The 72089-nt window shown below is 38.1% G+C and overlaps 1 pseudogene; it reads right to left on the minus strand.

Annotated features, from left to right (window-relative positions):
• Nucleotides 1-38553: 38553 nt before the first annotated feature.
• LOC118625028 lies at nt 38554-46028 on the minus strand (annotated as a pseudogene).
• Nucleotides 46029-72089: the final 26061 nt, after the last annotated feature.

Raw genomic sequence — 72089 nt, forward strand, 5'->3', positions numbered from 1 at the left:
ACTGGATCTGCTTGGCTGAGCTCCAAGACTGAATTCCCTGGTTACATGCTAATTCTAGGGTTTTGATTGTGTTTAGCAGTTTTCTTTAATGTACACACGGGGCATTATTCACATAAAGCAGATTTCTTGGGAAATCCGGAGGATGCTTCATCCTACGTGAGAAATTGTTGCACCCGTATGAAAATGGACCAAGAAAAAAGGAAGGAAAGATGAGTTTACCCAGCCTCAGCTGCAATGTCTACAGCACTCTGATTTTGTTTTAAAGAAACCTCCTTGGAAGTTGGTCAGTTCACAAATATATATTGAGTTTGTTTTCTCTGTCCACATCCGCCCTAGTGCAAGGCCACACTGACAGCAAGAAAGATGCCAAGAGCAAAAAAGGTCCAGGCAGAAAACACAAGAATTCATCTGTGAAGGAGCAGCCCCCCAGAGCTGGGGACATAGTGGGAGACTCCCAGTGGAGGACACACGCTTCAGAGCCCCATAGAATTCAGAGATACCACCCTACTGGGGACAGGAGCTTGTCAGATCTTTAGAAATGCTCATTTTTGTTATTCTCAACTTTTAATATAAACTCTCTGTCTCAGGACTGCTCCAGAGAGGCTGGCTCTATGCCTGCTTGCTTACCAGGTCAAATAACCAACACCAAACCCTCCTCCAAATTCCTAAGCACTTACTGTGAAACTCGTGGAATCAAACGTCCCAGGCATGTCCGCTCTGAGGATAGATTTCCACGCCTGCCAAGAACTCTTCCTGTAGCTAGCATCTGGCATAGCAGTGAATAAAAGACAGTTTAGTGATTAGAAAGACATTAAACACCATATTACAAAGAATTGTTAAAGATTTCAAATTCACAGAGGTTTGCAAAAGAGAAAGGGGGTCCTTAGTCATGTAAACAGTCCTTAGATCTATCTGTCTACCCATCTGTCTGTTCTCTAACAAACACACACACATATACATTTTACTACAAATATCCTGAGAACCTTACTATCAGCTATAACTTCTTTGGTTGCAAAGAACAGCTCTCTAGATGTTAGGATAGGAAAGACAAGCATCTCAGACAACCAGCCAGGTCTCAGGGGAACCCAGGAGTCTCAGAAGCTGAGCCTAGAGAGTCCCTAAAAACTATGGGGACAAGAAGTACCTCAGCTTTCCAGGGTGGCTCTTTCTATTCTGTTAAATCTTTGCACCGCAGCAAAAGGGCTGCATCAATATCAAGAATAATACTGAACATGTGCTATGTATTAGTCATTGTTATAAATGCTTTACATTTATTTGTACATAAGAGGAAGATACTAAAGCACAGAAATTGTGAGTGACTTCCCGAGTTCACAGAGCCAAGATTTGAACATGGAGTCCCACTCCAGGACCCTCACTTCCAGCTATTTACTTTTCTTATTATAATTACCTTTTCTCTGTCTTTTGTCCCTGCCACCCAAACACCTCATCCTCCGCTCTGCGCACTGCACGCACGCTTGCTTGTTAGGGGTTATGCCTCACAGCCGTGCCTCTGACTCTGCTCCGTGTCTTGTTGCTCCTGTTCCACTAACAACTCACTTTCAATCTCTGCATCTCAAGTGAAAATTTCAGAAAGAACATCTAAGTGTCTCCATCAAACAGTTCTTACGGTAAATCACCTCCTCTTTCTATAATCTGGCTGCCACAGGTCAGATGCCTGTATTAGTTCCATTGCTGTTTAACAAGTTACACAAAGTTGGAGTGACATAAAATAGCCATTATATGCTTATGGAGTTTGTGGGTCAGGGATTAGAACCAGGCAGACTAGGGACCACTTGCCTCTGCCACACTATGTCTGGGCCTCTTTTGACTGAAGTCTGAAGGTGTAACATTTGAAGGCTCATTTACTGACATATCTGGATTGATGCTGCAAGGACTCAAACAGTTGGGGACAGGAACAACTGGGTTTCCTTGAGCATCTCGATGTCTATGTATCTCCCAAATGATCTCTCCAGGACGGTGGTCTCAGATTTCTTATAATCTCAGAGCTCCTAAAGTACTTATTCCAAGAGAAAGAGCCAGGGGAAACTGTATTGGTTTCTTACGACCAAGCCTCAAAAGTCAGGAGTCACCTCTCTTTTAGTCTCAGGTTCACCCGGACTTGGGAAAGCACCCTAGACCAAAAATAGGAAAGGGACAGCAACACTGATAGAATGAGATAGGAAGCTGCTCATGGGAACATACATTTATTTGACACTTTCTTCTATGGGTCTCCCTGGCCTCAAAGTTACAATCTGTATCCCCTTTGGAAACAGTGCCATGGTCAACTTGTCAACTTGCCCAAATGCTAGGACTATGATTATCCCACTAGATCTTTTTTTTTTGGTATGTGCTCCTAGTGGGAACCGAACCTGGGACTCTCTGGTCCACAGGCCAATGCTCCAACCGCTGAGCCAAACTGGCCAAGGCAGGTTATCCCACTGGATCTTAAATTGTTCACTCTGGCAACTATATTACTGTCCAAACTTAGCTTGCAGTCCTCTTCCAGCATGGAGCCTTCAGACCAGGAAGCAAAGAGGTTATTTATTTTCAAATGGGTTTATTTGAGGGAGAAATTACTATGATTGCACATGGAGAGTATAGGTCACTCTGGGTGCTACTCTCCACCCTGACCCCTGGACTGTTTGGTGTCTTTCCCAGCCTTCTGAACAAGAGTCAGAGAAGATATCTCCTTCAGTACTAAGCAAAGATGACGCTGCAGGCCCATACTATCCTGAGAGGAAAGGGACTCTGTTCATCCCCCTTTTAAAATAATTAACTTGCATGTATTTGACAAATATGATTGCAATATTTCTTCTATTGTTATAGTTCAATTATAAATCTCCTATAATAAATTATGGTTATGTCCCCTAATCTACAGTGTGGCAAGTACTTTACATAAGACTTTAAGAGAATAAACAGTTATCAGGAGAGTACAGTTCCCTGAACATTAGGAACACATTTGATTTTGAGGAGTTATAAAATAACAATAACCTTTTCCCTCTTGGAGCTATTATTTGCAGTTAGATTTACAGAAGGCCTTAGGTGATTTGCTTCATTGTTTGTTTTCAGCAAATCATCTTCTCAAAGAGATCATATGATGATGTTGTGTTTGTTTTAAGAAGATAGAACTCTCTTTGCCTTTGGATTATAAGGTGATGATATACTTTTCCTCCATATTAAATTTGAAAGTTAAAACCATTGACTCCAGCGAGATAAAATGTGAACAGAAGCCTCTCTTTGGGGCATCCCTCCCACAATGTCATTAGTACCCTACACATGGAATTATGCAACTTTGCAGCAAGGCCATTCTATTCTCTCTCCAACACCTCAAGATGCTCTTCGGTGAGCCCAAAAGATATTTTTTATAAGATCTATCAAATTAATACACCTCTAGCCAGACTGTCAGGGAAAAACTACAGAAGAAACAAATTACCAATACCAGAAATGAGAGAGGGAGCACCTCTATAGATTCCAGACTGTTAACGGGATTATCTGATAATTAAAATTTTATTCCAATAAATTTGCGTATTTAAATGAAATGAATAAATCCCTTTGATGATACAATTTTATTTTTTATTTTTTTAACTAGCGTAAATGTTTTATTTTATAATATTGTAATTGAAAAAGAATTTGTGACAATATTTCTTTTTCCTTTCAGTGCTAAAGTACATGATAGAGAAAAAATCCTGCTCTCCAGCTTTCTCTAGATAATTTAATACATTTGTCATTTCTTTTTTTTTTATCAGAAGTGTGAGTTTATTAATTAATTTTTGTTACAGATGTTTCTCCTTTTTCCCCCACTGATTCCCCCCTCCCCCTCCCTCCCCGCCCTGTCCCCAGTTTGTTGTCCATGTCCATTGTTCACGCACACATGCATATAAGTTCTGTGGTTTATCTCTCCCCCACCATCCCCTCTTCTGGGGATTGTCAGTCTGTACCCCACTTCCACGTCTCTGGGACTACCCCATTCCTCAGACTGTTATGTTCATTATATTCCACAAATAAGTGAGATCACTGAAAAAATAAATACTAACATGAACAACCCTATATAAATGAAAGAAATTGAACTTGTAATTTAAAAAATCTGCACATTGTGCCATGTGGGCACTTAAATATTGGAGGCAACACTTTGCAAAGTATATGATTATCTCACTGCTGTGTTGTACACCTGCAAAAATCTCCCTACAAAGAAAACTGCAGGCTTAGATGGCTTCGCTGATGAATTCTACCAAACATTTAAAAGAGATTATACCAACTCTGTTATACAAATTCTTTCAGAAAATTAAAAGTAATTCTATGACGTTAATAGTACTCTGACACCAAAATTGGAAAAGACATTACTAGAAAACTACAGATCAACATCTTTCATAAATGTAGACACATTCATTAATCTGTAACAATAATAGAAAATTTAATAAAATGATATATAAAGGGGATAATACATATCATGACCAAGTGAAACATTATATCGCAAAAATGCAAGATTAGTTCAAACCAAAAATAAATCAGTGAAATTCACTATATCTATAGACTAAAGAGGAAGTAGATGCAGAAAAAAATATTTGACAGAATTTATCATCTGTTCATGATAAAAAAAAACTTTCTGTAAATTAATATAGAAAGAAACTTTATCAATCTGATAAAGAATATCTAGAAAAAAATGGTATAACCAACATTATACTTAACAGAGAGGGACTAAATATTTCCCCAATAAGATACAAGGCAAAGATATACTCTTTCACAACTTCCATTCAAAATTATACTGGAGGTTTTAGCCAGTGCAACATGGAAAGAAAAGTAAGAAAGGGCACCAGAATTGAAAGAAAAAATAAAACTATCTCTTTTTAGATACAACATGATTGTTACACAGAAAATCCCAAAGAAACTATGACAAAACTACTAAAATGATTAAGTAGGTTAAGCTAAGTTGCAGGATACAGGCTAAATATTCCAAAATAATGATAACTTTATATATGAACAATTAAAAATTAAAATAAAATATAATTTACCATAGCTCCAAAAATATAAAATACTTTAATAAAAATCTTGCAAAATATGTGCAAGATCTATCCATTGAAAACTATAAAACACTAAAGAAAAAAGCAAAGGAGACAAAAATAAATGGACAAATGTGCCATCTTAATGAACTGAAAAGCTCGATATTGTTAAGATGTCAATTCTCTCAAAATTCATCTACAAATATTCACAAACATATGCAAAACAGACAGCATAGTACTAAATAACCAATGGGTTGAAGAATAAGTCACAAAGATCATTAGAAAATACCTTGAGAGCCCTGGCCGGTTTGGCTCAGCGGTTGGAGCATCCGCCTGCAGTCCGGAGAGACCCGGGTTCGGTTCCCGCTAGGGGCATGTATCTCGGTTGCAGTTTGTCCCCGGCCCTGGTTGGTCGTGTGGGTGGCAGCCACTCGATGTGTCCCTTTCACATCGATGTTTCCCTCTCTCTCTCTTCCTCTCTCTCCCTCCCACTCTATCTGTACAAAAAAAAAAAAAGAAAATACCTTGAGATGAATATAAATGAAGACATAATATACAAAAACTTATGGTATGAAACTAAAGTGCTTAGAGGGAAATTCATAGTACAAACACCTACATCAAAAAAGAAAAAGATCTGAAATCAACAATGTAATCTTCCATGTTAAGGCATGGGAAAAAAGAACTTTAATCCCAGAGAAGCAGAAGAAAGGAAATTATATGGATTATAGTGGTAATTAATAAAATAGAGAATATAAATACAATAGAGAAAGCTAAATGGAACCCAAGTTTGTTTTATTGAAAAGATCAATAGAATTGAGAACAGTTTAGCTAAACTGATCAGGAAAAAAAAGAGATAAGATTTAAATTGCTAAAATCAAGAATAAAAAAAGGGATCTGGCCAGGGTGGCTCAGTTGGTTGGACTGTCCTCCTGTGTACCAGAAGGTTGCAAGGTCAAGGTGCCTTTTGGAGGTGGCCAATCAATGTTTCTCTCTGACATCAATGTTTCTGTCTCCCCCCCCCCTCCCGCCCCGTTAATGAGCATGTTCTTGGGAGAGGATTAAAAAATAAAATAAAAGAAGGGATTGCTACTGATCAAGACCAAAAGTATGTCTGACTTCATATTTTTATTCTACACTGTATCTAAAGTTTTATCTGGGATAACTAAAGAAGAGGAATAAATAAATTCATTCAAATTGGAAAGAAATAAGTAAAATAAGTTATAAATAATGCTGCTATAAACATCATATACAAAATTCTCATAGAGAATCCTAAGGAGTAAATACGTACACACACACAGACACACACACACACACACACACAGAGAGAGAGAGAGAGAGAGAGAGAGAGAGGCAGAGACAGAGTCAGAGAGAGAGAGAACCCATTAGAGCTAATAAACAAGTTCAACAAAGTTATAGGATATAGACCTATTTATAAAAATCAATTGTGCCTGGCTGGTGTGGCTCAGTTGGTTGGGTGTCATCCCATGCACCAAGAGGTTGCAGGTTTGATTTCCTGTCAGGGCACATGCCTGGGTTGCAGGCTCGATTCCTGGTGGGGGGCGTGTAGGAGGCAGCCAATTGATATTCTGCTCTCACATTGATATTTCTCCCTCTCCTTTCCTCTATCTCTAAAAATTAATAAAAAATATTTTCAAAAAATCATTTTCATTTCTCTACAGTCAATGAACATTCTTAAAATTAAGTTAAAAACGCCTCTATTTAAAAATAACAAAATATTTTTAAGTTTAACAAAACAAGTGAAAATTATACTCTGAGAACTACAAAACATTGTTGAAAAATTAAAGAAGATGTAAATAAAAGGAATGATATTCCACATTCATGAAGCAGGAGACAGTATTCTTAAGATGTCGATAGTTTTCTAAATAGTCCACAGTTTCAATGTAATCCTTATAAAAATTCTAGCCAATTTCTTTTAAAAACTTGACAGGCTAATTCTAAAATCCATGATACTTCAAAGAGATCCAGAATAACCAAAACAATTTTGAAAAAGATCAAAGTTGGAGGACACATTCTTCCTAATTTCAAAACTTACTGTAAAACTAATCAAGACTATGTGGTACTAGCATAAGGATAGACTGATGGATAAAAGGAATAAAACTAGAGTCTAGACATGAACCCTTATGTTTATGATCAAATAATTTTTGATAAGAATGCCAAAACAATTTTATGGTACAAAATAGTTTTTCAACAAATGTTGCTGGAACAACTGGATATCCCTTCAAAAATGGATATCCTTCATCTCACATTATATACAAATATTTACTCAAAATGTATCAAAGATCTAAATTTAAGAACTAAAATCATGAAACTCGTATAATATAACATAGATGTGTATGTTTGTGACCTTGGATTATGCAATGATTTCTTAGATATGACACTAAAAGCCAAGTCAAAAAGAAAATAACAAACAAAACAAAAACAGATAAATTGTACATGATCAAAATAAAAATCTTTTGTATTCAAAATATACCATAATGAAAAGATAACTCAAAGATTAACCAAAAAATGTTTACAAATCATGTATCTGAAATATATAAAAAATTACTAGAATTCAACAGTAAAGAGAAAAATAAAACAAAAACTGGGCACAGAATCTGAATAGACACTTCTCCAAAGAAATATACAAGTGGTCAATAAGCACATGAAAAAAATGTTCAACATCATTAGTCATCAAGAAAATGCAAACCAAAACCACAATGAGATACTGCTTCATAACCACTAGGGCAGCTATAATCAAAGAGTGGAAAATAACATGTGTTGGTGAGGATGCAGAGAAATTGGAATTTTCACACATTGATTGGATTATATGATAAGGCAGCTGCATTGAAAAATAATCTGGTGGTTCCTCAAAAGGTTAAACGTAGAGTTATCAAACAATCCAGCATTTCAACTCCTAGGTATATACCCAAAAGAAATAAAAATATACATCTACACAAATTTTGTATATGATGTTCATTGCAGCATTATTTATAACAACTGAAAAGTGGAAACAACCAAAAGGCTAATCAACTGATAAATGAATAAATAAAATGTATATCCTTAAAGTCAGATATTTTGGCAATAAAACATCAAGTATTGATACATTCTATAACTTGAATGAACCCTGAAACCATATCAAGTGAAAGAAACCAAACCAAAAAAAGGACCGCATATTGTATAATTCCATTTATATGGCATATCTAGAATAGGCAAATCTATAGAAGTAGTGGTTGCCTATAGTTAGGGAATGGGAGGTTGGGGGTGTTGACTAAAAGGTGCTAAGTTTTTTTATGGGATATTAAAAAGTTCTAAAATTTACTATGGTGATTGCTGTCTAATTCTGAATATATTGAATTGTATACTTCAATGGGCAAATGGTATGGCATGTGCAATATATCTCAATACAGCTATTTTTAAATTGATCTGTGGATCTAAACAATTCCAATCAACATCCCAGCAAATAATTTTTTAAGAAATCAACAAGCTAATTCTAAAGTTTATATAGAAAGTCAAAAGAATTAGATAGCCAAACTATTTTGAAGAAGAACAGGGTAATGTACTCACACTACCTGATTTTCAGACCTACTACACAGTGTAGTATCATGAAATAGTGTAGTATCATGAAAAGGACAGACATGTAAATCCATAGAACTGAATAAAGTAACCAGAAATAAACTCTCACATGGTCAATTGATTTTGACAAAGGTGTAAAACCACTGTTGGAGAAAAGATAGTCTTTTTAGCAAATAGTGTTAAAAAATAATTGAATATTCCACCCTGGCCGATTTGGCTCAGTGGTTAGAGCGACGGCCTGTGGTCCAGGGAGACCCGGGTTTGGTTCTCACTAAGGGCACGTACCTCGGTTGCAGTTTGTCCACGGCCCTGGATGGGTTGTGTGGGAGGCAACCACTCGATGTGTCCCTTTCACATCGATGTTTCTCTCTCTCTCTCTCTCTCTCTCTCTCGTATTTAACAATTAAAATGAAAACCTATGATCACACAAACACATAGATGCCAATATTTACATTGGTTTTATTGGTAATCACCCAAACTAGAAACAATTCAAAATGCCTTTCAATTAAGAAATGGGTAGACAAAGTAGATTACATCCACATGATGGAATGTTACTCAATAGTAAAAATAGTTACTCAGTGTACCACAGATACATGCACCAGCATGGGATGCTAAGTGCACTATATTAGGTGATAGAATCTAGACACAAAAGCCACATACTGTATGATTCCACTTATATGATGAGTCTTGCAAAGGCAAAATGATAGGAAGAGAAAACACATCAGTGGCGGTCAAGGACTGAGGAAGGTGGCCAGATTAACTACTAAGGAGAATGGGAAACTGGGTAGCTGGATGATGAAACTATTCTATATCTTGATTTTTGTGGTCATTATAAAACTATATAAGTTTGTCAAAACTCACAGAATGTTACACTAAATATTGTGACCTTGAATACATGTAAATTATACCTTAAAATGGAAAAAAGAAAATCAATCAATTAGACATTTATGAGCTATAACTTGTTTTTCAAAAACATTTTATTTTCAATGTTTTAAAAATTCAATGACCTCTGATTTTATCAAATAAAAGCATTCATGGTATAACTCAGACTTTGGTTCTAAGTTTTGACTCTAAATATTTTATTAAGTCACCATGATCCAAAACCAATGGATATGAGCTGGTGACTTTTTCGGATGTCAGACCACAAAGATAGACTCAGTGGCAGAGGGGCCTAAGGAGAATGGAGCAAAGGGTGACCTTTTCCGACACGGTGGAATGGAAGTGTACTGCTGACCAAGCAGCTCCCTTCCAGCTAACTTCCGTTGGTGTCGAAGGGGTTAAAGAGCTACTGCTTTGTTCCTCTTCATTCCTTAATATTTTAAACATATTTATGAAGGTTAAATCAACAAACAAAGAATAACTGAACAAACACACATAATGCATATGTGTTTTCTTCAACATAATTCTAGCTCAACCTGTGAAGCTGGTATTTTCAGAGGATACAATCCCTGTGCATAGAAATGCCCAGGAGTAGAAATATAAAATATAGAAAGATGTGTTCCCAGGTCTAATGTTTTCAAAATGAAGATATTGTCATCTCTAATATTTCAGGTCTTGTACTTTATTTTTTAGATCAAATGATAATATAATTTTAATGAGGAAAAACAAACTTGTATTCTCAATAAACTTTATTTTACATTTATATGATTATCTACTTACTATTTTCATCTGAGCAAATCATTCAATAATAGAATTTCAAAAATGAAAGAGAGCTTCCTTAAGTAACTTTTGCCTTTTATATATGAGGAATCTTGAGATTCAGAGAAAATAATATAGTTGGCAAAGACTGCAAATTGTTAATAATGGAATTGGGGCTAAAATTCAGGTCACCAGATTCTCGTTAGAGTTTAAAATTATAGTTTAAAAACCCATACTAGCTATCCTTAGAGAAGAAATGGACAGGGTGGAAAATGTTTAAAATGTTTTTATTATCAACTGTCAGTAATGGTATCAACAACAATAAAATGAAAGTTATTTAAGCAAATAATTTAAGGCCATGTTTATAGAACCAATATGATAAATTCAGTGTAGTAATATATAAATAAGGGTTAAAAAAGTGATTATGGAAACACAAGATACAGTTTATATTATCCAAATTAATGGCCATTTTCCTAAACAACCTTTCACTTTGCCATTTTCAAATGTACTACAGTGGTTTAAAATGCATAGAATTCATAATAGAAGACTCTATTTTGAATTTTGCATAATCATTAGTATAGACAACTTTAAGTCCAGCACACAAATGTCTTTTTAGAAAGGTCCTTGGGAAATTAGTAAGAAAACATGGTAACTGAGTTTATTTTTAAATGATTCATGTAATTAAAGTTTTACATAGTTGAACATGAATTGTTACTGGAATCTCATTTCTGTATTCTGGAGTACACATGGGAGGAAACTTTTAGTCATAAAGCGTCTCTGCCTCAAGGATGTAAATGCCTTTGACATTGCTGGATGGTTCTGTCACTGAGGGAATGGGCACCATCTGTCCCTGCTTAGTTGTGTTGAGAATGCTGACCTGACAGCACACGGCGAAACTGGAGAAGCCTGAAGTATCTCCATTCCTTTTGAACCTAGTAATATGTTATCTGAAGTGTTGCAAAGCCATTTGAGTTTAAGTCCATGAAATGAAGACAGTAGAATTATTGTCAGTCTGCAAAGATTAATTATGGGAGTTTAGAAAGAGAAAGACTTACAGAGAAGCTATCTGGGTTCAGAACCAATAACCTTTTCCAGCTGTCGTACAGGAGTAAAGGGAGGAAACAGGTCATTTGCTGAGGATCTAATAAGACCGCTGAGTTAGACACCTGAGTTAGGGGACACAGATGAGGGTAAGAAGAAACTACATTGATGAAAGTGTTATATAATTAGATTAGAACAATATTCTACTTAATGCCCAATAAACGTGGGAGGATAACTTTGTGGTCATAATTCACCTTTCTTTTTTTTAAATGAATTTATTAGAATGACATTTGTTAATAGGATTACACAAGTTTTAAGTACACATTTCTATGATACACAAGATATTGTGGGCCCACTACCCAAAGTCAAATCATCTTCCTTTCATTTTAATCTATTATAGTAAAAAAGAAGCAGACACAAATGTCAGACAATTGCAAGGGTTTTATTTCCTTTGACCTATATGTCTAATTTTATAAGTAGTCTATTATCTCCACTTATACTACATACATGTAGCTAATTACCTCAGCATATTACTCATCCTGAAACATTCTCCTCCTCTCTCCTGTGCTCTCATTGTCTATTAATGGAACTAGCATTACCTCAGTTCCAAAGCTTGGAATCATTTTAGCCCTCCCACCCATCAGTTGCTTGCTAATTGAATCTACTTTTAGAATATATTTCTAACTTGTTCTCTTTGTTTTCAGTATGGCAATCACAATTCAAACCTTCCTTTCTTGCAATGTGTTTTTTCTAAATAGTCAAGCAGGAGTCCCTTTTCTCAATCTTCCCTCTACAGTCTGATTTATTATCCATTTTCCTAGAGAAAAGCTCTAGTCATATTTCTATGATGTAAATTTTTGGTTACCCGAGATGATCTATTGAATAAAGCCCAAATGCAAGTAGGCAATCGTGACTTCTCATTCCATGCCTCTATGTTTACTTTTTCCTCTTTCATGTTCCCTGCTCTGAGTTTCTTTGCCTCTGTAACTTATTGATGAGGCTTCCTCTGCCTGGAATGCTGTTCACTTTTTATTTCTCCTTTCAGACCTTGCTAAAATTAAACATCCTACACAGAATTTTCTTGGGTCACACAAATATGAACAATTTTTGCCACCTGAATGTTCACAGAATGGGGTGGAAAGATATCCACCTAAGAATATTGAGGACTAGATACTGAAATCATAGCATTGTTGGCCAACATAGGTATCTTTGCAGTGCAGACCACCATGTTAAAAAGGATGATAGGTGGCGAGTGCAAATCCCTACCCTAAGATAATTTCCAAGGAAGACTCTGGAAAATAAAGATTGGTCAGCCTTCTCCCCATATTTGGAAGTTTGATTGAATCCGTAAGAAGACACAGCACTATTGAACATTTAAATTTAAGCATCAAAAAAATATGAAAAAAAGAAACATGTTTTTAAAGGGGAAAAAAAAAATGCTTGACTAATCCACTGGATTTCTTTAAAGGGATAGATAATCATTGAAGTGACGTAGGACCTTGTGGTGTGGTCATTAGACTTTGGTGGCAAAGGAATGTCTGTTTCCTTTCACTCTGTCTCTCATATTCTGTAACAATTACACAGTGCCTTTCACAATTCTCTAAATAATCCATGCCCTTTCATATCTCCATGCCTGTTCACCCTTTCTTGGTTCTTTAAGATATATTAAATATATATATGTTAAATATATATCTTCTTTTTTAAAACCTTCCTCCAAAGCAAAGAAGTAATTTTACATTCTTCTTCAATATCCTGTCATTTTGGCCCTATCTCAATTATGATAGCACTCACAATGGTGCCGTACTTACTTTTTTACACATAATCCTGCTTATGGTTAAATCCTGGGACTGTAGGGACTTCTTATTCACTCTTCATATTACAGTATCTAGTAAAGTATCCAACACATAGTAGGTGGTCAATAATATTGACTAAATGAAAGAATAAATGAATGAACATATGATGGGGACTACTAACCCAAGTTGCAAAAGAAAATGAGATTCAGAAAGTATGGAAAGGCAACCCACTTTATGGGAGAGCATAATAGCCAATGATATATCAGATGAGGGGTTAATTTCCAATATATATAGAGTGCTCATACAGCTCAACAAAAGGAAGACAAAGAACCCAATTAAAAAATGGGCAGAGGAACTAAGTAGACACTTCTCCAAAGAGGACATACAAATGGCTAAAAGACATATGAAGAAATGCTCAACATCACTAATCATCAGAGAGATGCAAATTGAAATAACAATGAGGTATCACCTCACACCTGTCAGAATGGCTGCCATCAACAAATCATCAAACAACAAGTGTTGGCAAGGGTGTGGAAAAAAGGGGACTCGAGTACACTGCTGTTGGGAATGCAGACTGGTACAGCCACTATGGAAAACAATATGATGTTACCTCAAAAAATTAAAAATTTAATTTCCATTTGACCCAGTGATCCCACTTCTAGGAATACACCTTAAGAAGCCTTAAACACCAATCAGAAAGAATATATGTACCCCCATGTTCATAGCAGCACTATTTACAATAGCTAAGATCTGGAAACAGCCCAAATGTCCATCAGTAGACGAATAGATTAAAAAAAAAAAAAGCTGTGGTACATATACGCAATGGAGTACTATGCAGCTGTAAGAAAGAAAGATCTCTTATCAAAGGTGAGATGACATGGAGGGACCTGGAAAGTATTATCCTAAGCGAAACAAGCCAAGCAGAGAAAGATAAGTATCATATGATCTCACTTATTTGTGGAATATAATGAACATAACAGTGTGAAGAACAGGTTAGTCCCAGAGATGTGGTAGTAGGGTACAGACTGACAATCTCCAGAAGAGCGGGTGGGGAGGGGGAGAGATAAACCACAGAACTTTTATGCATGTATGCATAACCAATGGACATGGACAACAAAGCTGGGGACAGGATGGGGAGGGAGGGGGAGGAGGGTGTCAATGGGGGGAAAAGGAGAAACATCTGTAACATTAATTAATTAATTAATTTTAAAAAAGTGAATTACTTGCTCCTATTCAGCTAACCAATCAGCAAGAAAGCAAATATTCAAACAGCTTTTCTTACTCCAAAGATATGCTCATTTCCCAAACTGAGTCACTTGAAGTTCTTTGCCAAATCCTTGAATACTCAAACTAGGTAACATTCTTGGAGCTTTAAGTAGATTTTTAAAAAGGAAGAGGCATAATTGTTTACACAGAAGCAGAACTGTAATGAGCCTTAAATACAAATAACTACATAAATCAATTATATTTATGTGCATGGCACATTCACAAAAGATTAAAGTAAAACAAAAGTATTAAGACAAATCTCAACTTTGAGAAAGCCATGCTCTTCTTTACAAAGCTACCCTTCGTGTGACTATCAAAGTTAGCTAGTTGGGCTCCATGAATCTAGGTCTGAAACAGTGCATGATTCAAACAGATTTTGGCCTGGTAAAAGAATGTGACATGCCCCTCAGTGTTTGTGGTACTAAGAGGATAAGCATTGATTAATGTAGCCTCCTAACTATACCAATATATTATTTTAGTCATGCAAAATAACTATGTGACTAGTAAACAAATAAATTATTTCGGGTTACTTGAGATTGCTTTAAATGCCTTTAAACAGGGAAATAGCAGTCAAAATCTCATCCATGTTGTAAACTGATTAGCCATGTATCCCATTTCATGATTGGCTCCAGCTGTCGGCTGACCTGACTGTTGAGCAATTCTAAGAAATATTTCCACCTATCAACACCATCCTTCTCAATGGCAGGACTATTGGCAGAGATAAAAAACAACAACTGGTTATTCTACTTATACAAGCATTGAGGTAAAACATTCTAAGTTTGACAAAGACAGAAGAAGATAATATTTCTAAAGGAAACATTCTGCCCCATTTGTAAAGACATGATTTCCTCTGTCATTGGATTTTTTTTTCTACCGAAACATTTGACACTGGCTACTTTGGGAATGTGAGTTCAGACTGTGGATCATTGGTCTGAAGCATGGTAGCCACACGTGCATTGTTGCCTTATGCTCTCCGTAAGCATTCCTTTTCTGTACAATTTTAAAAAAAGAAAAAAAATCCTTATGCAATTTGCTGTCAATGTATGCAGAACTGTTGAAGTGTGATGTCATTTTGGTCAAAATTAGATTGCATAAATTAAAAAACCCTAACTTGAGATCACTCCATTTCCCAAATTATTAGATTTACATATTAATAGCTCTTAGGACATTTTTCTTTTCACCAGCTCTAATTGTAGCCAGAATTTATGGCTTGGACTCCGTTAAGATCCAAATGCAGTGGCCAAGTAGTTAGAGCCTAGAGCCTTTCCACACTGTCACAAAGACCCTCAGTGTGCACACATCTAAGAGGTGGGGGCTTTGCATTTCATTCTGTTTTCCTCCATGAGAGGTTCTTAACACACTGTTTAACATTACACACTTACATACTCTCTGCAAGCCCTACTGGTAAATATCAGCCCATTGATTCAAAATGTGTTTACTTTTCTATTACATTAATCTTTATTACGATATACACATAAAATTCAAAAAACACAGAAGTCTTCACCTTAGATTCATCTTGCCAATTTTCATTATATCTATGCATTATAGAAAGAAAAAAAGTGAAATCTGCTTTGTGTATGTATGTTCTGAGCTACGTATTTTGGGTGTCCTACCTCCTCTGAAGTAACAGGATCTCCTGCAGAGGGAAGGAGTTAGTACAGGTATTGATTCAGTCAAAACATGCTTATCCCCTTGACAGTTGGAAAAAATAAGTTCAGTGGCATGTTTCTCAACTCCCTGAAGAGAGTTATATTTGCATACACATGCTTAACGGTCCATGAAAGAGCCATTCCATGGGCTGTAGTAGGTTGGGTTGAAATTCAAAACTCTCTTGGCCCTGTTTAACAGCCAAACGAATGGCACATTGTTCCTCATTGAAGATCACTTTTCAGTGAAGGCATCTGCAATGCATAGTAGCATGGGCAATGGTTAAACTGAAACACCAGAAGAGAGTCTCCAACCACAGTACAGTTGAGCAGAGAAGCAGAGCCAAGACTGAGGGGACTAAAGTGGAAATTGTATTCCTCAAAAATTTCCCCATATTCAATTTAATTCTAGAAATACTTCCGAATGCCTTGCTTCGGGGAATGCTTGGTTGTAAAATTAGTTCCTGTGCCCTTATCTTAACAAGGAAGGCTAAGACAAGTTCACAAAATACAAAGTGGTAAGTGATACCTGCCTAGGGGAGTTCACGGATCAAAGGGAGATCACATTTATCTGAAAAGATCAGAAAAGGCTTTCTGGAATACATTCATGGAAGATGGACTGAAGAAGGAAGAAGATTTGGGTGGGTTGAGCGAGGGGGTGGTTTTCTAGGTAGAGGGAAAACAAGAACAATCCATGACCAGGAGGACAGAAGCCGGAGAGAAGTCTGGGCAGCATCACATTGTTTGAATTCTTTGAGAACTTCACATACTCTTTGGAGTTACTATTAGAACAGATTTTGGGCGTCATGTTGAAGACAGCCTTGAAAGCTGTAAAGGAATTTTTACTGTTTCTGAAGTCCTCTAAGAGGTCTTCAGTGGAGAGTTGATTCTTAAATATTTTCCTATTAAATAAGGGCAGAGAACTTAGAATTATCCCATAGTTTTAAGGTATAGCCTTTGGAAGGGCTCATTAATATGAGACACCTATTTTGTAAAATAGATTTGGAGGGTGAATCAGCAGCTGATTAGGACTTACATGGTAATATAGGCAGGGGGTAACCTGGGTTCCAAATTGATTCCTCCTCCATCAGACAATAAAAGTAATAAATATAACAATTATGCACTGAGTACAGTACTTACTGTATGACAAGTGCTTATATCATCTCAATTAATTCTAACAACGGCCCTATTATTTTATAGATGAAGCAATACCCCAAATCTATGTAAAATACCTAAGAAGCCGGGTTAAAGCGACTCCATGTATTTGACTACTACTCTCTCCTGACTCCCATCTGGACACCAGACAACTCTTCTTCCCTCACTGTTGTCAAAGGGAGCCGTACAGGGGCCTCGCTCACCACCTCCTCCTGACACCGGCACCTGCTAGGGGTGGAGTCCGTGCTGTGTGGCCAGTTCTGCAGGTCTCCGTGTCTGAGACTGCCTGAGACAGGACTGCACACTGACAGGCTGCAGCATGGGCTCTGGGACAAGCTGCAAGCTTCTAATACTGTCCCACCACGTGCCCGGTGCGGGACGGCTGGGAAATCCCCTCGCTTCTTGGTTCATCTATGAAACAGTTTATATGAGTTTGTTTTGAGGATAAAATGAGGCAAAATGTGTAAAGCACTTAAAATTTTATCTGGGAAATAGCGAGTACTCAATAAATTTTTTTTTCCCCCCAAACAAACACAAGTCTCGGTCTTAATGTGCTAACAAAAGGAGAACTGGAGCAAATACCGCAGGGAATATTGATTCTTTTCAGGGGAGGGCACCATGATTCTATTATTTGTCTCTCTTTTTCTGTATTTCTACTCTGTTATATCTAAGTAAGCACAATCCCTGATAGTACACATGACCTTCCAAAAAAACCCGTAGAAACTCAAAGGCAAAGCATCTAAAAATATAACTCTTTTTTTTCCTAGCAAGGATATTATAAATCATTTTCAGAATAAAAAATAAAGTTTATTTGTAATTACAAAAAGTGGAGAAACACAATTATCTTTTAAAACCCATTTTTGCTTCACATAAAACTTTCATCTGGTCGTTTTAAAATGGCAGAAATGTCCCCTTTTTTTTCTTTTTTTTCTTTTTTTGCATATGCTCAGCTTTGGGCTAACTAGATAAGAAGCACACACACGGTGATGTCAACAAGGTAAATGAATGGAGAAGGAGGGATGGACAGAGGGCTAGTCTGGCAGCTGGGTTCTCACATATCTTACTTTAGATGATCACTAAATTCTCCTCTTTCAATAGCATTTGCATTTTTTTTGCACTGTTTACAGAGGAGAAAGAAATACAACACATTTGTCTATATTTATGTTCCAAAAGCCTCTTGGGAGGGAGCCCTCAGAACTTTAAAATACTCTCTACTACGTAAGATACGCTGGCTACTTGTGCCTCTTTTTGCCCAGATCTGCTCCGCTGCGCCCCCCCGCCCCCCTGCTCTGTGCTGTGGGGGACCATGTTTCCTCGGCCCTTTGCCCTCTGGCATGTAGGTCGGCTGGGCCAATGGGTGGCAATGATGGCAGACCGGAGGGCAGGCTAAGGAGCAGGGTCAGGGTATTTCTCCCCTTCTCTCTGCCTCCAGGGACAGTGCTGTCATCAACTGTCTCCTCCCTGATCCCAGCTCCCAGAAGACAGCCCCTCACGCTGTGGTTCCAGTTTCCACTGCACAGTCCCCGCTCCTGGGCTCTGGCAACATCACCTCCTCTGTGTCCCTCTGGCCTCTGGGGTCTGGTAGTTTCTTGCTGTGGTCAGTCTCTGGGTTTGCTCACTATCTCCTATTGGGCCCTTTGACCCTTATTTCACCTGTGTACACTGTGTCTAGTATGAAATTCCCTCTGCTTGAAATATTCACATTGGCTTCCGTGTTCCCTGACTCTGATAACACCGTGTCACCCGTTAATGCAAATGTTGGCCAGGGATTCCCCGCCCCGAGTGAAGCAGGCACTCGGCGTTCCAGTGCTGCCCCCTCTGCCTCTGCGTCCACATCCTAACCTGGTGCCTGCACTCGGAGCCCCGGCTTCAGAGCGCATCGCATACTGACACCCCTGCCCTTCCTCTCCTGCCTGTGCTTCTCTGGGAGCACCTTGGCGAGTCACCAGAAGGTTAACTTACTGTCTTCGATTCTGACACCTTTATATGGAACCCTTCCCAGGGGTATGTACTTAAAATCACCATTTCCCTGCCGCCCAAGCGAGAACTCTCCAGCATAGCCTATATTTTTCAGTAGCGTTTTTGCTATTTTAGTTTCCCTTGTTCAAAACGTCCACGGTAGAATTTAAATCCACCCTCATTGTTGTTCTTATAAACAATGAGTTGCCCTTAATAGTTCATCTTCATAATGGTTTCTGCACTTCTTCTTTTTTTTTTTTTTTATCACTGCCACCCTGAGGCCCACATCACCTTCACCTGGATGATTTTGTGAGGCTCACCTGGGCTTGTTTATCTGCCTCTGAGTTTGGCCAGCTCTCATCGATGCTACGTCAAGTTTAATCAGCGTTAACACCATTTTCATAGTTCGGTCTTGATCATCTGCTTCCGTTGTTCTCCTGATGCTGCTTAGAGAACAGTCCGTATTTAGCTTGACATTCAAGACCCCCAAGGTCAGTCAAAATATACATTCTCAACAGTAGTTCTTTCCCTTACCTCTTCTCTGGTCATTCTGAATCTTTCAAGTTAGACTGCTTATGATTTGCTTTTCTGGACTATGATCCCCAAGGCAGACACAATAGTCAGTGAGAAACATAGTAGATTTTTAAAATTCTTGTCATCCCCTCCCTTCCCTGAGTATTTACAAATTCTAGAGGTTGTCACAGTGTTCTGTGGCTCTCTGCGGATTTGGAATCTAGTCGTGGCCTGTCCTGGATCGTTTGGGTTCCTGAGAGAATGAATCCAGTCGAATGAAGAGGAGGCAAGCAGGCAGGAGCTGGATTACAGCAGGAGCTAGAAGTCCGTGAAAAATCAGATCCCTTGGGGAAAACCACTCTGGTCTAGTCAGATGCCATGAGCTACTTCAGAAACAAGAGGGCCTTGGAGCTGGAATGAGGCTTGGTTGGAACTTTGGTTGTGTTTACTCAGACTGCCTTATAATCAGGCAACAGCTCTGACATTTAGAACCATGAAAATATTGGGCTTTGGTGCTACTGAAATGTATAAGAACTTCCCAAAGGACAAGCGAGCCAGCTGTTGATATTTATGAGACCACTATAAAGTGATCAAAAAAGAAAATATGCGTTTGAACAGTTTAATATTATCCATAAACACTCTACTAATTCATCACTGCTAATGAGAGCGCCAAACAGTTCCTAAATCTTTTGCTGAACATCTGTTCTAAATGTGGGTGGTTATGTTAGTACCAAAAAAAATCAGTTTTTGCTAATTTACTGCCATGAGTTAAAATGTATAACATAATTCTTTTATCAAATATAACTTAAGGTGCTTGAAGCATAGAACATAACTTTATCTGAGGAAATCCTATTTTTTATAAGAGTCTTTTTTATATAGTGCAATAGTCTAAGAATTAGTGTAAAATATTTTAGATGAAAAAAATCATCGGAATCCTTGTAGATGACTGAAAACCTGTAATCATTTGCCTCTAAACGATGGCACCTAAGGATGACGCAGTTAATTTTGGCTTTCTTCGGGTAAAGTCACTCCCTGGGATTCATCATTATTTCAGCTCAAGCTGCCTGCTCCTTTATTTTCCAGTACTAAGCCAGGAGAAACATCTAGAGCACTGAAGGGAATAAGAATAAAGCAGTTGGATCTTTTACTTTGCTTATGAACTCAAATCTGAATGATTATACATGTCTATGGTTCTTACAGATGACTTCGAAACACAACCCCCAAATCACTGGCTTCTCCATTGTCTCTGTGAATTCATTAAACCCTATTGGAGGGCACAAAGGATGAGAGTAGCCGAGTAGCCAATGTGATGACCTTGACATGTCATGGTGCTGAAGGTCAGAAGAGGAGACTGAAACATTTAAGATCCCAAAGTCCCTTCGATAACCACAATATTCAACCTCTATATTGTATTTGTTCAGTCACTGAAATGACTAGAAATGTTGGATTAAAGTCTTGGTACATGGTAATTATATAACAGAAAGTCACTAACTCTCTGAAATCAGAAGAAAGGGAATCCACCGAACCAGTATTACACAAAATGTTAACCCCTGATTTGTCACGGCCCTGAAGTGCCCATTCTCATCGCAAAGACTACTGGATTCAGCTCAAAGGGTTTCTTCTATGCGTGAAACTTCGTGTCCCCAGGAACGGAACATGACTCAAAGGGAGTTCTAGCTGGACAGGACGAGAAAGAAGAAGACACCAATTCTACCACATTAGTGTGGAAAAGAGAAGAGTGTGGGAAGAATCAAATCAAAGTATCCAGCTCTCCCCGCCTGAACCGAAGCTGTGATAGGAGTGGGATTTGACAAAGAGGGAGAGAAAAGCCCTAAGCAGGAGAGGCCTGTGCCCCCACCCCAATTTGAAACTATGAAAAATAAACTGAAAATGGCCACCTGGACTGGTTAGGAAAAGAAAGGGCCCAAGTTAATATGACTAGGCTTCCCTTGGCTCCTTCTGAATGTGAAATGTTTCTTAGGCTGAAGAAAGGAGAAACCAAGTCAGAGCTAGAAGGAGGGAGACAAGGCTCTCGCTGAGGCAGCCAGGGGGTCACAGGCCTGACCAAACCGAGAGACCACCTTCAGCTCCAGTAGAAGATTTCACCAGGAAGTCAAATACCCAGAGAGACAATAATCTTCCAATCACTCAAGCATCATTGCACCTTTCATGAATTACCCCCACACTACATGGGATCACATGAATACCCTCCCCACCAACACACAAACATAATTAGATATCACCATAGTGAAGGAGCATGGAGAAGGATAGTATATCTTATTTATTTATTTATTTATTCATTCATTTATTTATTTATGTACAGTATCTATTCATTTTTTTATCCTCACCCTAGGATATATTTTTATTGATTTTAGAGAGTGGAAGAAAGACAGAGAGAGAGAGAGAGAGAGAGAGAGAGAAACATCTATGTGAGAGAGACACATCGAGCAGTTGCCTTTTGTATGTGCTCCGACCAGGGATCAAATCTACAACCTAAGTATATGCTCTGACCAGGAATCGAACCCACAGCCTTTTGGTGCACGGGATGATGCTCCATCTAACTGAGCCACCAGGCCAGGGCAAGATAGTATATCTTAAAATCTGAGCACTTACTTGATACTGAGTTATCTAAGGAATAAGCCTGTCTAAACTTGAACTGTCTGAGATACAATCATTGACAAGTTTAAGTTCTTTCTCTCCACAACTTCCACCAAGCCCGTCCCCCCCAGGAAATGCAGCAGAATCATGAGAAACATTGAACTAGTTGTAGAAAATTAATAAGCTAAATTTCCTTTCCTTCTGGAGAGCCCTAAGGAAATGTATGTTCCTCCTGCATATACATAAATCTCTTTTTAAGCAATAAAAAGAAAAATGGGCTAAGAACATAACTCATTAACAAAAGAAGAAATTCAAAGCCTACTGTGACATCAAAAGTGAAATCGAATGTAAACTATGGATTCTGGGTGATGATACTACATCAGTATAGGTTCATCAATCTTAATGAAAGTACCACTCTAGTGAGGAATAGGGACAGTGCCTGTGTGGAGCAGGGGTATGTGGGCAATCTCTTCCTCTCAATTTTTTCTGTGAACCTAAATATGCTAAAAAAATAAAGTCTATTAAAAAAGTTTACCATAAATAAACATTCAACCTCACTAATTATTAATAAAGAAATATACCTTAAAGCAACATGTTTTTTTAATCCACCAACTATTAAACATTTAGCTTCTTAAATGTTCTCTGTTGGTGAAGGTGTAGTCACTGGCTCTAGTATAAACTGTTTAGTGTTTCTGGAGGCAACTTAGCAGTATATTTTAAAAGCTTTCCTTTTCTGGTATTTGTCCCAAGAAAATAATTAAGGAGCCATGTGATCACCAACCCTTAAGATCTTTTTTCATGATCATTTATAATATTGAAAACATGGAAACAAGAGATATCTTTATGCTACAAATGTTCCAGTACTTAGTCAATGTGCAGAGGAATGAGTGATAAATAGCTGTATTTGCATGGTAAGGCCTGTCTCTTATGTGCTTTTGATGGGGGAAGCCAGGTAGAGACTAGTGTAAAGCTAATGCCTGATCCAGTCACCTGAAGGTACCTGAGAGTGTACCTTGAGAAAAAAAAGAATAATAACCACAGGTGAGCCAAAAACTGAGTACTGAGAGCTCTAACTCTGGGCTTACCAGTTTGTGAGAGCTATGTCCATAACTGAACTTAACACCTAGGAAAGGCACCTCCTCTTCTATACACCAAGAAATGGCTAGGGGGAGTGGAAACAATGAGGCAGAGGAGGCAAGCTGAAGATTGTCCAGGCCGTGCATCAAGGTGAGGTCTGCCAGGGGAGTCCTCTGGCTTAAGTCAGAAGGCTTGGAATTCTTGGCCACATCATATGAAACACTTAGGGGCAAGAAAAGTCCAGGGTTCTTTCCTTGAGCACATGGCAGATTGGAAACGTCATAATTTTAATATTGGCCTCACTTTGGTATCACAGACTAGTCAGATTTGAAGACAAGAGTTTATGTGTATATTTGTGTTTGTTATTTGAGTGGGGTGGAGGGACCGGAGGGGAGGTTGAAAATGTGTGTATATAAAAACACATATAAAAGAATAAGTACCAATATCCTAAGCCTAGTTGTTGTTGTTGGGTGAATAGAATTCTTATTATTTTAAATGTTTTACTTTTGTCTATATTTTCTGATATCAGGTATTGAATTTTTATCAACAAATAGCAACTTTATTTTAGAAAAAATAAACAACTGAAAATCCACTTAATGTTGATCTTGCTGGCATTTAACTTTTCCCCATGATATTTAATATAGGCAGGCACTTTGTAACTCATGCATTATCCAAAATGAATATGTGTATATATGTCCTTTGACAAGATTCACAACTGAAATAATCTTCTATCCTTCAGCTCAGATGAATATCTCCATTCCATGAATATGGCAGAGAAAATTCACAGAATTTTCTATAAAACAAATAGGCTTAGAGATACAACATAAAATATTGTTTAGGTCATTAATGTTTTTATTTAGGGCTTGTGTTGTACTGGCAAGCTGGTGACAAAATACAAAGATGAAATCAGATTCGTGACACAGTACTTTCAAATGCTGGGCTGCAAATGACCTATCGCTTTCTCAGGACATTAGGTTGTTGGCAAACAACCAAGTTCCGATTTAAGCAAAGCAATGAATGTAAATGAGAGAACTTCTATTCATGATTCAATTTAGTTATGAGTCTTTCTTTTCTGTATTCTCAAAGAAAAACGTAAAGGGGAGCTTAACATTCATTTGTCAACTATAAATACAGTGAACTGTTGTCTCCAGGTTTTCTCTGCAGGCCTACGGGAAAGGAAACACACGCACACAATGGCTGCATTCTTTTTCCCCATTCCCTTATAACTATCAGGATTGGATGTATCCTGTGATTTCACTGCATTGGGAGCTGAATAGTGGGTTCCCTAGAGATTAGCGATCCTTTCAAAATAGCTATAGTGAAATAATCCTCAGATGGAATTACACAATTAAGACATTTTACAACCAAAGAGACTTGAAAGATCACTAACCCACATCTGTCATTTTACAGTAGTAGAAACAATTAGAAACTTAGCCAAATCGAGGGTCAGAAAGCTAATGGTAAGCAACGCCAAGACCAAAATGCAGACCTTTTGCTTCCTGAACTAGTACATCATTTTTAAAGCTTCAAGTTTAAAAAGGTGCAAGGAAAACTGCACCTTAACCTAGTTTCAATTTATTTTGAATTCAAAGGTATTAGGAAATATTCTACATCCCCTCATGATTTCACTATGAAACTATTTTTCAAATAAAATTCCTAGTATATATTTTTATTATGATTCATCCAATAATTTGGGTTCTCTTATGTGCCAGGCATTATTTTGATTATATATTTAAGCAACGGGTCAGGGTTCTCCAGAGAAACAGAACCGACAGGATACGTACACATACAGAGAGAACTAAGGAATTGGTTTACATGATTGTGGAGGCTTGCAAGTCCCAAACGTGATGGAGTAGGCCAGCAGCTGCAGACTCAGGGATAAGTGGCAATTCAAGTCCACAGACAGTTGTCTGGCAGAATTCTTTCTAGCTTGGGGAGGTCAATCTTTGTTCTATTAATGCCTTCAACTGATTAGATGAGACCCCTCAATTAGGGCTTTACTCGCCCACAGATTTAAATGTTAATCTTATCTAGAAAATACCTTCACAGAAACACTCAGAATGTTTGACCAAATATTTGGATACCATGATGCAGTCAAGCTGACAGATAAAATTAAGCATTAGCCCTGGCCGGTTTGGCTCAGCGGTTAGAGCGTCGGCCTGCGGTCCAGAGAGACCTGGGTTCAGTTCCCGCTAAGGGCACGTACTTCGGTTGCAGATTGTCCCCGGCCCTGGTTGGTTGTGCGGGTGCCAGCCACTCGATGTGTCCCTTCACGTCGATGTTTCTCTCTCTCCCTTCCTCTCTCTCCCTCCCACTCTATCTGTACAAAAAAAAACAAAAAATGGAAAAGAAATGTCCTCGGGTGAGGATAAAAAAAAAAAAAAAATTAAGCATTACAAGCAAGGTCATCAATTAGGTCAGTAGCGGTGTTTAAACTAAAGTCAGGTAAACCACAAGAACAAGTGTCTGATTCCTTTATCAATGATGATGCCTGCCTGGATAACTAGCTGGTAGGCTCATTCTCTCTTGAACCCACCAACACCTAAAAGGATTATTTAGTTACTGTCATGTACATAGGAGCATCCTAAAGAACTGTACATTTTCTTTAATATGTCTTGCAACAAACTCCAGGAGAATCCAGACACCCATGGGAATTGACATGTCAAGTGGCAATACTCAGGTACCCCATCCTCAGCAACAAGAGAGAATTATAATCCAGCAGACTGTATGAAACACCTTCCCAGTGCAGGCAAAGTGACATAGGGATTCTTTACTCGCAAAACTGGAGGTAATCTTTGTATGGAAACTAGTCACCCACAACGTCTGAGAGCCCCGCAAAAGGCTTGTAAATTTGCGGCAAAGTACCCGGCAGCATTCAAGAACTTGGTAAGAAAGTAGGGGGAGGAAGGGAAGGCCAGGGATGAAGCTCTCCTGAGAGTAACCTTGGTTTTTTTTCACTTACAGGGAGGCAGGGATGTTCCAGGCCACCTGAGGAGAGAACACAGCCACAGTTCAGATGATGGACAACTACTGGGGGAAAAGATGAAAAATAGTTATGTTTCTCTTCTGTCTCCATCCACATAAAGAAAGAACTAGGATTCTAACCTGAAATCCAAAGACTACATTACACCAGTTCCCTTTTATAAGTTTCTTTTGAAGGGGTATCAGTATGCACAATATGAATTGCTCATCTCGGTAAACTACTTTTAGCCTATTGAAATGAAAAGTTTACTTTAATTCCCAAGTAATAAATCATATTCATCTTTAGAATATGACTTTACTAAATATAAATCACATTCCAAATTATTTATATCAAGATGTTTCTAGACTCTCTTAAAAATGCTAATTAAACACAGATAAGTGTCTGGTTTCCTACCCTGTTAAGAATAATCTTTTCCATTGGGTTTGAAGAGCACAGCAGGTCATCCTATTCAATATACTCCCTCCAGCAACATAAAAGAGTATCGTCATTTCCACTAACTTCTAAAGTTTATCAGAACCAAGATAGCTTAAGTGTCATATGATCACTTTAAGCATTAGCAATAAAATAAAACAATAATTAATCCTTCAAAATGACTTGTTGAAATAGCTTTTTTAAAATGATCTCCATTCATGAATAAAGACACACTTTAGGTTAACCAGATGCTTTTAATGCAAAAGATGTCAAGATGAACAATAACCTGAGTCTGCAGAAAGCATTAAAACTTAAGAAAAATTCCCAAATTTGTATGAACATTTGAATTCTTTTTTTTTCTTTATTGATTTTAGAGAGAGAGAGAGGAAAGGAGAGGGAGAGAGAAATAGAAACATTGATGAGAGAGAACGTCAACTGGCCACCTCTTGCATACCCCTCACTGGGGATTGGGCCCATGACCTGGGCATGTGCCCTGACTGGGAAATGAACTGGCAACCTCTGGATGCCTGGGTCAACGTTCAACCACTGAGCCACACCAGCCAGGCTAAACATTTGAATTCTTAAATATCAGTTGGTGATTCTGAAAAAAAAAAATGCATATTTCTAGTAGATAAATCTTATTTTACAAGCAAAAAATAGTCGATAAAATATTTTGGTGTTGAAATCTTTTGATCTTGTTGGAAGCAAGCTCATAGATTAGTTGTAATACTAATGGGCATAATGATTTTGTCACAATTCATTTTCATTGGCATAAATATACACTTCAAACTTTCCTTCTATTTTTCTTGGAATATTATGGCACAAGTTCTCAGAAATATTCTAATTTTTTATCACTTTATGTTGAAAATTTAATCAGAATCATCTTAAATTAATATTTCTTATTTTAAATTTGAATGAAGAAAATAATAGAATGCTAAGAGGATGTATGCTTTGTTCATATACATTCATTAACAGAAGAAGGCCTGTTTGCATGAGAAGTCCATCTTTAAAAGCTTTGGAAGTGTTCAATGACTGACCAAAATATCAACTATTACAATTCGGTCTCAGAGGTTAAACTAGAATGTGTTAAATACTGTAAAGGACTCTTCTTGTTTAAAGAATAATATAATGATTTACGGTTCTATTTCTTTAAAAAATGACACTAGCATTTTAATGGGGATTGCATTAAATCTGTATATTGCTTTGGGTAATATGGCCATTTTAACTATCATGAGTCTTCCAATCCATGAACAAAGAATATTTTTCCATTTTGTTGTGCCTTTTTCAATTTCTTTTAATAATGCTTTGTTGTTTTCAGTATATAGGTCTTTCACATCCTCTATTGAGTTTATTCCTAGATATTTTATTCTTTTGGTTGCAATTAAAAAATAATTTTTTTAAATTTCTTTTTCTGAAGTTTTGTTGTTAGTATACAGGAAAGCAGTGAATTTTTATACATTAATTTTGTATCCTGCAACTTTACTGTATTTGTTGATTATTTCTATTAGTTTTTTGGTGGAGTCTTTAGTTTTCTATGTACAGAATCATGTCATCTGCAAAAAGTGACACTCTTACTTCCTGATTTGAATGCTTTTTATTTCTTTCTCTTGCCTGACTGTCTTGGTGGTTTTCAGAGGGAAGGAGGAAGCGGCCTAATATATGGTGACAGAAGATATTTGACTTTGAGTGGTGGGCACACAAAGCAGTAGACAGATCTTGTATCATAGAAATGTACATTGGAAACCTATATGATCCTATTAAACAACGTCACCCTAATAACTTTAATTTAAAAAATAATGTGTGTAAACAAAAAGGAAAGTCTGAACATACATGTATCCATTTAAAACCAATTTTTTGATTCTTATCTCAGAAATAATGACTGAGGTAATTTTTTAAATTTCTTTTAATTTGAGATATCTATAAATTGAGCCAGACTGAAACTTAACTTGAACCAATGTTAAATAAATTAAGAAAAATTGCCCTAAAGTTTTTTATTTTTATTTTTAATATGTTGGATTTCAAAAAATATTATAGCAAGTTAAATGAGGCAGAATCTGAGATAAAGTTCGAAGTTCTGATGTGTAAGTTTTGGCATTAATATCACCTAAGTAGCTATGTAACAAGAGTTAAAAGTTACCTCTGTATCTGAAAAGTGGCACTGAAGAATCATCCTAGAAATTAAAATACCATATGCCTAATCTAGACATTATCATGCTCTCTTCTCTTTCCAATCTAGATTGCATAATTAATTAGTCCTTTTGAAAAATATTTTAAGTGCACTTGAATATGCTGAAGTCTTTCATTCTTAAAACACACACACACACACACACACACACGTCTCTCACAGTTACAATCCTCTTCAATCACTGACCATTATAGACAAATTCTTTGTTTCTAAATCCAAGAAGACATTTTAGTACTTATTTAATTTGATTTCTCATCACTTCTGACCACTTCATTCTGCTAAAACACTTCACTTCCAAGACCACACATTCAAATTGCATTATCCCAACAATTCAGTTATTTATGAGCCTCATTGATATACTTCTGTCTCATGTCTGCATTGGAAATCCTGAAGTGCTCCATTATTTTCCCTTTTCTTTTTTCACTCTTAGCCATTTTTATTCTGATCACTTCCAAATCAACACCTCTAGAATACATATCTTCTGGTATCCAAATTCATGTGTCCAATTGCCTACTATCAAATTCCAATAAAGTCTCATAGGCATCTCAAGCTAAACGTTCTCAAAATATCATCTCTCTGCTAGTAAGTAGGCTTTTCTTTCCCCCTGTTGCCTCGGCTTTACTTTAGGCCCCCATCACCTCCAGCCTAGCTCATCGGTACAGTGCTCTGACTGATCTCCTCGTCTCCAGTTCTGCCTCCAAAGCTCTGCCACACTTGAGTATTTGTGTGTTTTTAATGTTAATATTATATGTTAGTCCTCTATGAAAAACCCTCCACTGGTTCTTTACTGACCTCAGGATCAAATCCAAACTTCTAATATTCCTCTTTAACGTCACCTCTCCCTGTTGCCTTCCTTCTCCCCCCGCCCCTCGCCCAAAACATATATTGTAAGTTACCTTCAGTTCCTAGACATTCACTGTTCTCTCTCGCCTCCCGACTCTTGCACATGCTGCTTTCCTGTACCTGAAACAACCATATTCCAACTGCAGCCATCCGCCCCCACGCCATGTTCTCTGGGACATCGCAATGATCTCCCAGTTGGATCAGGTGGTCCACGTGCTTGTTCGCACTCTGCACTTTCCACGATCGAGTCCGTACTGCACAGTTTTATAATTACCTATTTATGCTTCTGTGCTCCCTCCAGAACACAAGTTTCTTGAGGCAAACCCCATGTGTTATTCATTGTTTTATTCCTCTTTACCAGATTACTGAATAAATACTTTTTCCATTAATGCATACTAATTTTTAGCAACTTGCCTGACAAAAATATATTTCTTCTTAATGAATGATATATCCCCATTTTGTGCAATAAACAAATAAATACATAAATAAACCTTTAAAGAGTAAATAAAATAGTAGATGTCAAGGGATACATAACGAGAGTAGTACACTGAACTTCTACAAAACAGGGGGTGGGGGGGGGCTTGGTTAGATCTGTGCCAGGAATCTGGATTTATTAAAACCTCCATATTTTGTGATATATGGACAAAGTAATCACAACTTTAAGGAATTATTCATTAAAACTAACGTTACTATATTATAGCCTCTATAACTATGCTGACTCCTAGCAGTGTAAGATCACTGCATGTTAGTTAGAAAAGAGTTTGGAACTAGCTCATCCTCTGCATTTTATAAATGAAGAGCTAGTTTGAAGGAGATGAAATGACTCTCCTTTATTCCCACAGTTAGTTGAATAGTAGTACTATAGCCCTACTTTTCTGTTCTCCTGCAATTGTCTTCAAATGTATTGTGTGCTGTATAAAACAGACATTGACCATCATCAACTTTTACTAATGTCCTATTACATATCAGTGGGAACAAGTCACTTAGCACCTCACATTCATCTGTTACCTTCTGACCCAGTCAGATAACTATGAAAAAAATAACCACAAACATGTGTAGAGGAATTGAAGACTGGGTGGGTCAGAAAGAAGAGTCTGCCCTGAGGTGTCAAGGACTGTGACAGCATGAAAACATGACCACCGCTGTCAGTTTGTACTTAGTTCATAATCTAATAGTAAATAACATGGAAATTAAATTCTGAACTTTCTACCAAGTGGCTTTTCCTTAAGAGAGAGTTGCTTCCTTGGTTGCTATTGGATTTTAATAAATAGCACATATAGGAGTCAAAGACACATGTTCAAATGAAACTGGGACAAAAAACTACTTCTTTCCATCAAGTAGTAATACTGAAAGCCACGAGATGTTAAAGTAACTTACTGAACACATTCAACAAGTGCTTTTCCGTGTTCTTAAATCCTTTTTGGAACTAGGTGGGGTTAGTGAGAAATAAAACAGTACAGAGCTTTTGTTTTGTTTTAATAAATGACCAAAAATAAACGTTTGTACAATCTGGGAATCAGCTATATTTCAGTAACATTTCCTCTTATTGAGATTCAAAGACCTAGTCTCTAAAAACTGTCTATTAGAAAATGTCTCATATCATGACATTAATATTATTTTTTGAAAAAGTTATTATACATATTATTTTCTGGTCCTGCTGTACAATCTTCCAGTAGAGCTGAAAGTATTTTTAGGAATGCTCATATTTTTTCTCCTAATATACCTATGAATAGCATTAAATAAATCTACACTTTATAGACAAGAACAGTTAAGTATTTGTGGTTCACACTCCCTATTCAGTGTCATAAAGCACTTGGCACTAGCCTGAGGAACAGAAGGAGCACCTTAAATTAGGCTCGTAGAATCAACCCAGTTCTGAAGACAGCTCTTCTCTTGAAATAACCACCATGAGGCTCTACTCAGAGGACAGGAGCATTTATTGAATTTATTGAGTGCTTTTGATGTGCAGAAACTTTGCTAATCCCATTACAAGTATTAACACATTCGAACTATCATCCCCATTTTATACTTGAGGCACACATGAGTTTAGTCGCTTGCCTGAGATTTACGGAAAGCAAGTAGGAGAGCCGGGTCTCGAAGCCAGGAAGTCTGGCTCCAGAATCCTCCCCCTTAATCACTACCCTGGTCTACTTGTCCAGATACCCCACCTTCCTATGTCACCCCACAAATGTTGCCTTAATGAGAAAACAAGTCTTTCCTCAACTTCCATTTGATCTTTACCTTCTTCACCAAGAACCAATAAAACAGCTGAAAATTTTTACTTTTATTAAAATGAGTTCAGTTGGAGTAACAAGAAATCTAAAACTCAAGGCTAGCAATTAAACAAGTGGAGACCTCACAGGAAATGTTTATTTGTCCCAAGAGATTCATTACAACCCTCTTTGCTGACGAACGCGATATAATATATGCATCTGTGGGTTCACCACAACACACAAGTCAGCTGCCCCCATCCCCGGCCAGTATTCACCAGAGAATTTCATGTACTAAGGCCCCATGCTCATGTTTTAGAATGTACTGATGGATATTAACATTATGATTAAAAAAAAAAAAAAGCCAAAAATCAAGTTCCAAATACTTGGCCCAGACACATGGCTTTCATCAACTCCACAAAGCTCAGGAGATACTTTATCAGCCACCTGATCAAAGGAAGCAGCAGGAGCAGATACAAACACAAGACAGGACACGTGCAGTGACCTCCACTCGAGCACACCCCAGGGCAGAGCATCCCCGGGAAGGAGACGGCACGTCAGCATTCAGTGTAGCAGACCAATGAATGGAGACCTCTTGAAAGGCAAGGCCCTGAATGCACCAAGCTGAAAATTAGATCCTGATTTAGCGTGACTCGTGTGTACATTGCTGTAAGAGATATCTTACTCATGTGAAGGTCCTGTCAACTTCCTTTCAAACATGAGCGGAATGAAGCACAAATACCACGTGACTACTCAAGTGTGCTTACTTCTGCACAGATAAAACGGCTTTATTTGGAAACATGGCAAAGGAAGAGGGAAAGGCATCTGCAAACCATGAAGCTTATTAAACAAATTTGTGTCCCAAGTACTTGAGGTACTCTCAGTCCTAATTAATGTCTCTTGCAAATGCACCCTCATAGCTAACATTCCCTTTCCTGATCTGAGCCATATGCTCCTTCTTTCCTCTTAATGATATAAATGGAAATCGTTGGTGTTTTTGTTTTGTTTTTTACTATTTCTATTACAAAACGTTCTTTCCAGGCTGATACTCTGTGATGAGATCAATGAGTGAGAAAATCCCTTTGCGGAAAGTTGCCCACTCTGTCCCTCTCCTGATAGCCTGTGTGCAGAGGTGAGGACTTAGGTGTGATTTTTAAATGTGGCATTAAGTATTTTGCCTGCATTAGAAGCAAGCTACTACAGAGTAGACATAAAGAACAGGTAAATTGAAAAGGTGCTTAGTTCAATGTATAGCCTGTACAGTTGAAGCATAACCATCACATCTCTCCTAAGGAGGTTTATGGAATACAGTGACATTCAGAAACTAACCTGCTTTCTTTCAGAAGCTAATAGAGTAAATCAAATTACTTAACCCCCTCTAGCTACTGCTCTATATCTGTTTTCATTTTACGAAGCACTCCTGACCTACGTGACTACAGTAAAGAGAGATGTACGGATGTTCGAGATTTCAGAGTTGGAAGAGACCCCAGCGATCACCCAGTTGGGTGGTTGGTGAGCCTCATGGTGTATCCCAAACTCATGGTGAGCTTGGAGCCTGGTTGTTCCCTGAGAGCTTACAATACAGTTGACTCAAGGTGGACCTGATAGAGCCAGACATACCATTTTTCTAAAGCATTCCAGTGATTCCTCTGCATGCCCAGCTTGATCTTGTCCACCCAGCTCTTTTGGGGCAAATGATATTAAATTTGTGTTCAATGTCCACAGCCAGTTGTTCGTGGCGGGGGTTGGGGAGCAAAACCTCAGGCTTTAACCTCCACACCTGTGCATTTTCCTCTACATTATATACTGCTTATAATCCTTCTTTTTGAAAAATAAAATCAGTTTGATGACAGAAACATCTTTAAAAACAAAACAAAATCCGCACCTATTCTCCCACTCTCCCTTTTGCAAGGGCCTCTTCCCTATCTCTCATTTTTCGCTCCAGAATGGCAGCTATCATTTAGTTGTCACTATATAACTGCAAAATTAAAATTAAAATCTTAGTAAACTTTTCCAGAATTGCCCCCAAAAGTACCACTTTCAATGGTGCAAAGAAATGACTTTTGTTTGTTCTCATATTAAAATCGTAATAATAGCAGCCATATAAGCACACTAACTCTGCAAGTTGGACCTGGATCATCTTACTGCATCTTTACAACTGTATAAGGTTAGTATATTATTCACATCTCACAGATAAGAATACTGAACCACCAAAATTCAAGTCAAGTGCACTAATTTACATTATTTTGCATGGCTAAGAACTTGTAATCAGGCAGTTTAGTCTCAGAAATTACAAAGTAAAACTGTTCTTTAAAGGTAACTATTTTTAATCATAATAAACTAATATTTACAAAGCATTTTTTAAAGAACATTTTACTCGCCCTGGCCAGTTTGGCTCAGGGGCAGAGCGTCAGCCTGTGGACCAATGAGTCGTGGGTCTGATTCTAGTCAAGGGCACATACCTCCATTGCGGTTCATCCCCAGCTTAGTTGGGGTCGTGTGAGAGGCAACCAGTGGATATGTCCCTCTCATAACGCTGTTTCTCTCTCTCCCTCTCACTCTATCCAAAGATAAATTTTAAAAATCCTCAGGTGAGGATTCAAACAAAATTTTACCCATTTTTCATATTATCTCATTTAAACATTACAACAGTGATGAACATCACCATCTGGTTGCACAGAAACCAAGGCTGGGGGAACACCCAATGTTCTCACAGGTAGTAGGTGACCAAACCCAAATCTCAGCCTTTGTGACATGTGCAGGGTGCACTCTATCCACCACAATGCTTTACCTCTGAGCACTGTGTCATGGCCCTGATGAGCACTTCTTATGAACAGACCTGCTAGGAAAACAGTATGAAACTGCCTATGAACAGCCAAAAAACAAATGCTGTACCGTTCAGATTGAACTGTTGATTGTACTGAAATTCATGGGTACACTAGGAAACAAAATAAATTGTGGCAAATCTCTCCAAAGAGCTGGTTGTGCATCCTTCTATTTTTATTCACATAATCTGTGTTTACTGAGCTGCGGTCAAGGATGCATGAGCTATTTTTGTTCCGAAAAAGGTGATAACACCAGCCAAGCAGAAGCATCCCTCCATGACCAGAATGCAATGGCCTTCATTATCTTCCAGCTCCGTCCTAAATGCCTCATGGAGAGCTGGCAGATGGTGTTTTCTCTTGCCCCTTGCCTTGCACTTATTTAATTATTTTAACTTCGTTTTTGTTCTGCTACCACAATGCCTAATAGGCAGATATATTTGGCAGTAGATTTCTTTTAATACTGACTAGCGCATTTGGAAAATTTGTCAGGCCCTAAATTCTGAATCAAGTGAGGGTAAAGAATAATGATGACAAAAACATACTATGAATAATAACTAACATTTACTAGGTACACACAATATACAAGATTCTGAGCTGAAGAATTTGCATGCATACCTTATTAAGCACCCAGTGACTCACAAATGGACAGGCTTACGTGTAGAGAGGTGAAGAAACCTATTCTGGGTTGAACAGCTAGTACATGGTGGAGGCAGAAAATCTGAACCAAGTCCCTGTGAGGTGGGCTGAGCCTCTGAAATGGATGGCAATGCGGTTGAATTACTGTTCATTTTCGTTTTTGAGCCTCTCCTAGATAAGTTTAAAGTTTTTCTTTAGGCACCCCAGAAAGTTCCACTCTGCACATGTGCTGGTGGACAGCAGCCTCCGAAAGCAAAGGCGGGAACTGGTCTTGATACCAGCCCATGGCAGGAACCTGGAAAGTAAAATCTACTCTGTATGTGCATGAAGACCCAAGCTCCATCTAAGCCAGACCGTGGCAGCAGCTCGGAAGCGTGTTCTTCATTAGTGATGCACCAAGCTCCCTCCCTAGCCCCTTTCCCTCCAGCCTGTTTTCAGTAAACCTGTTTTGCATGTTTCTCCTCCTCCCTTGAATTCTATTTTGAGTTAGGGGTGCGAGAACACTTCTCTGGTTAATACCTACCCTTAATATCTTATGCAAAACTTATGTGGTAGCAGTTATAAACTCTCACAGATGACATGATTCTATATATAAATAACCCTAAAGACTCCACTAAAAGATTATTAGAAACAGTAAATAAATATAGTAAAGTTGCAGCGTACAAAATCAACATATAAAAATCCATGTGTCCCTATCTGCTAACAATGAAATATCAGAAAAAGAAATACAGAAAATCCCATTTACAATTGTAGCAAAAAAGATAAATGTTTAGGTATAACTGATACTAGAAAAGATGATAAAGAATTAGAAAAAGGGAGAAGATAATAAAATATTTGGCTATAATCTTAAAACAAAATTGTTCACTTTTTAAATTGTACATATTAAAAACAAAAACAAAAATCTAGTCACAGCTCAGCTGGTGTGGCTCAGTGGATTGAGTGTCCTCCCATGAACTGACAGGTTCTCATTCAATTTCCAGTTCAATTCTGGGTCAGGGGACATGCTTGGGTTACAGGCTCATCCCCAGTAGGGGGCGTGCAGGAGGCAGCTGATTGAAGTTTCTCTCTTCACATTGATGTTTCTCTCTCTCTAAATAAATAAATAAATAAATAAAAACATATTAAGCCCGGCCAGTGTGGCTCAGTGGCTGAGCATCAACCCATGCACCAAGAGGTTGCCCGTTTGATTCCCGGTCAGGGCACATGCCCAGGTGGTGGGACAAATCCCCAAGAGGGGGCCATGAAGGAGGTGGCCAATCGATGTTCTCTCTCACTGATGTTTCTCTCTCTCTCTCTCCCTTCCTCTCTCTCTAAAATCAATAAAGAAAAAGAAAACAAATATTTAAAAAAAAAACTAGTCACAAATCATGGAGATGGCTATTAACCAAGTCATAAAACTTGAACAAATAAAATGAAATGCATATTTGGAACTGACATAATCTGTTTCTCTTAAGCATAAACATTTCAAAAATTACTTCTAAATCATTTCAATTGTCTTTCACTTTGAAACGCGGAACTGATTTTGGCAATCTCTTCCCTCTGCTGTCAATATATTTACATTAAATGAACATAGAAATCTACAATTTAAGCAACTTCTGGATAAAATGGGTTACTTTAAAAGCATATGTTTTACAAAAAGACAACCTACTGGATAGAGGAAGATATTTGCTAATGAAACATCCAATACAGGGTTAATATCCAAAATTTATAAAAACTCACACAACTCAACACTGTAAACAACAATCTATCCAATTAAAAAGTGACCAAAGGACCTGAAAACACATTTCTCCAAAGAGGACATACAGATGGCCAAAATGCATATAAAAAGATGCTCAATGTCACTAATCATCAGAGAAATGCAAATTAAAACCACAACGAGATATGGTATCACCTCACACCTGTAGGTGGGAATGCAGATTGATGCAGCCACTATGGAAAACAGTATGGAGTTTCCCCAAAAAATTAAAAATAAAACTGCCTTATGACCCAGTGATTCCACTTCTGGGTATATTTCTGAAGAAACCCAAAATACTAACTTGAAGAGACTTGTACCCCTATGTTCATTGCAGCATTGTTTATAATAGTCAAGATATGGAAGCAACCCAAGTACCCATCAATAGACAAGAGGATAAACAAGTGGTGGTTACATATATATAATGGAATATTACTTGGCCATAAAAAAGAATAAAATCAATAGCATGGATGGATCTAGAGGGCATTATACCAAGTGAAATAAGACAGAGAAAGAAAAATACCCTATGATGTCATTTGTGTGTGGAATCTGAAGAACAAAATAAATGAACAAATAAAATAGAAACAAACTTATAGATCCAGAGAACAGACTGATGGCTGCCAGAGAGGAGAGAGGTTGGGGGACTGGGTTAAAAAAGTTGACAAGATTAAGTAGTACAAATGGTAGTCACAAAATAGTCACAGGAATATAAAGTGCAACATAGGGACTATAGTCAGTAATACTGTAATAACTATGTATGGTGTCAGGTGGGTACTAGATGTATCAGGGGAAATACTTTTAAAGTGTATGATTATCTAACCACTATGCTGTACATCTGAAAGTAACACAAAATAATATTGAATGTAAACTGTAAGGTTTGAAAACACATGCACGTTTTAATGAAATAAACACGTTGCCTTACATTAGTCAATACTTTTGTTCAAAAAAAAAAAAATTATAACAAAATCCTGTTTTGGATCTAGGTGCTCCTATTGAAGGACAGAAGTGATTCAGGGCTTTCTGCAGCACAATGATAGGCCCTCCATTGAATCAGGTGAGACACCTGTGTTGGGGCCCCGCCCCCCAGGAGTCCTGACCCTCCATTCACTATGCCTCAGCTACTGAGGCTGATCCCACCAGGGAAGCTGTCAGCCCCTTCAGCTGCTCTTGTCACCACAGAGCCTTGACCAGCCTTTGGCACAAGTAACAGTGGACCATATTCTATAGTTTCTCACTGTCGCCTCCTTGCAGATAATGTTGCACATCTCAAATATTCCAAACAGAAATGTATATTATAAAAAGGAAGGAAAGCCAGGCTAACAGACAAAGACATAGTACTTCCAAAAAATATAGTCATTAGAATCACTATTTCTTTCTTTTTAAGTGAACATTAACCATTTATTCAAAATTATACAAGAAGTTGAAGGATTCAAGTGTTCTGTGACATAGAGCCATTTCAAAGAGTTCATGTATCAGCTGAGCCAGGAGCGGGTGTAAAAACTAGTGAGGAGGCCCCATGTGGGCATCAGGACAGTGGCCTGCTGTCCTCCCTGATTGCCCACAGGTGTGGCATTCATAGCAGCATGCTAAGGACCAAGTTTAATTACATTTGCTTCATTATTAATGTCAAAGACTCCTTGGATTTTTCCCATAAATTTCTTATGCTGTATTAATAAATGCCTCTTCTACACTGGAAGCAGTCTTAGCAGAAGTTTCCATGAAAATCAGTCCATGTTCTCATGCAAAAGTCTCACCTTCTTTTTTACTTCTTCTAGATTCAAAATCACTTTTATTTCCAGTAAGCATACTGACCACATTGGAATTGGAATGCTGGTGGGCACCTTCTCACCAGGTTGTCAAGTGGTTGATGGTGTCTCTCATAACATCACACCAAGAAGCCCCCGGTCCACCTCCGTCATACTAACTTGTGATGGAGCGAAAGGACGTTTGCCCTCCTGTGTGCCATAGCTGAGGTTTTATTTGTTTCCCATCAATAGTCTCCATTCAAGCACCGAACTCTATACCAATAATAAGATCATGCACTGGCTGAAACCTCCTGTCTAAACTGTAGCAATAACCATGATTTACCAGCAAATGTGTCACCAGTGATGATGATGATGATGTGCCTGAAGAGATAGTATACTTGATAGATGTACTGGGAAGAAGTAGGCCGAGGCCATGGGCACAGGGCTGTGAAATCACTATTTTATATGCCTTATTTTAATTTATTTCACACTTTTTGTTCCAATGTGGTTAAATACATTCTTCATCAGGAGAACTACAAATAGATAGTTGTATTTAAACCTATGTCTATGTATTACTTTGATTTTACTTACATTGTTTGAAGTCCCCCAAAAGTTACACTATTATAGTATATATAGAGAATGTTTTTAGATAGTTAATCTCAGTGTAAATGGTAAAATTATAGCTAACTCAACTCACTCTCCCAAAGACTTACTTTAAAAAGTACATTAATTGTGGGTAAAGATTTTAAAATAATCATAATGAAGCTTATATATGGGGCCCTTTCTCCTTTGTTTTACAGATCCCCAGCCATGCATACTCTGGGAGCTAACATTAAACAACCAATCAGATCACTGTGAGTTTTGTGTCCTCAAATGCACTAGTTCTCTGTTGACAGCAGAGTGATCTGGCCACCTATGTTGCTATAGCAAGAGAGGTCACGCACCGCAACTCTGTAGGACAACTGAATTTGAAAGCTTTTCTACTGAGCATTGTAAATTTGGTCAAGTGATTTAGCTTCTCTGAACTTGGGTTTTTCTCAAACGCAAAATGGAGCTAATAACTTCTTTTAGGGCTGTTGGAAGAAATAAACAAGAAATAGATGCAAGGTACCTGGCACAGGGCTTGGTATTCAATAAATAGTGAGTGTTTGCTGTGGTTAGTAATTATGTTTGTAATAGTCACTTTTAAAATATTAATAGTTATTCCATGGAGAAGCTAGCTGGAAAATAAAATGTTGCAATAGCCACAGCTTTCCCATGTCCCTGGATCCCTGCCAACAAGGCAGGTATTTTCATCATATAACTTCTCCTGGGGTAATAATAGGTCCATGTATTGGAAAAGAACACGTAAGAGGAAGGAATATCCTTTGTCACACTCTACATCACAGACATGAGCAGGAAATTAATCATCCAAGAGGAGAGATTCAGAGTATCCACTGATCCCTAAACCTTTCCATCTCTGGTGATTTATGGAAGTACAAATAAAATTTGGTTCCTCAAATATTTGGTCCAAGATGTGATCCACTTACAATGTACCAGGTACCAGATACTGGGGAGAAAAGATGACCAGTGCCTACACCTTTCTCTTGAGGAGTTACAATGTTATGGAAGAAAGATGGACATGTAAACAGTAAAGGACCATGAAAATAAGCCACAAATTGGAGACATTAGAAGAAAACACTAAACACTAGGAGCAATAAAAAAAAATCCAGACACCCTGGGAGCCAGTAGATGAGCCAAACATCCTTGCTATTTGCATTCTGCCTGTTCTCCACTTGTGCTCATATGATTCCCTGGTCATTCCTTAAACTTTGCTTTTTAATGCATCTTCATAAGGTGAAGAATGTGGCAGGTTGGGTCAATGGTTACATGATGTATAATTTTATGCCATAATTTTAACAAAGAGGCTATGCTAGTCACTCTAATTAGTTTTACTATTTCATGCTAGAGTACAAAGGCTAAATCTCACACTTCTTTTTTAAGACAGAGACATTATTTCTAAGTATATACTATTACACATTTCCTATATTTATTTACATAAAGTGAGGACCAGCACATATTACAAAGGCAAAACATGGCTTCTTAAACACCAGTGCAATGAGAAAGTTGGGGAAAGCCTTTGAAGGGATCAACAGAAAGAAATCTTATGTGAAATTTTCTTATTTGATGGAAGTGAAGCCTCCCCAAATTAGATCTGCCATCAACCCCCTTCTGGGACAGCTTCCAGCTTCGTTCCGGACAGACTGCCCAGCAGGACATCCCATGCTTTCACAGTGAAGCCCGGAGCCACTCCTCCGGTTGTGAAGAGCGTATATAACCCTTGCCTCCGACTTCCGCTTCCTGCTTGCTACTCAGTACTCCCACGGTATAATACACTTTCCTCCCGTTAATCTTTCTACCGCCAATTAATTCGTGGGCCCTTCCACAAGAACCAAAGTTGGAACTATGCAACTCTATGACATAAGAGGAAAAAATGATTGGCTTCACTCTACAGGCAACCTACCATAGATCCAAAATCTGGACTTAGAAAAGTAATTTTTTATGATTTATGTTTATTTGTCTTGATTTATTTTTTTAAATTGATAGAGTTTGGTAGATTTTGTGATAGAAGTAGATACTACTCCTCTATATTAGGACCAAATCAGCATGCCTTTCCACTATACCTTGTTAATTTCTGCAAGGTGTTAAAAAATAGAATTTTTGCTAATACAAACATGTTTTGGTTCACATTTTTTTTGTTAAGTATGTCTAGTTAGAATTTCAAATGCACTGAACCAGGTAAAAGCTGTCTTAAAGGATGAGAGCATCTCAAAGGGAAGTATGTCTAGAAACTAAGCATGACCAGTATTAGAAGGGTGATGTGTGATCTTGGTTTCATGTACTCAAATTTTAAGAATCATACATAAATTGTGGTAGTCACCACACCCAGGCAGTAATGTTTCCATAGTAACTAATCTACTAATAAAGAAACAGGTGATGTGGAAGGAGAACAAATAAAACTATAGTGAAAAATAAGTCAATGGCCCTGAATGTATGACAATGGCAAAACACAAACACACACACACACACACAAAAGACAGACATGTCAAGATGGCGTTTTATTTCAGGAAAATATTAGGAACTCAGAAGATTCTGGAAGATGAGAGTCATGCCTTCTGTTTCTTTTTAATCATTTTATGGTCTGAAAGAAAGTCATGCACAAAACAGGCATTGAGAGAGAGAGAGAGCATGAGCAAGAGCAGGCGGATAGGGCTGAGAAAAAGAGGGAAAAATGAGAATCTCACAGGAAACTGATACTTCTGTACTATCAGATCAATAGGCACCCAAGTAATAGAGCAAATATATCAGTGATCACTCTTCCATCAATTCTCAGACATAACGATCAACCATAGATGCTGAAAAGGAAAATGTCCCTCATAAAACCTATGATCATAGGTGTTCATAAATGTCACTCTGTCGCTCTCGAATTCTGGTTGCCCCTGTGATGAGAAAGACTCAGCCTGAAGGTGAATTACTTTCATAAGTTTGAGTTTAATTCATTCAGCCAGTTTTAAATTTTGAGAAGAAGAAAACATATGTTTCTTTCCCCGGTGGCATTTTTACACCCAAATAAATCAAAAGTAACTATCCTGTCAACAACTCAAGTAATTTTAAAAAGGCATGATTTTGAAGATTCATACATTTAAACACACATGGACATTTTACAGCATGTTTTTAGATATTTAGTGTGTGTGCTTTTTTCAAATGTGATCTTTGTGGTTTGGTATAGTTTTGCATTTTCCCTTCTGAGCTTATCTATCTTTAAGCTTACAACAGCAATTAAAAAATCAATTGGCCTTACTGGAGAGGTTAATTTACTTGTGTTGTAGATTGAAACAGAAATAATTCAGGCTGTATTTTCAAAGCAGTTTGCCTCTGTAAACCTCAATGCTTTATAAAAACATCATCTGGTCATAAGTTAGGAATCATTGTGTTGACAGCATAGAAACTAACTATGTGCTTCTGTGAAAGTGTTCACAACTCCCTGGGGACCAGGCCAGTATGCAGATTCTGATTTCGAAGGTGTGGAGTAAGGCCTGAGGTTTACCATTTCAGACACCCAGGTGATGCTAAAGCTGCTGGTCAGCAAACAATATTTTCATGAACCATGTTCCATTTTTGCCTTTACAATGTGTGATTGATTCTTTGAGAATGTTTACCTTTAGAATAGCTAAGTGTCTCATCCCTTTAGATTCCTTGGTACACATGGAATTTCTTTAGAAACCTGTAAGAACTGCTTACCCTAAATGGTCAATTTGTTTGTTTTTCTGTCTGCCTTTCATAGAGATAGAGCCCTGCTTATTTTAAGTCCAGCTCTTGCAGCACATTTATTTTACTGCATTTACAAAATGTGCTGATGTGAAAATCTAAAGAATAGTCACAGACCAAAAAGATATCTTTGGACCCGACCAAAAGTTACAGTTTTGGTAACACATAGAGGAACAGGGAGTTGTAATAAGTGTTTTTTAGCCCAAAAAGCAACCACAAACTGTATTTCATACTGTTATTAGAACAACGAATAATCAATGACCTCCATATGAACCAGCAAAAAAGACACCATTAAAATGCTACCTAAAGCCATGAGTTGAAAAATGGTGTAGACTAAGAGAGTAATGGTACAGCGGGACATAAACAGCAAGCCAGACATTCTTTAGGGAGATCTTCCATAGCCTTGACCCTGTAAAAAACAACAACACAAACAAACAAATGTACACACACAAAATGAAGTCTTTTCTCATGTTTTGTTTTGTTTTGTTTTGTTTTGTTTTAATTTCTAGTTTTAAATTCATTCTGGTGAAGAGCAGGAGAAACCTCCTTAATAGATTCTTATGTGGTACAGCTGGGATCATGTATTACAATCTTGATTCATTAAAAAATGGTAAAACCCAGGGAAATATTGCCCCGTGAATGAAGTCAGAAACTATTGGTATGCGGTCCTGCTCCTTAGAAGAGCCAGGAAAGTACAAGTTGAAACTTATAGCTTTGTTTCTTTGTCCACAAGCTTTTAGCACAATCTTGAGTAGGTATCCAAGTAATTCAATCTGGCTACCTGCTCAACATTAGACTACTTAATTCATCTTATTTGCCTGGTTAACGTTTTAGTTTTTAATTAACTGTAAATGGTCAATGAGCAGAATACTTTATAAGGAAAAAAAAGTAAAATAAGTGTATTTATTTAATTTCATACTAAAATAGAACAGAATTTAGGAACTAAAGTTAACATAGGTTTGACAGCAACAAAAATTACCATTTTTTAAATAATTCAGTGTTTAGCTTCTTTCACTACAGATGTACTAACTTACCTGTGTTTAGCTTTGTTAAATGTTAGTATGGACACTAAAATACTATTAACCACTACTGCCTTTTTCTTATTTGTCTCATATTCATGTCTCTTACATCAGAGGCAAAAAAAAAAAAAAAATGGTACATGATTGACTAGACTCATTCATGTGAGTCAAAGGGAAATCAAATGAGGTTTCAGGTGTTTAAACTCTTTTAAAAATATCAGTTCATACACATTGAACCCATCAAAGACTAAATTATTATAAATTAAGAATGTCATTTGATTAAACAGGCTCAAAAATGTTTTAAAATACAGTCAAGAATACTGTATTTGTACCCACAAACAGGACAAAATGACTGTTGATCTGAGTCCTTTATTAAAATGACAAATATATTCACTCAAGCATTTATTAAGCATGCCCCAAAACCCAAAACTTAGATAGGTATCACAACCCCCTTTTTATGTACATATTTTAATTTCTTGAATACATAATTCAAAATAGAATAAAAACCCTACTCTCTAGAACATGAGAAGACAAGTAACAGATGAGTGTTATGATACAAATGGAATTTATGATCACAAATAAGGCTATCTATGTGACTTTCAACCACATTTGTATTACACACGGTTTAAAAATTATCTCATCTCTTTCAAGACCACTAACTTTTTTGAAACCGTAGAGTTGGTAGAGGGTGTATGCCATTTAAGTATTAGTTCAAAGATACATAGAAGCAATCTTGGTGGTGGTGGGGAAAAGAGAACTGTTTAGAGTCTATAGTTATCACTTTTCAATCTCCCTTTTGATGTCAGAAGGTAGATTAATCGCTTTTCTTTTGCTATGTGACCAAGGGTGAAAACAAAAATCCCTAGTCCATAAGGTTGTACAACTCCCATTTTGAACCATAGACCCTAGACAAGTGGGAAGCATGAATGTCTTTTACATTTGTTCCTGATATCTTATGTACTCATGCCTTTTTGAGAGAATCATACCTAGTAAGACATTCCACTAAATTCAGAATGAAACTTTAAATTTTAACAGCGACAGCAGAATTTCTTATACAGGTCAACATTTTCAGGCTCATATAATTAGTTTGTACTTATAGAAATAGGAATTGACCCATATGATGCTAACTATATTCCTAAGATTCTAATAAAAATTCACATGGTTTATTTATCATGTAAATAAGAAGGAAAATATTTGCTGAACTTTGTCTTCGTATGCATGGAATGAATCGATTTTTCAAAGATTATGGTAAATGATAAAATATAGTTCCCGAGACACAGTAAGGTTTTAATCTAAACAATAAGTGGCCATAGTTATAAAAAACAAAAAACAAACAAAAAAAAAAAACCTGCCCTTTCGGTTGCTTCATGTATCACTGGTCCACTGGCAGCTTCATAGAAGCACTCTCTCTAATCCAGAGATTGCACTCAAAAGGCCATGGGCCACATTAGGTTTAAAAACGTGTGCAGAGCATTTTTGGTTCGGTTTGGTTTTGCAGTTTGGTATTTTAACGGCCTTCAGATGGGGTCTGAGCTTTGCCACTTCCCTGTTTTACACGCATCCCGATTGTTTAACATCCCATCAAATCTGTTCTTAGAGCTCAGCTCTAAGCCCCGAACCACAAGCTAATGTCCCAGGAAAAGCCCTAAATGAGCCGGCATCTGCTGCGACCCCCTCACACGGCAGGGAGATGTCCCTTTCTCTTCCCTCACCCCGGGACTGGTAAGCATCCTTCCATTTCGTACCACGGCGAGCCAGCATCTGAAAGCCTGGGGGTGCTCAGCACTCACCAGTTTGCAGCATCTCAGCCACTCTGGTGACTCCGAGCATCCTCTGCGCGCTGCTCAGCTGGATACGTGAGTCCGCTTCCAACATTGTCTTGCCATTGAGCGAAAAACACGAGGTCTTCCCTATTCCCCAGCCCCCTCTTCCCGCACCCCCTCAGACAATGGGGTTTTCCCTTATAAAGAGGGGGCCTAGCACGCGGAGGGGAAACGCGTTCTGCCCTCCTCCTCCTGCCCACTCGCACGCGGAGCTCCGCTCCGGGCCGCGGGCCTGGCTGGCCGTCCGTCCGGCAGGAGGGCAGAGCGGCGGAAAACTGGCTAACAGGACAGAGATCCCGGGGCCACGGGAATCCCATCAGAAATGGCTCCTCCTGGCAAAACCCAGACAAGTGACAAGGAGAAATATAGAAGGTTATTTATATTTAAATATTTCTAATGACATCATAATCACGCTTCTGCCTCGCGAGGCACGAGGCAGCCGTTTTCCTGGTGCCGCCATCCTGCAAACCAAATGTTGTGTTGGAGAAAATCTACATAAGCACCAGACAGCCTCAATAAAACATCCAGGAAAATCCTATAAACTCCTCGAATTGTTATTTCTAAAGAACCGAGAACAATAATTTATTTTTTCGAGGTATTTGTCCTTGGAATACAATAGTCCAGTTCAATAAAAACGAATTATCCCCAGCTCTTTGAGCATTGGAACGTCAAGCTATCTAGCATTTTCATTTCACTTAAAATGAAGTCTGGTATTTTGGAAAATGGAACATTTTCTTTTTTCACCGTGTGTCATATTGAGTCATTCTGTATACAGTTCATCATGGCCTTAATTTATTAAACTATACAATCAGTTTAAAAAACTAACATTTAAATTGCCTACAGATATAAATTTTATTTTAAATCTTGGAAAAAGTTTTGAGGTAGATAGTCTAAATCAATATGTCTTATAATTAATTCTATTATTATAACCTGACATTTTTTGGGTACTTCCTTAAGAGAAAACACTCTAAGTGATACCAAAGATTGTAGCACCATAATGGAGAATGACTTTCATAGGTATGGACTCTGTATAGAATCCAATTCATATTAGACTTCTACAGAACTTTAATTCTAAGACTTCTGAGCAGTTATTGGTCATCTTAATACATATATAATCTCCCTTTTTATAGAGGGATAGCTATACATATACATCAGACCTGTGTAACAAAAAACAAAGTGAAGGACTGTCAGCATGTAAACTCATTACTTTATATAAAAACAATACCCTTATTGCCATAATATAAACACGACATGCCAAGTGCTGGGAGAGAAAGCAAATATAAAGGGCACTGAGTCACAATAGCATGACATCTAACACTTCTGTTCCGAGAGCTACAGACAGAGTGCTAAGGACCCCCCAGGTGGATGTCATCTCCCTTCCAAACTTGTCCACATGCTATCATGGCTCCCAACTTCCTGAGCCCATTTTCCTGAACAAATTTAAGTTTCCTCTGCTGCCAGCTTCTTCCGCTCTGTTCTCAAGGACTCCCTGACTCTTGCTCACCTCTGCTGTTCTCATTCCTACTTGTCTTGCTTGTGCCGTTCCTCTGCCTGGTTGCCCTGGGTCTCCTTCTCCTTCCCAAAGCTGAACACTTTAAGATCTAAAGTATCACTTCACCTTGAAGCCTTTTTAACTAATCCAAATGATTTTTACCTTGTGAAAGGCAATGTTCTAAGTGTATAAAATAGATGGCCTTATTTAGTTGTCACAATTCCATTTGGGAGGTAGTGCTCCATTTTAGTGATGCAAAGAGCTCAGAACAGTTAAGTCACTTGCCTCAAAATACACAGCATAAAATTAGCAGAGTCCAGATCCACGCCTCACCTGTCTGATGCAAAGGCATATATAGTTAGAGAGCTACTGTTATTTTGTGTCCTTTCTAATACCTTTTTCTGAACTCATGTTCTAGGCAGTACCATAAGATTTAGCATTTAATAGTTCTTGGGTTCATATATACTACTCTGGGCTCTTCAGTTAGACTATAAATGTGTAGAGTTTATTTATCCCCCACTCCAGTCTAATACTAGACATTTAACTTGTTGATGGATTGAATCTAGTAAATCTATAGCATTTTAATACATCTGAGAGAAAGCTATGCTTCTCGGAACATTGCTATTTTGCCACTGGTTTGGGTTATTTGTAGTTCTATTAGCTCTGTGGAACTGTTTGTCTTCTCATGTGCTATAAAACGTGAAGACACAAAAGAACATCTTCATTTTCATGCAACAAGTCTTTACTGAGTGGCAATATTGTGACAGTATTTTGCCAGGTACATGGGGAAAAATACTAAGGTTTAAGACCATATCTGCTCTTAAAAAACTTATCTTGGTGAAGAGAGATTTTTTTCTACATTAAATTACACACACACACACACACGTATATAATGTTTAAGTATGCGCAACATGCAAGTATTTGTAATGTATTATATACGCATGAGAATACACAAAACATGAGTTTATACATAAAATGTGCTTTAATACAGTGCCTAGCATACAGTAAGAGCTGAATAAATACTGTAATCCATCTAGTAATAGTAAATAGAGGATAGTGAGCAAAGGTAAGCTGCCATTATTCATAATAAATGGTTATCATTTATTATCACAGATATCATTCAAAAAATATTTAGTGTTTCCATTCTGTGTTTTTCCAGAATTTACAGTCTGGCAAAGTCAGTGCTGAGAAAGAGGCATGGAAAGCAAAATAAATTGGACTTTTTTTTATGGGACTGTCTCCTGAAAAATGCTTTGTGAACTAAATCTTTAGTGGGAGCTCACTTTTTTCAATATCATATTTTTTTCTCCTTAAAAAAATGGAATGCACCCTGGCCAGTTTGCTCAGTGGTTAGAGTGTCAGCCTGCGGACAAGAGAGGCCTGGGTTTGGTTCCCATTAAGGGCACGTACCTTGGTTGCAGTTTGTCCCCAGCCCTGGTTGGGTCGTGTGGGTGGCAGCCAGTCAATGTGTCTCTCTCACATCAATGTTTCTCTCTCTCTCCCTCCCTCTCTCTCACACACTCTATCTGAAGATAAATGCAAATATGTCCTCAGGTGAGGATTAAAAAAATAAATAAATAAAAGGAATGCCCTGAAAAGATAATTTTTATGTCTAGTTTAGTTTAATTCCGGCTATGATTTTATTCTAGTATTAACATAAATATATAAGTGCTCTCTCCTGTGATTATTTTTATTACATGAATTCGGATACATTAACCTAGGGTTAGGCAAATTAAATTGGAAAATATTAGCAATAGGTCTAGCATTAGAAACAATATGTGGTTCTTTGATTCTGTGACTTATTTAATGGATTACAATGAGGCACCAGCTAAAGGCTGGTAATTTAAATTATAAGCAGAGGGTTCAAAGCTGTGGCTAATTCATTACTCACACATATCTAGTTGAGATAGTAATTTAAAGTCATGTGTGTCGCATTAATTGTAATCTTGTTTCCAAATGACAAGATAAATATCTCAAGGAACATAATATATTATGGTCATAGGTCAAACCAAATGAATGTCTAAAATAGATTAGCACTAAGTGCAGGCAATATGTCATGTTTATACATTTTAAAAAGGATAAATTGTATTAACATTTAGCAGATTGTTCATTGCACATCATCAATATTTAGCTTTTAAGTGCATTAATACTCAATTCAGTTATAGCATTCTCTGAAAATGCCACACACAGAGACGCTATAAAATCCCTGACTGAAAATCTAATACTTGAGAAAAAAATAGAACAAGCTAATTTGTTTCCTTTCCCACCAAGATTCGATTGCTTTGTTTCACATTTATGTGAAATAGATATATTTTGGCCCTGAAGTGTCTCAAACAAGGGCAATGTTACAATTAGCAAAAGAATAAAATTGACAAAATGCCAGGTCATTACCAATGTGCATCCAATAGCTCCACTTTTACTTTAAGCCCTAGATCAGCTGCGACCGGGTCAGAACCTCAAACATTGTCCTAGAATACAAAACCAAACTGTCTCCCAGTTCCACGTGGTAAAATACACACAGAATAAGACTGCAGGCTATTACTGTAATTATAAAATAGGCAGTTATTTTTCAGATTTGAAATTTAACTGTTGTGATTTTCGTAGGGATTAGCCCGTTTTCCTATCAATGACCCCTGACATCATTGGTAAGTAGCTATCCAATTCTCTCTTTCACTTTGTCTGTTAGACACTGTACACTGCTCTGTTTTTAGCCCAGAATCCCTGCTGTGAAAGGGCTTTGTATTACTTGGGTGACTATTTTGAAAAGTCACTTAAGGTAGAGTGAGGGATACTGAAGGAGGAACAGCAGACCAACTAAATCCAGCCCACAGAAGTATTTGTTTAGCTAGCACAGGTGTTCATTTTGGGCGTTTCTTGTTGTTTGCTTGTTTTTGTTGAATCTGACTGTCTTTAAAGCAAAGCAGGCAGCATGGAGTTCATCGGCAGTTTGCTCTCTGTCTTTCCTCATGCAGTGCCCCACCCCACACCAGGGCAGCCGAGTGTGTAGCAGATAGTTGAGGCTCTGCTGAAGCCAGGGCATTTGTGGAGTTTGTACAGAACTAAAATGATCGAGACAGCAGAGGGCTCTTTCTCTAATCTGATTTCCCAGTCCCCCAATTGATTCTGTGATATACCCAACACTTTTTTCAATATATTTTTTAACTGCTAGCTAGTCAGCTAGCTTCTATTGTTCGTAACCAAGAACCTTGACTGATACAATCTAGAAATCTTGCCCACAGTCGTCTGTCGTTACCAGTGCCCCTCCCTACTCAGACTTCCTATCCCCAGTCATTGGTTACTTCTCAGGGAAACCATCTCTGACCCCTCAGACTAGGACAGCACCTCAGTTCGTGTTCTAGTAGCATATTTCTCATTCTCACCTCTGTTACTAAAAATTACAATTAATTATTTAACTACCATTATATAATTGTCTCTGCTTTTGAGTAGAGTTTTGCTCAAAAGCAGAAAACATGACTATCTTGTTCATTGTTGTAGCCCCAGTATCTCACATAGTAAGTCTCTCAAAAAGTGAAGAATGAGCCCCGCCGGTGTAGCTCAGTGGTTGAGCATCGACCCAGGCATCAAGAGGTTGCCTGTTCGATTCCCAGTCAGGGCACATGCCCAGGTTGTGGGCCCAATCCCCAGTGGGGGGCATGCAGGAGGCAGCCAATTCATGTTTTCTTTCATCAATGTTTCTATCTCTCTCTCCCTCTCCCTTCTTCTCTACAAATTCAATAAAGAAAAACAAATTAATTTTTTAAAAAGTGAAGAATGAAGTAAAAAAATCTCTGTGCTGTCTCTACCATCTTTGAGAGTGAACATCCTTCATGCATCCATTTTTGGTTGAATTGAAGATGATATTGTCTTCATCAAATGTATTTTTACATTTTACAATGTATTTAATCTATTCATTTTGGTTGAATTGAAGATGATATTGTCTTCATCTTCATCAAATGTATTTTTACGTTTTACAATGTATTTAATCTATTCATTTTGGAATTGGTGTTTTCAAATCTCAGTCTGATTTGCCATCGCAGTCACCAAAGGTTTCAGTTAAATACACACTTTATTCAGTGAATTCTTTCCCTATGGGAAGGCCAAAATATAATTATAAGTTTGCTTCATGAACATGGAATTTGAAAACAAAGTTAATTATTCGATTTGATTGTTCAATGGCCTCTGGCTAAGGAAACTTGCCTGAGAACTGGTCTCTTGCTGCCAGGACGTCTGGCAGGTCCGGGAGCCGGAATGCTCTCCGCAGGGGTGGGAAGTGCCGGGGCTTGACCCGCTGGCCTCGCTGTTCACTGATGACCAATGACCACCCCCTTCTGCTTCGTTCTTCCTGTAGATATGTTATTACCATCCAGGCCTACATTTGTGGTGTGAGAACAATGTATTTTAAAGGTAATTTTATGCCTGATCAGGTTTGGAGGCTAGAAAGCAGGAGAAAGAAAAGCAGAATTCTTAGTAATGACTCTACTTTCGTGGTTCTTTTTTCAGTCAATCCATTAAAAGTCAATGTGGCCTGCACCACCAGCCTGAGGCGTAATTAAGATCACAAATCCTTTTACTATTCAATCCCTCATAAGACCAATGTAAAAGGAGGTCCAATGGCTACCTCTTAAAACCTCTCCCTTCAACCAAGTTGTCAAGAACAGCGGACACAGCCCGGGACGGCTTGGCTCAGCAGTTAGAGCATCAGCTCGCGGACCAGAGAGTCCCGGGTTTGGTTCTCGCTAAGGGTACGTACCTTGGTTGCAGTTTGCCCCTGGGCCTGGTTGGTCTCAAATGAAATGAGGAGCTATTTCCTCCTAGAAGTCTTTGACAATGCAACATCACTTCACTTTCTCCAAGCTTGCATGATAAAAGATATCTGGAGAAAACTTTATCCGGCTATAAAATATCCTGATACATACCTTTCCTGAGTCAAGGGTTCCTACTTCTTCCACTTGCTTAAGAAATCTTCTAGAAACTCCTCCAGAATTAAGAAAAGTGGCTTACAGCTTCATTCACCGAAGAAACAAAATCTATTCTATCTTGCCAGCACCCCTCACACCTCTTTACAAAGAAAACATATAACCCATAATTATTAAAGATGTTATAAGAAAATGTAGAACTGATTTGAAAGGTATAATACAGTAGATCATCGGACCATTGAGCATAGAGTAACCCTTGATAACAGTACCTGAAATTTTGTCCAAGTATCAACACTTCCTCCATGTGTTTGGAGGCTCCTGACTCCCCGCTGCCGGGACTGTAGGGTAGGCATGCATCACAGGTCCACACTCATTCTGTTTCCCTGGACAATGATTGATTCAGACCTGGGTCCATGGCTCAGCATCAGTCAATGAGAACCAAGTTCTCGCTTTACTCCTGAAGGAAAGAAGCTCTTTCCCCACAGATGAGATGTGTAACCACCACTGAAAAACCTGCTTCAAAATGGAGCCAAACCAAAGGAAGCAGAACTCACAATAAATCCTGGTTATAGCTTAGATAAAGAGTAGAGTATTCAAGAAATAAAACAATAAACTTCCTTTTGAGTTGTGTTATTTTGGTTTGGGATTTCTATGAAAAGATTCTCATCTGATACATATGAACCAATTAGCATATCAGAAGATTTAAATTAGTGATGTACTGGAAAAAGGAAAAGGGTGGTAAACACATTTTCTTTTTCTCTTTAAATGTGTGCCTCTTGTAAGCCCGCTAACAACAGGAAGTACAGTTTAATTGGAAATAAGCTAACAGAGTTCTAAGAATAATCATCTAAGGCTAACTGCCTGGGTAGTTATGATGTCCGATAAATTGGATGTCCTATTATAAAGTACATCTCTCCTGATAAGTTTTTGATTAAACAATAACAAAAACTGAGCTCTTAGAACTGAAATATCAACAGTTTCTGGATCCCATTTTTCTTAGCAGGATAATGAGCTCAGCACCTTGTTTAGCATGTTTTTAATTGGATGAATATCAGATATACAATGTTTTTCTATCACTGATGCCTTGCGTGCTAAGAATTTCATTACATCCAAGAACTACCACATAAAAATATCCCTGTGTTTGTCACAAACATATTCCTACACACAAAGACAAGTACTGTAACTTCTTTCAAGTATTCACTTGAAGTCACAGAGCACTTCACCTGGTTGAAAGATTGTTTTTGACCATGACTTGTTCTTTTCAAAATAGATTTTTTTTAAAAAGAAGAAAGAAAAGAGGAACCCTGGCCAGTTAGAGTGTTGGCTCATGAAACAAAAAATGATGGGTTCAATCCCCAACCCTGGTCAGGGTCATGCAAAAGGCAGCCAGTCGATGTGTCTCTCTCACATCAATCTCTCTCTCTCTCTCTCTCTCTCTCTCTCTCTCTCTCTCCCCCCTCCCTCCCTCCCTCTCCCCTTCCTCCCTCCCTCCCTTCCCCCCTCCCTCTTTCCCACTCTATCTAAAACTCAATGGAAGAATATCTTTGGGTGAGGATTTTTTTAAAAAGAGGAAAATGTGAATGGGTTTTTTGTTTCACTAAGTCCTCAGCAGTTAAGGATTACCTATTCCAAACAGTTCTGTAAGAAGAAGAAAAAGGACACTGAGAATGTAGCCCTTGCCCCAGAAGTTTGTAAGCTGGTTCTAGTTGCTCAAGGGGTAGGGTATAAAACTTTACAAACACAAATAAGTATAATGGAGAATCACTAAGTGATGAGAAAATAATTGGTGAAAGGGTTCTTAGTAAATTGTTGTCATTAGAGGGAAGTAGGCAGTCAGGAAAGGCTGCTTAAACATTCATCAGTACTTAAAAGGCCACTTCATACCCCTCATCAATCATTTTTACCCTTAATCAGTTCACCAAATGATTGTGTACACATCCTATGCCCATGGTCCTGGCTTCACATAGTCTTTTATTCTGGATACACATCAGTTATGCACAACTATTGCCTGGCTCATGACACTATCATCGACTCATTCAGGGGCCACAAATGGGTTGTTTCCTGTGTACAACTATTATAAAAGCATGTTCATGTTTCCTAATAACATGATTATATATATATATATATATATATATATATATATTCTTGGAATTTCTGAGTCAAATGGTATACAAATGTTCTAATTTACAAGATCAGGCTAAATTATTTTTTTGAAGTCATTAAATCCATTTATAGTCTTTTTTTTTTTTTTTTTTAATATATTTTTTATCCTCACCCGAAGACGGGTTTTTTTTTGCATTTATTTTCAGACAGAGCAAGAGGGAGAGAGGGGGAAAGAGAGAGAGAGAAACATTGATGTGAGAGAGACAAATCGAGTGGTTGCCACCCACATGACCCCAACCAGGGCCGGGGACAAACTGCAACTGAGGTACCTGCCCTTAGTGGGAACCGAACCCGGACTCTCTGTTCCACAGGCTGATGCTCTAACTGCTGAGCCAAACCGGCCAGGGCCCATTTATACTCTTGTCAGTAACACATTAAAATCCAATTGACCCACATCCTCACCAACACTTGGTATCATGATTGCTTAACTTTTTCTAGTCTATCGTGTGTAAAATGATATGTCACCATGGTGTTCTTTTCCTAATTAAAGTTAGGGTAAGCATCTCTTCATCTATTTTGTGGTAATGTACATGTATTTTCTTTCTCCATTTTTGACTCTGTTAATATCCTTAACAGTGAGATTCGAGATGGCGGCGCGCAGGACCGGAGGGAGGGTGAGTGTGTGCGAGAGGGAGCGAGTGTGAGAGAGAGTGTGAGTGGACGTGAAGGTGGACGACCAAACCCGAGCAGTGCAGAGACGCGGAGCAGAAGGTTCCTTTGCCGTGGTCGGAGCAGCCGGCTACCACAGTAAGCGGCCCTTCAGGGCGCTTCTCCCTGCCCCACAGGGAGGTCCCACCATTTGGGAAGATCCCGGGTCTTCCCTGGGAGGAGGCAGTGGGAGCGGCTAGGGCCCAGCAACCGGAGCCCACCAGTGCACCTGGCACCATCAGACCAGTGGACACCCTGTGTCAACACAGACCAGTGCACAGTAGTGAAGCTGCCAAGGTGCCAGTTACAGAAGCTGCAGACGGCTGGGAGCCCAGCATGATCCTCCACGGTAGCAGCCTGATCAGAGTTGAGATATACCCCCAGCAACAGAGGCTGGGGAGCAGACATCCATCCCCAGGCAACAGAAGCACAGACCAGCAGCTGAGACCCATCCTCAAAAACTACCGCAAAGGCTGAGCAGGAGCTGAGCCCCACTGGGCAGCAGCACTCCCAGCCGCCAGCAGTGGGACCTGGGGCTCCACAGGGGCCTGTGAAACACAGCTGCCCACAAGAGCGGTGGGAAGCCAGGGATCTAGAGGGACCTGTGTGACCCAGTGGCCCATAAGAGCAGTGTGGAACTGGGGATCCAGAGGGACCTGTGTGACCCAGCCGCCCAAGGTGTGGGCAGGGAGTGTGGCTCCAGTAGGGCCTGAGCAATACAGCTACAGGTGGCACCAGCGACCAGCGGGGAACACAGCTTCAGAGGGGCCCATGCAATCCAGCAGCAGCACCTACCAGGACACACCAATACCAGCCCCCAGTAGTCAATCCTCCAGGATCCACAGCAGGCAAGAGGTGACATGCAACAGAACAGTCTTGGAGACACAGTAGCCTTATTTGATGTACAGTGAGCTGCCTACACATCCAAACATCCCTTACCAGGTCTAGAGCTACCAGGTCTAGACGGCTAAAATGGGGAGACAAAGAAATAACACCCAAAGGAAAAAAAAAAAAGAGGAATCACTAGAAAAGAAACTACAGGAAATTGAAGAAAGCAACCTGTAAGATAAAGAATTCAAAGCAATGATTTTAAGAGTATTCAAACAATTTGGTGAGAACTACAGGCAACTTAATAATAATTATAAAGAGCTCACTGGGAACTATTTCAGTCTCAAAAAAGAGGTAGAAGCTACACATAAAGAGGTAGAAGCTATGCATAAAAATCAAGAGGAAATAAAGAATGACATAGCTGTTATGAAAAAACCTTAGAAGGGTTCAATAGTAGATTAGAAGAAGCTGAAGACCGAATCAGTGACTTAAAAGACAAGGTAGAGAAAAACACCCAAATAGAGCAACGAATGGAAAAAAAGTTTAAAAAACAGGAGGAGAGTTTAAAAGAACTGTGGGACAATACAAAATGTAACAACATTTGCATTATAGAGATACCGGAAGGAGAAGAATCAGAGAAAGGAATAGAGAATCTGTTTGAAGAAATAATGACAGAAAAATTCCCTAAACTAGTAAAGGAAAAAGTCACACAAGTCCAGGACACACAAAGAGTTCCAAGCAAGATGAACCCCAGAAGACCCACAGCTAGACATATCATAATAAAAATGGCAAACATTAAAGACAAAGAAAGAATCTTAAAGAAAGCAAGAGAGAGACAGAAAGTTACCTGCAAGGGAGCTCCCATTAGACTGTCAGCTGATTTCTCAATAGAAATGCTGCAGGCCAGAAGGGAGTGGCATGAAGTATACAATGTAATTCAAGGCAAGGGTCTGAATTTAAGACTACTCTATCCAACAAGGCTATCATTCAAAATTGAAGGAGAAATAAAGAGCTTCACAGATAAAAAAAAAAAAAGCCAAAGGAATTTACCACCACCAAACCAGCACTGCAAGAAATGCTGAAGGGACTGTTGTAAGAAGAAGAAAGAGAGGGGCGGGGGGGTGGGGGGGGGATCACAGGCATAAAATTAAAATGGCAACTAATAACTATCTATCAATAATAACCTTAAATGTAAATGGCTTAAATGCTCCAATCAAAAGGCATAGGGTAGCTGACTGGATAAGAAAACATGACCCATATATATGCTGTCTACAAGAGACCCACCTCACAACAAAAGACTCACACAAGATGAAAGTGAAGGGATGGAAAAAAATTTTCCAAGCAAACGGAAATGAAAAAAATCTGATGTGGCTATACTCATATCTGACAAGACAGACTTCAAAACAAGGGCCATAATAAGGGACAGAGAAGGTCACTACATAATATTAAAAGGATCAATCCAACAAGAGGATATAACACTGGTAAACATATACACACCAAATACGGGATACCAAAATATATTTAAAAACTTCTGCAGGACTTCAAGGGAGCGATCAATAGCAATATGATTATAGTGGGTTACTTTAACATGCCACTGACACCGCTGAATAAATATTCTTGACAAAACATTAACAAGGACATAGAGTCCTTACAAGATGAACTAGATCAGTTAGACTTCACTGACTATAACAGACTATTTCACCCCAAAGCTGCAGAATATACATTCTTAAGTGCATATGGAACATTCTCAAAGATAGACCACATGTTAGCACACAAAGCAAGTGTCTACAAATTCAAGAAGATTGAAATCATATCAAGCATCTTCTCAGATCACAGTGGCATGAAACTAGAACTCAATTACAATAAAAACACACAAAAACAGTAAAACACTTGAAGGCTAAATAGCATGTTATTAAACAACAAATGGGTTACTGATATCAAGGAAAAAAATTTTAAATTCCTCGAAACCAATGAAAAGGAACATACAACAACACAAAATCTATGGGACACAGTGAAAGCAGTCCTGAGAAGAAAGTTCATAGCACTACAGGCCTAACTTAAGAAAGAAGAAAAATTCCTAATTGACTTTCTAATCATACAACTTAAAGAACTAGAAAGTAAACAAAAAGAAAAACCCAGAGCTAGTAGGAGGAAGGAAATAGTAAAGGTCAGAGCAGAAATAAACAACATAGAGGCCCAAAAAACAATTCAAAAGATTAATGAAGCAAAAACCTGGTTCTTTGAAAAGATAAACAAGATCGATTGACCTTTAGCCAGACTCACCAAGAAACAAAAAGAGAGAAACCAAATAAACAAAATCAGAAACAAAAGAGAAGTAACAACTGACACCACAGAAATACAAAGGATCATTGAAACATATTATGAACAATTATACGCCAACAAGTTGGAAAATCTAGGAGATATGGACAAATTTCTAGAAACACACAACCTCCCAAAACTGAAATAGGAAGAGATAGAAAACTTGAACAGACCAATAACAATAAAGGAAATTGAAGATGTAATTAAGAAACTCCCAGCAAACAAAAGCCCAGGCCCATGTGGCTTCATGGAGGTTTTACCAAACATTCAAAGAAGATCTAATACCCATTCTCCTCCAACCATTCCAAAAAACCCAAGAAGACTTCTAAATTCATTTTATGATGCCAGCATAATCCTAATTCCAAAACCAGATAAAGACACTACAAAGAAAGAAAACTACAGGCCAATAACCCTGATGAACATAGACGCCAAAATCCTTAACAAAATATTAGCAAATCGGATCCAGAAATACATAAAAAAAATTATTCATCACGACCAAGTGGGATTCATCCCAGGCATGCAAGGATGGTACAATATTCACAAATCAATAAATGTGATACACCACATAAACAAAGTGAAAGATAAAAACCATATGATCATATCAATAGATGCTGAAAAAGCATTAGACAAAATCCAGCACCCATTTCTGATAAAAACGTTCAGCAATGTGGAAATAGAGCGATCATATCTCAACATAATAAAAGCCATGTATGAAAAACCTACAGCCAACATCATTCTCAATGGGCAAAAACTAAAAGCATTCCCCTTAAGAATGGGAACAAGACAGGGATGCCCACTTTCGCCACTTTTATTCAACATAGTACTGGAAGTCTTAGCCACAGCAATTAGACATGAAGAAAAAATAAAAGGGATCCAAATTGGAAAGGAGGAAGTGAAACTGTCATTATTTGTAGATGACATGGTATTGTACATAGAAAACCCTAAAGACTCCATCAAAAATCTACTAGACTTAATAAATGAATTTGGCAAAGTAGCAGGATACAAAATTAACGTCAAGAAATCGACGGCATTCTCATACACCAATGATGAACTCACAGAAAGAGAAACTAAAAAAAACCAATACCATTTACCATCACAGCAAAAAAATTAAGATACCTAGGAATAAACTTAACCAAAGAAGTAAAGAACCTCTTCACAGAAAAGCACAGGTCATTGAAAAAAGAAATGAAAGAAGATATAAAAAAGTGGAAACACACACTTTGTTCATGGATTGGAAGAATTAACATTATTAAAATGTCCATACTACCCAAAATAATCTATAGATTCAATGCAATCCCCCTCAAAATACCAAAGACTACTTCACAGAACTAGAACAAGCACTCTAAAAGTTTATATGGAACCAAAAAAGACCCTGAATAGCCACGGCAATCTTGAAAAAAAGAGAACAAAGTAGGAAGGACCACATTTCTAGATATCAGGTTATACTCAAAACCACTGTAATCAAAACAGCCTGGTACTGGCACAAGAACAGGCAGATAGATCAATGGAACAGAACAGAGAACGCAGAAATTGACCCAAGACAACTTGCTCAATTAATATTTGACAAAGGTGGCAAGAGCATACAGTGGAGTCAAGACAGTCTCTTCACCAAATGGTATTGGGAAAATTGCACAGCTACTTGCAAAAAAATGAAGGTAGACCACCAACTTACACCATACACAAGAATAAACTCAAAATGGATAAAGGATTTAAATGTAACTCTTGAATCCATAAAAATTCTAGAAGAAAATGTAGGCAACAAAATTTCAGACATTATACGCAGCAGAATTTTCACTGATACCACACCTAAGGCAAGAGAAACAAAGGAAAAAATGAACAAATATGACTACATCAAACTCAAAAGCTTCTGCACAGCAAAAGAAACAATCATCAAAATGGAAAGGGAACCCACCATATGGGAGACCATAATTGCCAATGATGCATCAGATAAGGGATTCATTTCCAAAATATATAGAGTACTCATACAACTTAACAAAAGGAAGACAAAGAACCCATTTAAAAAATGGGCAGAGGACCTAAATAAACACCTCTCCAAACAGGACATACAAATGGCCAAGAGACATATGAAAAAATGCCCAACGTCACTAATCATCAGAGAGATGCAAATTAAAACAACTATGAGGTATCACTTCACACCTGTCAGAATGGCTGCCATCAACAAATCATCAAACAACAAGTGTTGGCAAGGGTGTGGAGAAAAGGGGACTCTAGTACACGGCTGGTGGGAATGCAGACTGGTGCAGCTACTATGGAAAACACTATGGTGTTACCTCCAAAAGTTAAAAATTGAATTTCCATTTCACCCAGTGATTCCACTTTTAGGAATATATCATTAAGAAGCCTGAAACACCAATAAAAAAATATATACATCCCCCTATATTCATAGCAGCACTATTTACAATAGTTAAGATCTAGAAACAACCCAAGTGTCCATCAGTAGATGAGTGGACAAAAAAGTGGTGGTACATGTACACAATGGAATACTATGCAGCTGTAAAAAAAGAAAGATCTCTTATCCTTTGAGATGACATGGAGGGACCTGGAGAGTATTATCCTAAGTGAAATAAGCCAAGCGGAGAAAGACAAATATCACATGATCTCACTTATTTGTGGAATAAAATGAACTTCAAACTGATGAACAAAATTGACCCAGAGACACAGAGGTAGGGTACAGACTGACAAACCCCAGAAGAGGGGGTGTTGGGAGGTAAGAGATAAACCACAGAACTTATATGCATGTATGCATAACCAGTGAACATAGACAACAGAGTTGAGGAAGGGGCTCGGGGGATGGGGAGGAGAGTGTCAATGGGTGAAAAAGGAGAAACATCTGTAACAAAAACAAATTAATAAAAATAATTTAAAAACATCCTTAACATTATCAATATATAGATGTAATACATAGATAGCAGAATAGCCAATACAAAATTTTATCAAGTCAACAAATTATGGAGAATTACTAAGAGCTAAAAGTCTCTCATATTGTTTACTTCTTGGGGGGATATGTAACATAACACTTGAACTTTGATCTCATAATTAAAAGAAATATTAACCTAACCCCTAACTATTGTTCACCTCATATAATATGAAGCATGTTTGCTTCAGAATTCCCAATTTTCTCAGACTTTCCCCTACCTCACCTCATTCATAAAGCTCATAGAATGCCAATCAAATCAGAAGAAAAGAATCTAGACAGGAAAGGCCCCTTCTACACAGAATGACTGAGTGATGTGAGCCCAAGACCTTTACAGACTGGAAGGCCATGAGTGCTGGTCATGGTCTGAAGACCAGCTGACTATCCAGGAATACAGAACTCTCTGGTCCCCCTGGAACCACCCCTCATGACCACATCGGGATGACCTGTACACGAGACGACAATCACCTCAAACAAAAGAAAAATGGGAATAGCCCTGGCAGGTTTTGCTCAGCGGTTAGAGCGTCGGCCTGCGGTCCGGAGAGACCCGGGTTCGGTTCCCGCTAAGGGCACGTACTTCAGTTGCAGTTTGTTTCCGGCCCTGGTTGGTCGTGCGGGTGGCAGCCACTCGATGTGTCCCTTCACGTCGATGTTTCTCACTCTCTCTCCCTTCCTCTCTCTCCCTCCCACTCTATCTGTACAAAAAATGGAAAAATATCCTCGGGTGAGGATAAAAAAAAAAAAAAAAAGAAAAGAAAAATGGGAATATACACTGAAGTCAGAGGGGCAAGGAATATTTGCTTTGGGCATATGGGAGAATACCAATTAAAGTCACACTCTTTCAATTTTTCAATTTCTAAATGTGAAAGACATGATTGGAAGACAGATAACGACTGCACAAAAATGTGTGCTTCCAAGGGTGCCTGACACATTGCAGACTCACAGGAAGGTACTGGAGACACGTATAGCTGTAAAGACACACCAAAAATCATTTAATAAATGAACATAAACATTAAAATGTTTTTAAATGATGGAAAGCAATATTTCCACATTTAAGCCATATTCAGAATCTCTGACCTTTTTAAGGTCATGGTGTTTGTCCTCAAGTGAAGCCAGGCAATGACAAAGCTTCAGAATCCAGAGTTTCCATCGTGAGCATGAGTGATGGGGGCAATTTCAACAGTAATGGGGCTCATTTGCCTTAGACTGCTGTCCATTCAGGCTGCGATAATAAAATGCCACTGACTCAGTATCGTATAAACCATAACAGTTTATTTCTCACCTCTGGAGGCTGGGGAGTCCGAGATAAAGACACTCGCATGGCTGCACTGTGGTCAAAGGCACTAATCCCATCCATGAGGGCTCCACCCACCATCGCGTCAGGTATTAGGATTTCAGCAAAAGAATTATGTAGGGACACAAACATTCAGACAATAAGAACTACATTTCTAGTGTCTTTTCTTCCTGACCATTTCAGTGTATGTGGAATAGGCAAATATTTAAATTTGTATTTAACCAGTGGACAAAGTGACTTAAAGAGAAACGGGGAAACTGTCCAAAAGCCACAGGGAAATGAGTCCCACACACAGACCAAGAAGTTCCACGTCCTAAATCCTACTCGGTCCTGTGATTGGGCAATCCTCTTTCCGCTCTTCTCGTGATAAACGTGTTAGAAAAGAAAAAAAAAAACAAGTACAATTCCAAGATTACATCAATTCAAAGCTCCTTTAAGAAAAGGAGGTATAAATGTGCCATGTGACCAGCTATTTTAAGTGTGAGTATATAAAGAATCTATGAAAAGCTTATGAAACGGGTTACCAGCCACCTCAAGTCTTTCTTGTGTGCCCTTCTAAAAATACCCAGATGTCACAACTGTCGCACCTACTTGTTAAATTGGAGAAACTCTTGAACCACGGTAAGCAGATGCTAGAACAGATGGAAAGTTACTTTGGGGGCTGAGAAAAAGATATTTCCAATTAAGAAATGCATGGACACTATTTTATCTCCCTTCTAGTTGACTGAACTATGAGATTTCCTTATGTCACAATTTATAATTTTTTAAAAAACTTTTTTATTTCTTTCACTATTCTTTATTTCTTCACGTATCCCTAAGCATTCACTTAAAATCTGCTCATTTTTACTCACTCCTTATAAAATTGCTATGGTGCTTTCAAAATGTTGAAAATTAATGAAATGTTTTTATGTAATGGTTATATTTAACAGCTTTACCCTTATCTGTCTTGCATCAAGTTTGCGTCTTACATTTTCTCTCCACTCCTTACAACTTTAAACAGTATCTTTGTGTGTTATCTCCTAGCTACCCAACCAGAAGCATGACAATGCAAAGTAAAATAGAGCCTTTGGGGCAGATATGGAAGCAGATGTCAGCTTTTGTATCAACTATTGACCCAGGCCCACAGGTGCCATCCCCAACCAAGGTTACTTTCCTTCTATCTTTCTGGGGAAAAGGTGAGCTGGGTTCATTCCTGGGCCATCCACCTGGCAGCTGCTTCTCTGACAGGCACTCTTGATCCTTCCTTCCCTTCCGTGCTCCCACTGGCCACCCCCTCAAGCTCTTCGCTCCCCTCCAATTACCACTCACCTGAGGACAGCTGGCAGCCTTCAGCGAAGGGCTGTGGCTACAGAAAGAGACGTACAGCTCACAGCCTAACAAGTATCTTGAGATAGAATATCAGTCCTATTGTTTAAATGTCCTCAGCCATTTAAATGTGCTTGATTTTTTAGTGCAATTTAACTTTTGCAGCAAAATTTAGCAGAAAGAACAGGGAGTTCCCATATACCCCCTGCTATACTCTGGTTTCTCTTCAGATCGCATAAATCTTTCACATTTTACCATATACCCCTGCTCCCACACACACAACCTTGTCCATTTTTAACATCTACCACCACAGTGGTACCTTTGTTAAAATCGATGAACCTACGTTGCCACATCATGACCCCAAATCCAGTTTACATTAGGGTTCTCTCTTGGTGTTGTATATTCTATGGGTTTTGAGAATCACATAAGAACATGTATCTACCATTATAGTATCATACACAATAGTTATACTTCCTCAGAAATCCTCTGCATTCTGCCTATTCATCTCTCCATCCCCCTAACCCCTGGCCATCACTGACCTTTTCATTGTCTCCATAGTTTTGTCTTTTCCAGATTGTCATATAGTTGGAATCAGACGGGGTGTAGACTTCTCAGTTCATTTTCTCTCACTTAGTAATATGAATTTAAGGGGTTTCGATGTCTTTTCATGGCTGGATAGCTCATTTCTTTTTAGCACTAAAGAATATTCAATTGTCTGGATGTACCACAGTCTATCTATTCACCCACTGAAGGACATCTTGGGTGGTTCCGGGTTTGGGCCATTACGAATAAAACTGCTGTAAACATCCCTGTACAGGCTTTTGTTTGGACATAAGTTTTCAGATGCTAGATGACGTGGTAAGAGTGTTTAGTTTTGGAAACAATTGGCAAACCGTCTTCAAAGTGGCTGTGTACCATGTTGCATTCTGCCAGGAATGAAGGTGAGTTCCTGTGGCTCCACATCCTCCCCAGGACTAGTGTTGTCAAGGTTTAGGATGTGGGCCTTTCTCATGTGTGCGGTGGTATCTCATTATTGTTTTAATCTGCAATTCCCTAGTGACATACCATCCTGAACCTCCTTTCATATGCCATCTGTAGATCTTCTCTGATGAGGTAACTGATCAGGTCTCTTGCTCCCCTTTTTAATCAGGTTGTTTTCCTATTGTTCTCTCTTTTGAAAGAGTTCCTTCTAGCCCTGGCCAGTTTGGCTCAGTGGTTAGAGGGTCAGCTTGTGGACTGGAGAGCCCCAGGTTTGGTTCCCACTAAGGGCACGTAACTCGGTTGCAATTTGCCCCCGGCCCCAGTTGGGGTTGTGTGGGTGGCGGCCAGTCAATGTGTCTCTCTCAAATGGATGTTTCTCTCTCTCTCTGCCCCGCTCTCTCCCTCTTGCTCTGTCTGAAGATAAATGCAAAAATGTCCTCAGGTGAAGATAAAAAAAATTTTTTTTTTTTTTAAAGAAAAAGTTTCTTCTATGTTTTGGATAACAGTCCTTTATGTCTTCTGCAAGTATTTTATCTTAGTTTGTGTCTTATCTTCTCATTTTCTTAACAACTTTCTATAGAGCACAAGTTTTTTATTTTAATGTAGCCCCATTTAGCAATTATTTCTTTCATGGGTTGTACCTTTGATGTTGTATCTAAAAAACATTTTGCATCTAAATGACAGCCGAGGTCATTTAGATTCTTCTATGATATCTTCTAGGAGTTTTACAGTTTTGTATTTTACATTTAAGTCTAGGATCCATCGAGTTAATTTTTGTGGAGAGGGTAAGGTCTGTCTAGATTCATCTTCTGCATGGGCTGTCCAGTGGTTCTGTCACCTTCTGTCCTTTTCCCAGTGACTGAATGTTCAGCTTCCCAGAGCTCTCAAAACTCCTGTTTATTTTTTGTGGTGAAATAATTTTTCTAAATTATTATCTCCTTCGTTTTCCTGCTTCCTTACTGAGTGTCCTCCATTAGAGATGGTCATTGATCTAGCCGTAATTTTATTCCAACTGCAGGTAAAACAGACCCAATGCTATCATGTAAGAGAAAGTAATGAGTTATGCTGAACATCTTTCTAACTTTCATTTGTGATTTTTCTTTCTTATCTCTCCTTTCTTTCTCAACATTTTATGAAATAAAACCACAAAGAGGCTTGATAACTAATTCCTGGTTAAAAAATTTAAGAGGTAAGATTACTAACTGTGATACATTTAAATACCTATTTGCCAATACTTAATAAACCCTCTTAATTATCAAACTTCAAATTTTTATTCTTCTGATTCTGGCAATTCTTAGCATCTTGTTTTCTAAGATGCAATTTAAATAAGTCAACACATTGTAGAAAACAGCTTAAGAAGGGAACAGGACACCTTCTTCCCACCTGCCTTCCAGTTTCCAGGACGCACTATTACACTTCTCACTGCATGCAAAACACGATTTGAGGGGCCAACTACTGAGATTTATTTGCAAGGTATAATAAAAACATTTCTTAAGAAATTGTGTATCATCCCTATCCTTGGTAAGACATGAAATATATGAGGAAAGATAAGTAGAAAGAGATAGTAATAAATAACTACCCCAATATAAGTGAACCCTCAAAAATCTGAAGAGAACATTAAAACAAAGTGACTCTGTACTAAGAGTTGAGGGTTATATGCTGATATCCTTTCCTTGGGATTCCAACGGCATAAGGATACGTTCATTTTGCGTAAATAAATTTCCTCTAATGTTCCTTAGAGTCTTTAGCTTTAAACTTCTATAAAACTATACCTTAATTCATTTTGAAGCTTTAGGAGTATTCTTCCAACATTAACACCTAATGAAATAGGAATAATCATAATTATTAATTTCTGTTGCAGCATCACTTGTCCATGCCTTAAAACCATTTATAAAGACACTTCTCTACTCTGAAGTTACTGTGGTTTCTGTCTTTTATGACAACAGCTGCACAGAAACGTGGAGAAATTAAGTGAATTTTTACACATAAGAAGGTTAAACATACAAAGGCAATCATTGTAAACTATCTTCCCTAAAAACTATCTCCTTTTTACCAAGCTTCTTAAAACAAAAGGAATTTCCAATTTAAAAAAAAAAGGCAAAATGTCTAAAATTAAATGATAAGGGTAACATAAATATCAACACATTATTTTCCTTTGACAATGTAAGCAATAAATTGCTAACGCTCTATAAAACTGGTTCTACATTAAGCTTTATGAGCAAAATAAGAGATTAAAAATAAAACATTAACCTCATTACAAAATTAGGCTTTATATATTTACTTCTTTTTCCCTTTAAATTCTATTTAATCTTATATGTATTTTGTAGGCTTTCTGCTGTTTTTCAGTAGAGCCTTTTGTTGTTTTCCCAAATAGAAGACATAATGATCACACTTATTCTTTCTAAATTAAAGTTTTACAGTAAAACTGCCATTATCTCTTTATGTTCATTGCTTTTCTTCAGAAAACAAGTTTGAAAGTTAAATACCTCCATTACAAGCCAACAAAATAAGATCACTTCTTAAACTTGTGCCCAATGCTCCATTTGGGGCCTCTTTTGCAAATGTGTGATTACATTTTCATGCAACCAAAGCAGTAAAAATTTCTCTTCCAAATTACTTTGTATCCCCACAACCAAATAGACTTGAGTGTGTGAAAACAAACGTTTACTGAGGCTTGAGGAGACTGCTCTATTCAGAACCATTTAATTTGAAATGAGTGTCTTCATTTTTTACCCACTGCAAACAAAGGGCCCCCAGCTTTTTAGTAGCAGCAGTGAGAAACAATTAAAGACCAGGGAGTAGCTTTCAAGTCCTCAGCCAGCTGAGGAATTGGCCATTGACAGCTGGACTGATAATATTATGAGTCATCAAAGGAAGCCCATAAGAACCATATGGAGTGACATACCAACACTCTCAACGTGCCCATCAGAGAGCCCACAGCTGACGGTGTTCACACCGCTGTAGGTTATTAGGAAGGAGCCCTAACCGAAGCAGAGAGCCCTCCTTAGGGTCATTCCCTACATAATAGTGGTAACTAAGCCTGCTGGTGGTGAGGAAACCCAGCGGGGATGATACTGTATCACTGTTTTTGATGGCTCACATAAGCTATAGGAAATTTCATCTTTTCTTTTGTGCTTTGAGAAATTAATTTTATGTCTGAGTTTTCAAGGAGTTAATAAAGGTGGTTTGTTTGTATTTTCACCTAACTTGCATAGCTGTTAAAATTCCAAATATGCCTTTTTTAAATCAATGACATTTCATTTAAGTTAGACACCAAAAAGCAAACACAACCCAAAAAGACAGCCTCTAAATAATTTCTTGACTACCTCAAGTTGAATAATCAAGTAAATGTATAGTTTACAAACAGTGTGAAAGTTTTGGAATACCACTCTGGGTAGCCAAGTCTTCACTGAGATATAGGGGTAGGTGTGCGCCTTCACAGAGTATTCCTTTCACATCATTCATAACAGGTTAAACATACTACTTATTAGTAAGACTCAGCAATTAAGTTAAAAAAAAAAAAAAAAGTAGCTTTAAGATAACTTGACCTGTAACTAGCCTTCTGCCATGGAGAAGCCAGGTTCTTTTTCCACCTAAATTTCAGGTATGCCAATATTCAGAAAAATGGTCTGAAAAATTGGGACCACATACCATAATTTTAAAATAATCAATGACTCCCTCTATTGTTCCTTCAACAAACACTTAGTAAGCACTTCTTATGTGTAGCAGCCTGAGATCCCCATGATTAATGACTGTGGCTCCGTTTAAGGGCTTCTGTTTCTGGACATGGCGAAGAGAAATGAAGTCAGTGTTAAGCCGAATGTCCTGGCTTCTGCATCAAGCCAGCAAGAGGATGCCAAAGAATCACTCATGGCTCATTATAAGATAATGATCAGATTTTTCTCATATGTGTAGTTGCTTCACTGAACGAGGATAATATTGTTGAATCAATAAAAGCACTTAATCCAAAAACACACCCATGAGACCCATGAAATAAAAGAAAAACAAAGGTTTCAAGTTCTCCATTTCAGTTGCAGTGCTATAAGCAAACAGCACCCGAATCAGGACCCATCGTAGCAGAACTGTCACTGAGGCAATAGGCCTTTCCTGTGCATGCGCACTGCTGTGGGTCATGCGCAGGCGGCCCAGGTGGCCTGGAGCAGACCCGGAGCTGTGAGCTAGGGGCGGCCCGCTGCTGACAGCCCGGTGAGAAGGACATTGTGCAGTCGCTCCTTGCAGAGCAACTCCCCAACCCCAGAACCCTCCACTGATTCCCCTCTGTCACTTGATTTTTAAATTCTTCTGTTCTCAAATGTCTGGCCTGTTCTGTATTGTTGTATCAGATGGTCAGTCAGGTGCAGTCACGGAGGAGACAGCGGAGAAACTCAGGAAAACAAAGTTTATTATACTCACAGGTCCTAGAGACAGGAGACACAGCATCCGGGCACAGCATGCAGGGCCACATGGAACCCCAGGATGGTCAGGGGCAGAAGACGGGAGCCAGGGCCAAGTTTAGGTGTCGGCCTTTATTGGGGTTTCTGTGGGAAAAGCAAACCAGGGCAGGCAAAGGATTTAGGATTAGCTAGTTTGAATAATTTAGGTGGGCTTTGGGCTACACTGACGTTTCTCTACTTGCCAGGTACCTGGCTGGGGGATGATTAAGGCACAAGAATATTGCTTCTGGGGTGTACAGGCCAGATACAGAAGCATGGCTCTGGACTGGCAGGTTTGCATATCAGAGGCATGCTCTGCTGGGCTCTTTGCTCTCTCTAAACACTAGCTAACCCCAGCCAGAAAAAAAAAAAAAAAATACACGCGCACACACAGAGCCTTAAAATAAAACTCACTAAATAAGTTAGACAAAAAAAACAAAAACCTTGCATTACTTTACCTTTACATGCAGTAAGTCAAGGCTACTTATTCATTATGCTTTTCAGAGCGCTATAAGATAATGCTAATTTTCTCTCCATCAAAGATTTCTTTCAGCAGTAATATTTAAGATCAAAACGCAGCAGAAAAACCAAAGAGGTTCAGCAGTCCCTTCACAGCTCTCTCCCTGGCCAGCTGTATTTCAAAAACCTCATTTTTCTTCCCCCCTTTTACACCGAGTAAAAGCTTGGATATGTAATATTTGTTTCTGTTTGGCACACGTAGGTATAATCATAGAGAGGCTGCCCTGACCGAGGTCCTGGCCTCATGGAGCGGACAACCAGGAACTTTTGCAGCCACGTTGTGAGCCCCAGGGACTCGCCAAAAGGCATCCTGCTCTGTGTTGGTGCCTTAACCAACACAGCGGCTCCAGGCGAAATGGAAAGGGACTGGTTGTGAAGTTTCACAGATTAAAGGATGTAAAAACTCACAAGAAACAGATATGTGCACTATTTCCTATGTGATAAAAATCCTTGGAAGATGTTTTCTGTGCGTTGCATGGCTGGGTGGCCACACACCTCGGTTTCCCTGATTCCCTGCAGGCTTACACCTGTTGTCCCAGGGTGTTAGGAACAGCTTGCCCTTTTGTTTTCACAAGTGTCTGATGGCTGGAGTTCAGAGTCTAGCGCCACTGTTTTCCAGGACGACGGGGGCAGGGTGCTTGACCAGCCACAGTTTGATGCGTAAATGGGAAGAGCAGTGCTTACCTCAGGCTGTGTGTGTGAACGCCTAAGAGACGCTCAGAATAATAGTGCCTGCGACTTCGCAAGCACTAAGTAAGAGTTAGCTATGCTTTTATGCCATGGCATTTATTTTATGACTCAAAAAGTATTATTTAGTTGTTTCTTATATTCCGGAGTCTTCATTAGTTATTTGCCTATAAATACATGTGAAATAAATATCAGGAGATACTGTCCCTAGAGAGAATATACATTGTCATTAAATATAATATATAAAAAATTGGCCTGGGGTAAATTAAAAAGTATCACAGTATCAATTGATTTTTTTAAAATTGGAGATGTCCATGTAAGAAATAGATGCAGAGTGCGCTATTTATTCAATACCAAGATGCACTTTTTCTTTTAACGATTCTCAATACAGGAAATAACTTGCAGTCAATATGTATAAATACTTTGTATCTCCTATCCACAAATAATTTGTTTTTGGAATCATAAGATTTTGTAATCATGAAAATAATGATATTTGGAAATATCTATATATACACACACATTTTTCAAATATCATCTTTTCATATGTATGTGTGCATGTTTGTGTATAAAGTTGCTTAATTTATAAGGAAATATATTGATACAGTTGACCATAAAAATTAAAAGACATTTAAAGAAAGTGACAAGATTAGTCACAAAATAGGAGAAGATAAAACACATATAACTGAAAGTGACAGTATCATAAATATATAAAAATGCATACAGATCAATAAGAAAAAAATAGGAAAACAGGGAGGATACAGGAATAAGTATTTCATACAAAAAAAATACATTTGGCCAATGAAGAGATAAAGTTGATAAATCTCATGAAAAATTTTGACAATGCATATAAGATTACAATGTGATATCATTTTTCAAAATTTATAGAAAAAATTTAAAAATATGACAGTACCAAGTGTTAGCGAGTAAACTGTCCCACCGGTTCTACGAAAATAATTTGTAAAGCCGTATATCTTGTAGATTTGAACATGAGTATAGCCTATGGCCAGTAATTGCTTTCAAGGGACGATTTTATGGAAATAATTTGTAAAGTCATCAATCTTGTAGATTTGAACATGAGTATACTCTATGGCCAGTAATTGACTTCAAGGGACATATTTAGATTTGTGAACCAGAGACTCACATAAGACAATTCCTCTATCACAGTTCAGAATAGCAAAAGCTTTGAAATTCCAAATACCCATTCACAGGAAAAATGGATAAATAAATTTGGTATATGTTCACCACATATTCTAAAACAGAAAAAAATGAATTGCAATGATATGGTTGAACTTAGTAACAATATTGAATAAAAAAACTAAAACTAAAACAAAACTCAATATATTGTTTAGATATATATGTATCTTTTAGTTTATGTATATGTGGTAAAACTATCTTTAAAGGGAATAATAAGTACAAAATTTGGAATACTGTTTACCAGTCAGGAGAGAGAAAGGGATCAGAAAATAATGTATAGATAAATTTTAGATCAATGTAATATTCCAGTTCTTAGATTAGGTCATAAAATCCTCGACATCTTCATATTATTAAGAAAAACAAATAAGAGGACCATACTTATTCAAATAATGATAGTGT

This window comes from Molossus molossus, unplaced genomic scaffold (assembly GCF_014108415.1).
Source record: "Molossus molossus isolate mMolMol1 unplaced genomic scaffold, mMolMol1.p scaffold_m16_p_11, whole genome shotgun sequence".
Classification (NCBI taxonomy): domain Eukaryota; kingdom Metazoa; phylum Chordata; class Mammalia; order Chiroptera; family Molossidae; genus Molossus; species Molossus molossus.